Raw genomic sequence first — 68,418 nt, 5'->3', positions numbered from 1 at the left:
CAAAGCGGAGATTTGTGTTTAAGTCATTTTAGCTGCTTTCATCCTGAAGTGTCGGTTTTGTCTTGTTGTCTCCACATAGCCACTTGAACTGCTAGTGGAGAAGGCTATTGGTACATCTGAGAGATCGCTGGGAGCGGGCGAGGCCCTCCGCAGGGTTTTAGAGTGCGTAGCCTCCGGAATACTTATGGAAGGTGTGATTTTATTTGAGTTGTGAAACTTGCATGAAAGTTTATACACTGAGCTGACATTCATGCACCAGTTGAATGGCATTTGTGCACAGATGGCCCTGGGATTAAAGATCCTTGTGAAAAGGAAGCTGTTGATGCCATAGACTATTTGACTAGGCAGCAGTGTGAAGACATCACACAGAGTGCTCAGGTAAGGTGAGCCTGTAGAAGCACCCACACACACACACGTACACCTTTATAATTAAATCAACAAATTGGTGCATAACTTCGATGTTTTTCTTAGTTTGCCTTGAGGCTGTGTGCATTTGGACAGATGCACAAAGTGTTGGGGATGGACTCTAAACCTCTGAGGTCACGCAAATTGCTGGGAGCAAATTACAGAGATGGCATGGGTAGGCTATTATTCTTTTTATTTTTTTTCCTGTATTTGAAAAATCAACACCACTTCCATTAAATCTCCTTCTTCTTTTTTTTCTTTTTTAAAATAACTGTAGCCCAGATACCACCTGTTGGACAACTGAACCTGCCAGCTAAGAGACCTTTCACAGACGTGGACACAGGAGAAGAAGAGACACACCTCAACAGCAAACAGAGAAAGTTTCTCAAGTTCCAGAAGCGCTTTCAGAAGAAATCCTGTGAGTAATGAATGTCAGAGGGCTGAATATTGACAAATTATTCACTGTAACACAAAAAATACTGATGTAAAATCCCTTTGATCTTTAACTGTATGACAAAACAGACCTGGTATTGTGGAATAAATATTCTGTATGTTTACATACATGAACATGCTTTTCTTTTGGCCATAATATTTCATTCTGATTTTCCCAATCATTATAACTGCTATTAAAAGTTATATTTACTTTTTTAAATCTTCTGGTGTCCTTGGACAGAATATTTAAGTCGCATAAGCTGAGTAGTGCTGGGAAAATGACAACTTTGTGAGCCCTACGCTAATGTGACATTTGTCTTTTACTCTTTATGCTCACTTCTGTAGCCTTATTTTTCTGTGTGTTCTTCCCAAAATGAATCTGTTTGCTCATTTTGTTTTTTCCTTATAGTCACCGATGATCTTACCATGAATGCCGTGATGCGTCTGAACCAGTACAGACCTGGCCTAGAGTACAGACTTACATCTCAGACTGGCCCAGTTCACGAGCCGGTCTTTAGAATGGCTGTCGATCTAAATGGAAAGACATACGAGGCAACGGGGCCTTCCAAACGTGCCGCTAAGCTTAATGTAGCCACAAAGGTAATGGTGTTTGTTATCTACACAAGCTGACTTTTATTATAAAAACTCATTACTATGTTCTTCTTGGTTACTTTTTGGCTGCCCTGATCGACTAGTTGCTGTTTATTGATTGGTTCCATAAATTTTGCAAATTGATTGTTTGTTTAAGTGCAGCCTAACTTGTAAGTTTGAAAATTTGTAAAGTCAAACTGGGCAAAGAAATCGATTTTGTTTTATGTGTCTTATAATATTTTGACTTTCATGTTTCACAGGTACTGCAAGATCTCGGTCTTCCCACAAGTTCTGAATCTAAGTCAGAGCCCAGTAGTGAAAATGAAGGAAGCCAGGAATCAGTTAAAGCTGCTGCACCGACCTCTTCTACAACTGAAGATGTATGTCGTTGAGCTCTCTTTGGACTCCATATTTACAAATGCATCCTAAAAGTTCCCACAGAGAGAAAAACTTGTGCATTTCACCACTGTTTTTCTTATGTATGCTATGAACAGACTGGTCAGGGTCCAATCTTAACAAAAAATGGCAAGAACCCTGTGATGGAGCTGAACGAGAAGCGCCGCAGCCTGAAATACGAGCTGTCAGCAGAGACGGGTGGCTCCCATGAAAAGTGCTTTGTCATGGAGGTGAGTCAGCAGTGTTGTATACGGCAAACAGAAATCAGGTGTAAAGTGAGCACTGCACTGTATAGCAGCTTTGATGTCTTGCGCTTTGTAAAAGGCAACTGTAGAGCCAAGTAAAGATTTCTGTATTTGTGTTTAATCCGTTAAAGCGATTCTAGTATTTTAAGCCCCATGTGGGTGGGATTATTACAAAAAGAAGAACACAGGTTGACAGGATTCTTCCCAAAATTAACAGCATATGGTCTGTAATAGATGTTTAAACTCGGCAGGATAAACCCAAACTAATAAACATCCATAAATCAGAGGATACATTAGAGTTACTTTAATGAGCTGTTAGGCTGTGCGGGTGTGACAGGCGATTGATGGCTCTACACTCACTAAAATGCTAATGTTATACTATGCTACACGTGTGGAGGTTCAGCAGAACACTGTAGCTATGTTTTTGCACTGCTGCTCAAAAGAATAGACACGGCATGCACAACACACATTCTCCATCTCCTCTTCCAGCAGGAGTCACTCTCTGTCTATAAATGCTGTGACATGCTTCATGCTTCATAAAGTCCTAAAATCTTTTCTCTTCATTTCTGTCTCACAGGTGGAAGTTGATGGGCAGAAGTTCAAAGGAAGAGGCTCCAACAAGAAGGAAGCAAAGGCCTACGCTGCCCTCGCTGCTTTAGAGAAGCTGTTCCCAGATGACAGTGGAGTTTCAAATAACAGAAATCCCTCAAAGAAGAAGGTCACCTACACTGACATGGTAATGTATCCAACTGGTGAGCTTTAAAATGCACAATTCAAGTAATTTAACTATTAGGCTGTTTCAAAATGACATTTTTCTCACGTTTTCTTTTTGACAGCACATCCCAGGATTCGGCACCATCCGCGGCATCCCTTCAGACTCAGGGTCCCGTGGCTGGGGTCCCCACAGAGGGGGTCGGGGCAGAGGTCGAGGCAAGCAGTTTCCAGCAGGACCCAGCTATAATAAGAGTAAAAAGCTTTACACTATTTATGAGTCAATTTAATCAACGTAGGAAACCTTTAAACCTGTAAATAGAGTTTGCACTAAATGCTGCTTTCTTTCCTTTGTTTTAAAAGCCAACTACAGTTATGAGAGCAGCACTGGCACAGGCTATCGTAAGTATCTGAATGTCTGTTAGCTTTATGCACTCTGGGTTTATGTTAGGATGTGTGTGTGTATTTGGTTTTACGTGTTTTTTGTGATGTACACTTTTTTAAAATAAGGCTTAAATGTCATGCAGAAGCTTTGCTGACCCGTTGAAAGGCATAAGTTATATGTGATGGATATATGTGATGATGCATGCAATAACAAGGCTAAAAGACCTTTTTTTTTTAAAAAAGAAAAAATATGTTTACCAAAATTTAAAACTTCTAGGTAAACATTCAAAGATGGATTTCATTTATTTATCCTTGTCCCAAAAAGTTGATTCTGTTCTTCTGGGTGTAGCTTTTTCAGTTGGAGAAATGTTTCAGCACTAATCCAAGTGACTTCTTCAGTCTCAGCTCACTGCAGCTTTCCAACCCAGTACGTTTGCATAATGACTGAAACTAGCACCACTGGTGAAAAATGGGCTGGAGGTCAGTTTCTTGATCATTAATATGCAAATTGACATGACCATTGATCAGCAAACATGGAGGAGTGATAATTGGTCAATGGCCATTCACAGAGAGTTGGGGATTGGCTGCAGTCACAGTGTTGTAAGATGGTGCCCTTTGGCCCCCCTGCTTGATTCAGAAGTCTTTCCCTTTTCATGTAAATGGCCTCCTTGACTCCCCGCTCAAACCAGTGTTCCTCCCTGCCCAGGATATGTACATCCTCATCACTGAAAGAGTGTCCACTACCTGTAGGTGTGAATAGACCTGTGGGTTGTTTGGTTTCCCCAGTGTATAAATCATGGCAATGGCTTAACAGCGTACGCTAAATTACTGTGGTTGTGCCGGGGGACCCGATACTTGGGGTGGACCAATTTCTGCCAGAGCATGTTTTGGGGGTTGAAAGCCACAGAGATGAGGTCTCAGCCGTTCCGATACTTCTGACACATAAGGGATCACTAAAGGTTTTCACTTAGGTAACAGTCGTTCTTCTTCTCTTCTGGATTGCCTGGAGCTTTCTTTAGGTGCCCTCCCACCTTTGACAAATGTCCAGCTGGGATAACGACTTTCACTCAGGGCTTTCTTCGTATGATGTTTTTCTGCTTCCCTGCTACGCTATGTCCAGATGAACAGGATCAGCTTTTTGGGATTCCCTTACCTGGATGATTGAGCATGCATCAAGATATTTTTCTTTATGTGTGTGGTGGGGTTTTGTTTGTTTGTTTCTTTTTTAAACTTGAACATGTGTGAACTGTCTTGGTTCTATGATTTAATGAGGTGCAAATAGATCAACAGTCACCTGTAGTTGTTGTCAGTTGCAGCTCTAAGATCGTGTCTTTTAAGAAAATAGCACTTACCTCTCATTTACCTCTCATTTCTCTTATCCTACAGATAAATTATATGGCAATAATGGAGCCACTGCCACAGCCAAAGGTACTGGCCCCACCACCTCAGCCTACGGCACCTTTTACCCCGAGAGCACCACGATCACGTACTCATCCCCACCCGTCTCCAGCTCCAACACCAGCACCACGAAGGAAGAAAGCTACCAGTCGATGCCGCCTCCTGCTGATCAGGAGAGTCCATACAGCTATGGCTACGGAGATGAGAAGAGGAAGATGCTGACCCAAGGTGGAGACTACTCTATGTACAGCACTGCTTACCCCAGCTCTGTCACCGGGGGACAGAGTTATAATAATTATGGCAAGTTCCATTTGTATTTCTTACAGTAACTTCCCTCTTCTATTTCTTTATATTTAATCTTGATTTTTACATATAAATGATCTGGGGTTATAAATCTTTTTTCACAGGCTGGGGAAACCAGTCGTCCTGGGGGAATCAGGGGTACAGCATGTACCAGGGATTTGGAGGACACACCCAGGGCTCATACTCTGGATACGGCGACATGAATTACTGATCATAACATCACTGGTGCTTTTTATTATGCTTACATGACTCCTTTTTTCCTCATGTCTTGGCTGCTCCAAGCAAAGCTATAAGGAAGAATAGGCCTGTTTCCCAGCTCTGAGCTCCTGCAGATGCAGACGCATTTCCTCAAGGTGGGATTTTAGCAGTTCAGAGTTCCTCTGTGATGGCGGAGGGGGAGGGGAAAAAGTGCAGGGAAGCATGTCAGCGTAATGAATTATGCAGTCTTTCTCACCTTGATGATTAGGAATCATCCTGAGGCACTTCTCTTAAAAAGAAATGCTGGTGTTTTCTCTGAAACTGGAATTCTGCTGATCTTGTTTGATACTCTTCACCTCAGTTGTCAGTTCTTTTGACAAACCAGTAAACCAGTTTTGAGTTACGTTTCTTTTATCTGCACCCTTCATCACGTCAATGTTGACATGAGTGTTACGTTGGGTTGTTTTGTCTTTTTTTAAAATGTAGTGTACTGGTTCTGTATCAGTATAATTTTTTTATGTAAAGCTGCTTGTTGTTTTAAACTGAAGTCCTTTCTGTCTCATAAAAATGCTCTAATCCTTGTACAAATAAATATTTTATTTTGGAGCTGAGTTTCTGACCATCAGTTTCATAATTACAGACATTGCAGAGATCTTGTTAATGTGATTGTTGACATTTTAAGAGCTTCATCTTATTCAAGCTCTGACATGTGACAGCTGTGTTCAGAGAAGTGTCGCTATTGACATAATTGTGAATGTGAAGCTGTTCAGAATTGGGAAACGTAACCTTCGTCTTTGATGAGACACATGAAACGATGTTTTTCACAGCAGTGTTTTTGAGTTTGTTCCGCAAAGTGCTGCAAATGATTTGTGCATGCACAAAGTTATTTGCAAATTTAAAGCACATTTTGCAAGCTTGATCCAATATTAGCCTTCCCAGTGAAATTTGATAAAGATTAAAGGAGTGGACAAGTGGAAGCTCCAGAGATGAGGGTTTGCTGATTGTGTCAGCAAAAAAAAACTGAAGAACAGCAAATTATAGTAGCAGTAACACTCATCTTCTGTTTTTGTTTTGGCAAATGAATATCACTCAAAAACAAGTTTAGGGAATTGAGCTCTGTGACCGCACTAAAAGGAGAACGGCATACTTTTTTTTTGCATTAGCATTGTGAACTGTGACACCTCTGGGTGCAACAATTCCAGTAATGTCGTTCAGCAGTTTTTCTTGATATACGCTTCACATACTTTAACTGGGCTTCTGTAAAGTTCTTTGAATGTGTTATTTACAGCACTGTAAAAAAGTCTTCAACCCCTTTTTTGTTGGATATTTGTAAGACTTGCGTGTTTCAGATCAAGCAAATTCAAGATAAGCTCAGTTTTGTGATGATCGTCATGTATTACAGGAAAAAGACTCAAACCAAAATGAATTAACTGGGATTAACCACATTTTTTGGAAAGCATTGTTAGTCAGTGTTTTCAGTTGTTATGCAAATGTAGTGTTTGTAAAGTGGGGAAAGCTGCTGTCAGCTGAAACTGGTGTCATTTGAATGGGTGATCAAACATTTCAAGCAGTGAAAATGCAACGTCCAGATGAAGAGAATCAACTTTCTTTGGTTCATGTTTAATGCTGCAAGACTACATTCAGCAAGACCACAAATTTGACCCATTATTTTACTGAACTTAGTGCTTTACGTGTTATTTTGATGTTATTCAAAAAGAAGGAAGCAAAAGACGGAAAGAAAACAAGCAAAACAGGAAAATCAGTGAATAATATTGAAGTGGAAAACGTGGAGTCTGGACACTAGCTATATTAAACACAATAGATCACATGTGGCCCTTATGACCTTCTAGTCAGTGTCTGAGTAATGATCATGCCTCTCCAGCGTGTCCCGGGGCTGGTCCTCCTGCATCCTCTCCTCCAGGATTGCTGATAAAAGGCGAGGGGGGACGATCACTCTGAGGGTGGAGAGTGTCCCAACAGATCCCATCAGCCGTGAGTGTTTTGTCTTTGACAACATTATCTCTGCACATTGACACCTATTCTTTACACATGAGCTGCCCCCCCCACCATCAATCAGGCAGCACTTCACACTGTTGTTGTGGCGTCTCTGTTGAGGGTCTTTTCATCTGTTTAATTATGTAGACGTTTGACCTTTGTCTCACACACACACGGTTTCTTTGATTGGTTTCTATTTACTCCAGCTGAGGTATGTCAGCTTTAGGCTGCAGCCAATCACAAATCACCTTTAGGAGTACAAAAAACATAACTGAGGGACTTGTTGTTTAGCGTAGTGGGAGGCAGAGAGAGAGAGAGCGAAGCTTAGAGTCACATGGTAGGTTGTGGTTTGCTTTACTGTTTCATGTTCCTTTTTTTGCTTTCGCAGGTGCTGACTTTCATTTCTGTGGCGTTACATCTTGTGACTGAGCCGAGTTTAAATTTGCCGTTAACTTAAATTCCAATGCTTTGTTTGTCTTTGAAGATGGCAGTCACTATTTTATCCATCTTGATTGCTGCCATCCCTGTGGCCTACTGCTATCCAACTGCCTTCCAAAACCTGGAGGAAAGTCGCAGTGAGTATTACGCCACACTGACTTTCATGAGCTTACTTTCCTTCTAACAATCAGAGGTACTAATATTGTTTTCCTCTTACAGGCAACAGAACCTCCATTAAGTTTCTGGCTGTGGGCGACTGGGGTGGCGTGCCTTATCCCCCCTACATCACTGCTGTGCAGAAGGCCACAGCTCAAGAAATGAGTAAAATAGCAGACCAGATGGGAGCTGATTTTGTTCTTGCTCTGGGTGATAACTTCTACTACAAAGGTGTGAACACTGTGGATTCTCCTCGGTTTAAGGTGAGTAGAATAAATGTGGTGTTAAAAACAACACTTTATTTTATAACTGTGTATTGAAAGCAGTAATCATATTTTCTTTCTTCCTATCAGGAAACTTTTGAATCTGTGTACACTGCAAAGTCCCTCCAAGTCCCTTGGTATGTGATCGCTGGCAATCACGACCACGCAGGGAATGTCAAAGCCCAGATCGAGTACAGCAGCAGATCTAACAGATGGTAAGGGGCAGAATATAAAGTTTGGATGTTTCAAAGTTTTAAGCTTTTAGGAACTACTTAGTTAAGCTTTGATGCCTCTTCATTACCTTTGATAGGAAATTCCCCTCTTACTACTATGAGCTGAACTTCCGCATTCCCAACACCGGGAAGACTCTGACCATCATCATGCTTGACACTGTGATGCTTTGCGGTAACTCTGACGACAATTCGGACAAGAAGCCAAGTGGACCCCTGAATGAATTGGATGCCAATCGACAGCTGGCTTGGCTGCAAGAGAGACTGGCTCTGTCCAAGGCGGACTTCCTGTTGGTGGCAGGCCACTACCCTGTTTGGTCTGTGTCCGAGCACGGCCCCACCAAGTGTCTGGTGCAAAGCCTCCGACCACTGCTCATCAAATACAAGGCCACTGCTTACCTCTGCGGCCATGACCACAACTTGCAGGTTGGTTCAGGAAGGCTATTTTTAACATTTGATATAAATCTGCATAGCTACTCTTAGAGCTGCAATGGCTTTTCCTCTTCTTTCTCCCACAGTACCTCGAAGAGTCTGATATAGGCTATGTGGTGAGCGGTGCTGGAAACTTCCTGGATCCTGACACGCGCCACTGGCACCATGTTCCCAAAGGTTCTCTGAAGTTTTTCACTGGCAAGGCTTCAACACTGGGAGGATTCATCCATGCAGAAGTGACAAAGGACAAGATGACCGTGACTTTCTACCAGGCTAAAGGCACTTCTCTCTATCGCACAGTTCTCTCGCAAAGAGATCTTGAATAGACTGATGAGCAGGAACCGCTATATACGGTGTAATCTGCAGCGTAAGTGTGAAATCAAGTAATGAGTCTTGATCTTGGTTGTTTTAAAAAAATCTTTGGCATTAACTTTAAAGCATTTTTAAAAGAATCATATGGTTTTAAATGTGACTTTATGCTACTGTAAAATAAATAGTGCCTTTAAGGCACATTAAGGAATGTCCCTTGTCAGCTTGTGATTGCAGTCTTGTGACTTGTGGCTGCAGGTCCCAGATGTTGTCTTTTCTCTTTACTTGATAAAAGGAACTCCATCTGTCCTGAACTTTTGGAAATGTGGTTGCGGTGCTTGAATTTCTTACTCTGCAAGTGCATCTGAATTTATGATTTTCAACACAAATGAGAAATTAGAGAAGGCATTGAATGATTTGGGGGCTTACACTGATGTCTGATACCTGTCAGGTCTTTAATTCAATACCAAGAGTTAGGAAATGTACACATTTTATTCTGCATAAGAAAGCATTATATCAATATCAATGCATTGGTGGGGTATGCACCAAAAGAAAGGCACTTTTTTTTGCAAATAAAAGACATATTGTGACGAATTTAGAGTTGATTTATTCATCTGTTACATGTGTGCCACAAACAGCACTTCATCACATGGAGGAGATTTAATACTGATGAGGCTGGCTGTTGCTGAAGGACAGGAGAGGTCAAGACTTTCGCAGGGTGAGCTCTTTTGTCTGTGACAGAGAACCACCTGGCCTCAGCAGAGGATCAGGCTGGACGACAGCAGATTGGCAGTGACTGTGATCTGGATAAATTCAGCCAGCCAATGACAGGAAGGAAGCAGAGACTGACAACAGGCTGGTTTTTATTTTTTCTCCCTTCATCTGCTGATATATTAAAAAAAATTCAAAAATCTGTTTCATATAAAAAAGTTATGACAATCTTACATTTTTATTCTCCATTGTCAAAATATGTTCACCCATCGCTTTCAGAAAAAACAACAGCCAAGGACTATAATTTCTTCTACATGATGTAATGCCACAAGAATTTTTACCTTAAGCATGGCCTTGCCTTAACTACACCGAGGCTATTACAGGGCCGGTGAGTGTTATCCTGATCCAATTGGGATGAGTTAAAGTCCACTAGTGTCATGCATCGTCAGAGTGAGAGCGAGACTCACCAAGTGAGTCAGTGCTGATAAGAAGTCAGTTGAGGGTAAGCCATCACCTGAGGATAGAGGACTGCCAAGGATCACTTAACCCTGACTTATTTAAATCCACTGTAGACCAAAAGAAAACCTGGCTGAGGTACATGTCAGGTCAGACACTAAAGATTAGATAGTTTCTAAAGTTCCTGTAAGTGAGTCAATCTACTGATCTTTCACATCTAATGGATGCCTGTATGTTCTAGCAGTACATCAGCAGCAGTTAAATCCAGGTTTTAAGTGGCTATCATACATATTTTCAGAACTGGCATGAATGGAAAAAAGCACTAAAAAGGCAAAATTTAGCAGATAAAGTCACAAATATCTTCTTTAGGAGACCAAAATACAGCTTAAACTTCTTAAATCTAATTTCAAGAAAACTGATCTGCCCTCTGCTGCTGCAAAGTTAGCTCGGTTAGTTAGTTAGGTTTGTTGCCACTGACACCACTGAAATAGAGCACACAATGTGAGATTAATAACAAGAAAAAGAAAAACATTGATTTGATTTAAAACAAAAGGAAAAAAGGTTTTTAAAATGTCCACTGAGGGAGATAAAGGGAACTTTATTCTTAATTGTTTGGAAGTTTTTTTTAAATCGATGTATTTAGTGAAATAAAAATAGTTGTCTCATCAAATAGCTGTTTGAGTTGTCTTGAGAAGCGTTTGTGTGTTTTATCATTTATTTTGCCATATTACCACCTCTTCTACATGAAACCTTATCAACCTGCACATCTGCAACACTCAGCTCCACATCTGTGCATTCATTTTCCCTTCAAGCAAAAGCAAACATCAGTCATTGTGTTTAAAAAAATCATAGAAATTTTAACCCTCTGTGCCTCTGTCACACAAAACCCTTTCAGAGAGGTCAGTCCTGGGTCACTTAATCAGATCATTCCCTCTCCCCATTAATCTCTGGCTCTTTACTTCCTGCTTCTGCTCTTGACCCCTCTCTCCCCTGGAAGCCATTGAAGATCTTCAGTCATTTGTCTCACACAAGATTTGGAAGTTCATACACTGAGAATGGCCCGATGCTGTCCGATTATCTAATTCCGCAGCTCAAAAGTAATAAAGGGACACTGTATTAAAGGCTAAGCCGCTCATCTAATCTTCTCTCCGTAATCTCCACCCCTCACTGAATGCTGATCTCCGGGTTTCACAGATGGAATGAGCAATGTGAACTCAATGAGTGTTCCCCCTGAGATATAAAAAAAGACCATGTTAATACTAATTTTGCCAGCAAAGGTGGAGTAACCTCCTTTTTAGGTACAGGCCTGGAGCTTAAAAGGGGAAAAATGACCAGAGTAATATGAATGAAAGTGCTGACAGCGTGCAAATATGTGTGTGTGTTGTCACAGCCTCCATGTGCTTTTAATATCCACGGATTTTCCCGGCCAATACGCTGCTTAAAATGGCCCCTGAAATCTGTCATTTGGTGTTGTATAACCATGTTTTTGTAATGCCAACAAGCCAAAAAAAAAAAAAAAGCATCCCTTCTGCAGATGTTCATTACATTACACATTGTTTTTTAGAATTTAAATAACAATCCATTCTAAATTCTTAGAAATAAAAACTTGTTTTATTTGTTGATGTTGCTTTTCTTAACCTCAATATCAAAGTGGAGATTATTGTTCTGTTTTTGTATTTTCCATTTTTTGAAGTAATCTTCACATCTTTAGAAAGCATCACACAGTCACCTTAAAGAGGTCACACTAATCGAATCAACCTCACCCTATTAATTAGTGAGTTCAGCCTATCCTCCTAAGGCTCAGAATATATTTAGTATAGGAATAAGTCTGTGTTAGCAAATAGACTAAGCACCAATATTCACCACATGAATTCAGCACAAACACCTTCAAGGTGCAGCTCTCTTTATTATTTCTCTTTAGGTATTTAAATTTTGTGAATAAACTTTGTGATATTATTAACAGTTGTTAATAAAAGCTTTAAGACATGATATTAACTGAAGTTGACATGCTTTAATGACCCTTTGCCTTTGCTCAAATCTATCTTAGCTACGGACTTTATCCAGATAACAGTGACAGTTCAGGATGACGTGACAACTGGCAGGAGAAAAAGGTATAATCATGACGCTAACTTGGCACAAATCCACAACAAGTGAAGGCTATCAAACAAAGTATCACAGGCTCTGCATGAGCTCAGGACTGCAGAAATGTGCAGTAGTCTGTTTCCGTGTTGGTCAAAGACACATCAGCTGCTCCAAGAGAAGGAAATCCATCCATGCAAACTGGCCTTGTGAGTCAACCTGTGTATTTCCAGACAGATAGGGGGACCCTGGGGCAGGTTTGTAAAGGTGTTTCAGACATGACAAAAAGGAGCTAAAGAAGCTCAGCAGAAGAAGGTTGAGATCCTGTCTCAGATCCTTTGTGTTCTTCAGGCATCACTCTCCTTCGGGATTGGTCGACCGTGAGAAGGGCTGCCCAGACTGATGGAGCTGGGGAAAAATGACGGGATGTAGTGGGAGACAGCCATCAAAGGGCTGGGCAGCGGGCTCTCATGCTCGGGCGTCATAGGGATGATGATGTCGTCTTGGTCCCACACATGGAAGGCATTTGGGTGGGAGTGAGTGAGGGCAGGTGGCATGTGGTGAGGGCTGACTCCCTCCACCTCTCCATCTTTCGTTAGCTCCTCTTCAATTGGTCCCAGCAAACAGTCTATAGATGGACAAAGAAGCAGGGATAAGAACAAAATTATTGACCTTTACTGTCCTATAATTTACATCTGAAACACCCCAAATTCAGTCTGCACAGCAGTAAAAGGCAAAACAAGTAACCTCGGGTTCTTTAAGAAATAAACTAATAAATAAAATGGTAAACTAGCAAAAAGCATGCTCATAATTGCATTGCACATAGACAATGATGTCAGAAAACCTCAGCTGCAACTCCACCAAACCAGACACTTTGGTAATGACCATAATCATAATGTTTCTGTTCTAGTGATAATAGTTTGCAGTCTCTTCACTGTGTGTTTAGCAGTCCTTTAAAAATAGCAGTGGGTTGTGTTTTAAAAAGGATACAGCCTGGTCCCAGTACAGGGATCTCCAAGGTGAAAGGATTTAAGGTTGTTTTTGGACTATTAATACAAACTACTCCAACTACTACATCACATTAGCAAACACCACAGTACATCACTTTATTCCAATTTTGAAAAAAAATTAAAATATGGTCTTGTGTATAAAAAATTTCAGATCGTTGGAGTGAGCTGCTACCTCGGATAGAATAGATTACCTGTTATATCCAGCATGAGGTCTTTGATGAGATGACCCACAATAGCATAAGCTACAGCAACCACGACCAGGGCGGCCACCAGAAGGTAGAGGACAGATTTGGGCAGCTGGATGAGATCTCTGGGAGGAGGCTTGTACTCCTTATAGAGAGGCTCGTCATTGTAAACCAAATACTGAAATGATGGCCCTCCTTCTTCTGTGTAGTTAAAACTGTCCATATTCCCAGATTAGCAGCCTCCACTTCCACCACAGAGAAGCAGTTATTCCATTGCATATATAATTTGCCTTCTTGCTGAGACGTCACTCCCAACAGTTTACAGGAGGAGTGTCAAAATCTACATCTGTTATCATTTCAAATCCAGTCAAGGAGTAAATTTACCCACCTGCCAAGACCATGTGTTTGCTGCTTGCAGATTTAACACATGTGGATCCCTCCAGCTCCAGCTCATATTTCTACCCAGCTTATTCTTTAATTTGCATTATGATGCATGTTGTTATCATCGGTTCATCCTCCAGTAAAGCAAAAAAATCAGGATCTCAGCGTCTGTGCTGCCTCCTGCGTGCTGCAATCTCTGTTCTGAAATAATCCAGACTATGACCAGCAGCAGAGCAAGAGAGAGAGACAGAGAGAGATGAAGGGAGGGATTAAGCTCCAAATCACAGCAGCGATCAATCAACTCCTCATCCCATCCCAATCCCAGCCCACAGAATGACAGAGCACCTAATCCACAACCAACTTGTAAGTGCTTACTCAGCTATAATACTCACTTACTATTAAACCCATTCCCACAAATCCATACATATGAAGAGCATCCCAGTGAAAAGCTCAGACAAACAAGCTTCCTAAAGGTGTTTAACTGTTACTATTAGTTTGCAGTTTTCTTCTGAATAAAAAAAAGATACAAAATGTAAAAAATGAACCTGTCTTGTGAAAAAGTACATAAAAAAAGGAGTTTTCTTTGTACGGCCTTTTAACGGGAAGTTGTCTGAATGACAGCTTGGGACACTATTAGCAATATCTAAACCAGCTTAATGAGGTCATCACCTGGAAAGGTCTAAATTTAAAAAGCTGGGCCTTCTTAAACATTACCTAATGAAACTGCTTGCCTTCTTTTGAGCTCATGAGCTGTGTTGCTCATCTTGGTCATGTTGGTGCAATATTATTGGAACATCCACTTGGTTTTTCAGTAAAGAAAAACTGCAGTGATCCATGTGCGAGCCAGTCAATCTAATGTAATATGCAAAGACCTGTTGTTTTCAAGTGCAGCTGCAAAAACTTTGCAGTTAAAGCACAAAACACATCCAAATATCAGTTGTAGGAAAAAAGCTTAACTCACTCACTCACTCACTGCAAGAAGACCACCACTTCTGGAAGCTGATGGAAATAATGTGAATTTTAGTTCAAACTTTTTCTTCTAAGCCAAATAAAAGTCAATTTACATACATGAGAAATATACATAATATCAGTTCAGACTATTGAATACTCAGTGCACTTAGGCATGTAGAGATGATCAAGGTGAACTGCTGAGGTTCAGTGGGGTGGCTGTTCCTCAGGAGGTGGAGCAGGTCATCTGCCTGTCCGAAGTTGGGTGCTCTGATTTTCTTAAGATGATGCAAAAAGGATTTAACATAACCATACTTGATGATACACGCTCATTTACATGATACATGGTTAAAAAACTGTTTGCCTCTGTCCTATCTCATCACACCTGATCACCATTGAACCTGGATTAAATGGGAATGGAGACAGTGGCAAGTAGCGTTACTACTCCCTCTTGTGCTGACAAGTTGCAATAGCACCAAAAACATCAAACGGCTCTAACACCAGGCAGAAGTTTGAAAATGTCAGAAACTGCTGATCTATTTGAATTTCATCACATTTCCCCATCTACAGAGTTTATAGATAATGGTCCAAAAAAAGGAAGTAGCCAGTGAGTGGCAGTTCTCTGGCTCTCTTCTTCTCTACCTTGTTGATATCAGAAGAAAATTGAAAACGCATCATCTCTGAATGCACATAAACATTAAACCTTGAAATCTGGACAACAGAAGACTAGAAAAATATTGCCTGACCTGATGAATCGCGTTTTCTGCTTAGACATTTACTGGTATTTACTTTGCAACGTTGGTCCCCTTGAAACACCGCAGTCTATATTGTTGCCAATATGTCCATTCTTCATCCATTTTCTGCTTCCACTAGTAAAATAAGCCATGTCACAAACCTCAGCTCATCTCAAACTGGTTTCTTAAAGGTGACAATGAGCTTACTGTTCTCAAATGGCCTTCACAGTCAGCGGATCTCAGTCTAATAGACCACCTTTGGGTTGAGGTGGGATGGGAGATTCACATCATGTATGTGCAGCTGAGAAATGTGCAGCAACTGTATGATGTCATCATGTCAGTATGCGGAATGTTTCCAGTACCTTGTTATCAATTCATTTTATTCCTAGTTAGTTTTCAGGGAGTTTTCTTTACTTAATTGAAGTTATTTTTTTATTGTGTGAAAATATTTAATTTAAACTATATTTTTAGTTTCTGACTGTTTTGTTAATCATTTTATATGGTTAAGCTTTTGTAAGAAATATGACAAATACGTCAGTTTTTAAAGTCGGTTAACTCTCAGTTATCCAGAAGTCTCAGTTTCAATAAATATGTGTATCTAAGATGCTTTTTCTAGTATTAGGATATTCTAAAACTAAAGTATATACATAAATTAAGCCACTTCGACTATTTTTGTTTGTAGGATTATTTCAGATGGTTGTTGTTTTATTGTTGTTTTATTAATTTATGACAGTTAATTAAAACTTAACCAGTAGTTTCATTTAGTTTAACTATAATAACCTTGCTTTTATATATACAAAATTATAATCATAAGTCAGTGGGTGTGGAGTGTGGTTTACTGTTGCTTCACCAGTCTCAACTTTTCGAGGTATCTGGGAACATCTCCCCGTTTAACCATTAATTGCGGACACACATGATATATACATTCTGTGGTTTTACCACAATAATGTTCAAGTAAGTATGGTTGAATAGGTTTTAGTAGAAAAACCGCCGGATTATGACTCTAGCTTTAACTCTAGGTAGGTAGCAGTTAGCCGTTGGCTAGTGTAAAGCATTATTTGTGTAGCAGTTTTGGGCTAAAGGGATGCTGGTTAACCTATTCTGATAGCTAGATTATAGCCCTTGTATATTACTGTATATGACCAACTGAATAATGTCATATGTATGTAATATAGAGGGTTTTTTATGTATATTTGCTTATTGTAATAAGCAAATATGCCTGTAAGTAAGCTAGCTTTACAGACTAGGCTAACTAGCTATATACTTCTGCTAATTACTGTATTTTAAACTTTTTGTAATGGTGTGATTTTTTCCCCGTGCAGCTCAGATTTAGCTTTGCAGAGTCAACAGACCCAAATGGATTTTGGCTTTGAGGACATACCATCAAATTTTCAGTACACTCCCAAGAAAGGGTGTGAAGTCTCACGGATGGTAATGTGTATTCTCTTAATACAAGAATAAAAACAATAATGGCAGATTTAGATAAGGTGACAAAGATTAGGTGCCGTTATGATTAAAAACACTATATGAAAAGAAATAATGGTCCACAGGTGACAAATCAAGCACCTAGCTGTGAAATCTTTCTTCATTTGTGAAAGGATGGGTCATTGCTGCTGTTGCAACAAGTCAGTTTGTAAAATTTCCTCCCTACTAGGCATTCAGTGATCAGCTGTTAAGTGTTATTATTGCAAAGTGGATGCATCTAGGATCAGCCATTTACTAGGTAAAGTTGCAGAATAGGGTATAGGGCATAATTTGTAAAGGTTTTGACTCAGTAAGAGGTTCAAACCAACTCTGGTTTTAATATCAGCACAAAAACTGTTCACTGGGAGCTTCTTGGCGTGGGTTCCCGTGGATGAACAGCTCCTGCAGGTGTAATGTGTAGGTGCCCCAGTGTTTCTGTGCATACAGTGTATTCCAGGAGGGGCCAGTATCACCACACTGCTTAAACACCTAAGACTAACACTTTACAGGCAGCTTTTTCCTTTAACAGTGGGATATCTTTTGAACGGTACTGGTCCATCCCTCAAATTGAGCTCTAAGGAGGAAGGTACTGTAGCCTAGTGCCTTAATTTCCCTTTGGGTGATTGATGATTATACAGATTAAACTATACTTTCAGTTCTTACTGAAATTCAGAGCATCTGCAGCATTAGATCTCCATGATTAATGTTTCTTATACAGCTGATTAAAGTAGAATAATTTCTTTGTTTCATTATGTTTGATGAGGCAGACAGAAGACACAGACTGTGATTCATCAAGGGGGGAATCTTCAAGTGTGAGCGTGACTGAGATTCAAGAGCACCATAGCAGGTAGATCAGTCACCTTTACTCACCCAGCTGTGTAATGTTGGGAACGTTACTTTAAGATCATTTGTATTTTTCCTCAAATAATAAGTGCTTCTGTACTTAAAGGTTTAATTTACTGTATATTTAATGCAGTTGTGAAATAAATGGGTGGAAGAACCATGGACTGCTTTGTCTGGCAAATAAACAAAGTTTCCAATTTACAGTAGTTATGAATTTATTGGTTACATTAAGTTACTAAACTAAAATAATTCCTGCCCAATGTGATGAAAAAGAGTGAGTGAAGGAGAGTGCAGCCCTTAAATTATCAGTAAGACAGGATTTCACTTATATGCTAAAAGAACCAATCTGTGATGCGGGGTAGAGGACAGATCATTAGGTAAAGTAAGTGGGGAAAAGGTTAATTAAATAGGAATCTTAACTTCAATAAGGCAACGGGTTTTAATCTAATCTACATTTGTTGTAGCTCAAGGACAGATGATATCAGCAGAAAGGCGCAGGAATCGGTGGAAAAGATTAACCAAAGCCGCATCAGTAACCAGAAAATGATAGACAGCTTTCAGGAGAAGTTGGTAGAAAAGGTACAAAATTAATTTTATGCATTTGGTTGGAGTTAGTAGCAGATGCTCGGCTTTCATGTCTACAAAGGTTCTGACCATCTCTGATCTGTTCTGATCCTTTCCATCTATCAGGTGACAGATTTGTGCATGCAGATGAAGGAGCACATGTACAAGGTCTATGAAGAGAACAGTGACAAGATGCAGGTGAATCTGCAGGAGCTGCAGGAGGTGCTGGAGAGCTGCACAAAGTTCAGTCATGAGCTGCTGGAAGCCAACAGAGCCCTGGCATGTCTCCGTGAAGGAGACATGCCATGAGATTATAATTTCTATCTGAAGTTAATCGTATTGTGAACTCATTAAGTTATTCAGAATTAGTAAATATATTGAGTGTAATGTTCAGTGTTTTGCTTCCTCTTTCTCTTGGTTGCTTATAGGACAATAGTTCTGCTTAACACTGATGGCTTCAGTCCAGGGATAGAAAAGTTCAATACATGTTTTCTCTCTCTTTTGTTTTAACATCAGTTGATTTAGTAAATAAAATGACAACAAACAAGCAAAATATTCTAAATTATTTGTGATTTAGCATTTATGTATTGTTATAAACTGTTGTCTTTACAGTGATCCCAGTGTGGGATTCTTTAGATTGAAATCAACCAATGTGACATGAAAACATTTGAGAATTCAAGACACATTATTTAGGGTCTTCAATTAAAATACACTCACATCTTCCTGTTTATTTCAAGCCATTTATTTACATGCATTGTCATCATAAATATCTCAGCTGGACCGTAAGCTATGTTAGGTTGACCTTTAATATTCACCTAAACGAGGCAGTAATATATTGCTTCCCCCAGTATGCTATAACTGTGAATATGATGAGGTGTTTGTGATGTATCCCACCAGGAATTGCTCTTAATATGAGGTAAATTAGTTGCAAAGTTCATCACTCCAAGTTAGTTTGAAGAAGATAGTGGAGATCATTTAGTTTTCCACAGTGAAAGACTGAAGTCCAGTAATCGCTCTGCCCAGGATCAATGCATGAATATCATGGGTTCCTTTAAAGAAAGTAGCGAAAAGGAAAAAAGGTCATAAGTTGTTTTCAAATACAAAAAATATCTCAAAAACAGTATAATACAGTTTAACAAGTAAACCAACATTCAGTCGCTAATCTGTACATTTCTGACATCTAGTGGTAGACATATGTAACTGCTACTGAGTTTAAAAGCCTTTTCATTACTTTTAATTTTGCCTACCCTCATATGTATTGACAGCCTCCAAGTTCATGACGTGACGGATGATGTGGTACTCATCCGAGATGCCGTTTCCTCCCAGCATGTCTCTGGCTTGTCTGGCAATATCCAGTGCCTTGCCACAGCTATTTCTCTTCAGCATGGAGATCATCTCCGGTGCTGCCCTATAAAGATGAGGAAGAAAAAACAAAAGAAACAGTTCTTTAGTTGTTTTTTTTGTTTGTTTTTTGCGGGGGAGGGGCAGTAGAACAGCAAACAATAAAGCAGGCGGTGACACATGTGAAAGACAGCCCTCACTTCTTCTCATCAATAAGCCTTCCCAGGTGCAGGCATGACTGCAGCCCAATGGTGATCTCTGTTAGCATGTCAGCCATTTTCTTCTGCATCAGCTGGTTCCTGGCCAGTGGCACACCAAATTGGATTCTGTTTGGAGGATAGAAAGGTATGAGCCACATGCGGGGAAAATGGTAATATGGATCTCTTTTCTCTCGATTTTTATGTCTGCCATGTTTTTGGGCAATGTCTGCGAACACAGTCGTGTACCTGTCCAGAGTGTACTGTCGAGCAGCGTGAAAGCAGAATTCAGCTGCTCCCAGAGCTCCCCAGGCAATACCATACCGGGCATTGTTCAGACAACCAAAAGGACCCTGTATACAAAGACAAACAACAACAAAAATTTAAGCTACTAATATTCATACGAGCTGTAAAAATGAAGTTTGCCAAACTTCATTAGGTAAAGCATTAACTTACACCGAGGCCAGAGACTTTGGGCAGCAGGTTCTCCTCAGGAACTTCTACTTCATCCATCAGGATCATGCCAGTGGCAGATGCCCTCAGAGAAAATTTGCCCTCAATCTTGGGGGTGGAAAAGCCCTTCATGCCACGCTCCAAGATGAAACCCCGCACTCTCCCATCCTCACACTTCGCCCAGATTACTGCAATGTCTGCCACAGGAGAGTTTGTGATCCTAGGAAAAGATGTGGGAAAGTCAGTGTATTTGATTATTTAGGTATTTAAGTAATTTAGTTTCAAAGAAAGCAGCAGGCTTTGTCAGCAGGTCTAAATTATTACACGTTTACTTCTATATGATTAGTCATCAAATGGCAGACCTATTGTGTCCTCAGTATGGGGATCCACATAGTTCCAAGTTATATAAATTTATACAGGTCTGTACTCCATTGTCTTATTTTTACTCCATGCAAGTTTCAAATCAATGAATCTTGTTCTATATGTGTCTATCTACCAGGTCTTAGCTCCACTGATGGTGAAGGTACCACTCAATGGGTTGTACTTGGCCTTTGTCTCCATACTGCTGGGATCACTGCCATGATTTGGTTCTGTCAAACCAAAGCAACCTATGATTTCTCCCCGAGCTGCAGAACAAATGAACACACACCACAGAAATAAGATAGATTTTAGCCCTTTACAAATTTTAAATGTCAAGTACAAGAGGAGATAATGTCACACTTACCAAGCCGGGGCAGGTACTTCTCCTTCTGGGCCGCTGTGCCATACGCATTAATCGGGTGCATGACCAGTGAAGACTGAACGCTCATTACAGACCGATATCCACTGTCCACCCTCTCAACCTCTCTGGCAATCAAACCATATGCCACATAACTCGTACCTGCACAACCATACCCTGCAGTGTAGAGAAAAAAAAAACAACTTAAAAAACCAAGTAAGTCTAATCAGTGAAATATAACAAAAAGCAGGAAAAAAGGAGGGAGGGGGAGCATTAGTTTTTTCTGTTTGTTTTACCTTTAATAGTTGGGCCTAGGACTCCCAACTCTCCCATCTCTGAGACAATCTCACGGTGAAAATCTGTAGCATGGTGCATGTTAGAAAATAAGAAAATGACGAATATTTAGATGAGATTAATTTTACACACCTCAATGTAAAGGTGGATTAAAAGCCAGAAACTGAATTTTTCTGAATTATTCACGGTGTGCACAGTCTGAACCAAACATACTAATCCTGCTTAACTCACGTTCGTGTCTGTTGGCCATAAGGACACGCGGCATGAGTTTTTCCTGGCAGTAGTCCCGAAACGAGTCCCGGATCATGATCTCTTCCTCCGTCAGCTGACCCTCCAGGTCGAGAGCATCCCGCCAGCTGAATGCCACCTTGGCTGAGCGCCAGAACATTAACACACACACACATTCACTATGATTACATCACTATAATAGAACATATGAAGAAATCTGAGCCGATTGGATTCAGCTCATTAAGATTCACTTCAAAGTATCTTACCTGGCTTTGCCGGCTTTTTGGCTTCTTCAGCACCTAAAGGATGTAAATTTAAAGTGTTGTTGATCATCTGAGACAAATATAGAAAACATATTCATGTTTTTCCAGCTCTTATGTGTGCTTTCTTTTTCAGCACAACTAAACATGGCATTTCCTACCTCAAGACACCTTATAGACTGTGATTCCAAACTTTACCTCACCTTCCTGTGTATCTAAAATATGAGTCGTACCTTTTTGTGCTGCAACCACTGTGCCCTGAGCTCTGGATGAGGTCACAGCCACGGACATACGGCTGTTGGAGAGCAGACGTGTGAAGGCACTTCTGAGAGCCATTTTACTAAAGGGCACAAAATAAAAGTAAATGCATATTAGAGTGTACACCTCACAGTTGTTGACACATTATTACGCAATAAGTGCAAGTTGTAGCAAAGTTACTTTTTGTGTTTGGGTATTATTATATTATCTTATTATATAAGGGGCAAACTTTGATGTGTAGTTTTTATTTGGGTTAAACAAATATGTTAAAAAATGTTTCATCAGACATTTCCTTATAACCTGTGTAAAATACTTAACACATTTCTCCTTAAAGCATGCCACATACATCAAGATTAACTTATCCAAACAAAATACTTTAGTGTAACCTACCTTTTTTTCCCCTCTCAGGTGGGTGATCAGATTATAAGATGACTTTTCGATGGCGATATGAGCTGTGAAAAGTTGCTTAAGTAATAGCGCTACCGGTGAAACGTCACAGGTTTACGTAAAGTGTAACACGGGAAGACTTTTCCGCCATGATAGATGAGGCAAAACACTGAGCCAACGCATGACCGTAAAAGTAGTGCAACTCGTGAACATAACGCAACGGAGCTTGAAGAGCCTTTTGCGCTTGTAACAGATTTTATAACATAAGTGCGGGAAGTTTGAATATTGGAGGTGTTTGAGGCTGCTCCTACGCTATTTTTACACGTGTGCGAAGTTTCAGCAGGTCTGCGGGCTGAATTTGGCACATATTTACGCACTCAAAATGGCGTGTGTGGCTGGATGGATGAGTTTGGGGTGTGGAAGGTGTTGGCCCAGCCTTCAAGCTCATTGGCCAGTAAAATGAGCCATGTGCAGAATGTTGACCCTGTACTGCAGTTTTACAAGTGACAAGAAGTACATGTGTAGGTTACACTGTAGCTTTTAAGTTTGGGTAATATAAAGAAGGAAGGCAAAGAAATGAATCTGTAAAATGTAAATGTGCATCTGTAAATGTTTTTGGTGTTTTTCCTGCTCACAGAAAAAAGCCAATTAAATGAAATCTCAACCTGTATATTTACAAATTTTAAAAAGAAAGAAATACCAGTGAGCTTTGTAAAATGTTGGATATTACAGTTGATTTGTTTGGCATGCTGGACTACAAAGCAATAAAGAACATCCTCGCGGTTTTCATAAGTAACCTGATAACGTGTCAAACGCTTTAATTATTTATTGTTTTCCTGGCAAACCTTTACATGACACTTTTGCAACCAAAGGTTGGTGCCTATTATGCAATGTGAAGATGCATTACAGTCTTTCCAAACTGTTCGTCTTTCAATCATTATTTAATCTTTCCAAGAATGTGAAAATTGGTTTTGTGTAACACAGCATATCTGTAATGTCAATACCTCCCGCGTGGAGCAGAGAAACAGCAGGCCAGCAGTTTTGCCAGTGATGCCCTTCTACCTTTACCCTTCTGATGAAAATGTGTTTCCAGGTCATAGTATCTTCCTGGTATCCGTGGGTTTCCTACTCCACTTTTCTATGAGCTTGAGTCTCCCATGTTATGAGTCAGTAAATGGTAATAATTATCTTACTTATTTCTTAGTAAAACATAATTTCTCAGACTACACGATTTAGCTGCGGTGGTGGAAGAAGAATCATTTACTAGGTTAAAGAGAATTTTCTCTTCATAGAGCCACACAGATTTGCACATTTAAGCCACGTTTACTTGTAAACACAGAGACTGAGGGTACTGTATTGACAAATTAGGATGTTCTGTTGGTGGCAGCCTCCCAGTTGATACTGTTTTCTTTTAAAGAGAAGATTGCAGATAAAATTTCACATTTTTATGGGGCACAAAGTTTCATTAATTTGAGGTAAATTTGACAAAAATGTATTTTTCATCACCGTGCTCTTTGTATGCGTCTTCTTTGGGAAGTAGTTCTCTTCAAATCTCAGCAAACGATGTAATGATGTCGAGACAAAATAAATAACTTAAAATAACTCCCGTATTATTTAATCGCGAAATAATGGTCTTTCTAAACGCGTTATGTTCTTTAAAAGCACATTGGTCTTTAAATTCTACACATTCCATTGCACAGGCTTTGTGCTCGTCAGGGTAATCCTGAGTGGCTGCAGCAGCTGTCGGTCAGCAGGCCCCGGTCTCTCATTGGCTGGCTCTCCTTTCCGTTAGACTGGAATGCGCTTTGCTCCAATTTGGCTTGGGATGGTCTCTGTCTTCAGTCTGCTGTGTGGCTGTTGCAGTCGGACACTGTTATTGATGTTTTTTTGCCTCGACATTTCCATGGAAACTGTCCTGGGTTAGGTCTGATCAGCAGCAAGCAGCAGTGCGTGAGAATGGAGATGGAGGAGAAAAACCCGGACCCCAAATACGGTAAGAACAGTTTGTTTTACGGCTTTCTCTTCGATCTTTCTTTTTTTTTTCTTTAAACGGGGGAAGAAATGGAAACAATGACTGCAATGGATGGATGGGTGTGGACCTCATGCAGATCTGGAGCTATCCACATCTTCAGCAACCGGACTATTTTTTTCCCGATTTATCTTTAAACTCCTAGAAAACGTCCTTTAAGTTGCATTTAATTATTCAGTTTGCATTACACAGCGGGTGAAGAATACGTACTATAAATGGGTCGTTTGTTTGTCATTTAATTACAGCCTGTATAACAAACTAAATATAGCTAAAAAAAAAAAATTGAACAAAAACTCAACGTAGTTAATTATTGCTCTTTCGGTTAATTAAGGGTAAAAAACCGAACTAGGTTGCCGTGTTTTTCCCTATTAGGCTTTATATGGAGGCGATTCTGTACTGCAGGAACACACAGAAACAGAGCACAGTGGAGAAGGAGAGCACATATGCTGTCTCCTGGGCTCCATAACCATTTGGTATTTTGTAGATTGACATATGGCTGCTTCATCCACAGATGCACACAGCCTTTTGCAAACATCCATTTCACAAATGTTCACAGCTTTTGTCTATTTATTACATTTTCGTACACTTAGTGAGGAAAAATCATCTTCTATATCAGCCAAATGTATGACTCATTGCAGATTATTATGTGCCACACATGCATTTTTTCCACCACCAACAAGTTAGCAGCCCACAGCAGCCTGGCGTGGTCTGGGCAGGGTTGTTATTCATATGGACTGTTGAGTCATGAAGTTTTTGTAACCACTGTTATTCTTTCTTTAATACTCCATGTCTACATTATTACATGAAAGGTTGTTCTTAGAAGGCTAAAAACCAAAGCACAATCCTCATGCATTGGGAAAACAGCCCTAATACTGCCTTACTATTGAGCTATTCCTTATTTCACAATGCAAATTGAAATGTTAAATCCACATCTTCTCCAGTCAACTCCCACAGGGGGCCATTTCCTTGTGGTTTTCTTGTTGCTATACAGTGATCTGTTTTCCTCAACTGCCCTCTCCCATGACTCAAAGGTCAAAGACCATAAGCCATTTAAACTCAAGATAAAGGTTTATATGACACCAATGTACAATACACATTTCAGCTCCTTAAAGTTTTTATTAGCAGTTTCAGTTTAAGCTGTAAGCAGTCACTGGCTTCTTACTACTATTGCCACATTTCCTCCATGTCTACGAAGGTGTGCGTGTTTGCAGGCAGGCCACAACCCGCTCTGCCTCGCCTGTGTTCAGCCTTGTCTGTACTACCCACTCAACAGATTTAGGCAAGCGATTTCCAGTCAGTATCAAGCTGGAAAATAAAAACAAACACACACACATACAGCTCTGTACACACACAGAGATGCCGCTGCCAATATTTGTCATTTTTGATGATCATTGATTTAGTTGGTTTTAGAAAATCTGCTTTTTCTTGAAGTCAAAAGTAGCAACTCTGAGGAGTAACAAGAAACAGCGATCAAAGCCAGTGGATGACAGATTTATGTAGCTCCTTAAAAACAGACTTTAATATGTTTCCTTGTTCCACTGACCTCATTAGTGGCTTCAGGAAAAGTATTTCCAGCAGTTACAGCTGCTTGGCACAGAAGGAAACAGTTTTACACAGAGTAGCTTCTGTCCTGTATTGTAATGATGTTCAATGACTCTGCGTGCCTGGAATATAAAGATAAAAATTTCAGGGATAAGTGCTCATGTGATGAGATATATTCAGAATGTCTCCTTGCGTGTGCAGTCTGTGAGCGTACATACAATCATGCGCAACCACAGTAGCCACTATCCCATTAAGGTAGGCAGGGAAAGGTTCATCTGATAACCCCTTTGGGCCCATTAGCGCATCATCAGTCATGACATCATCTCTCCCTTAAACACGCACACAAGCAAATACACGCACAGAGTCACACACAGTACAATACAACTAAAGGCTGGATCATTGGCAGATGCTTTTAACCCGTTACTGACCTGAACCTGAGATCTGAAGGGCCTTATACATTTTCACAGCCTAGGTCCTGTGTAATGAAGTACCTGAGGACATCCGGTTACCAAAGTGAAAAAAAATATATGTATGTAGGGCTGCTCGATTATGGCAAAAATGATAATCACGATTATTTTCACTGAAATTGAGATCTTGATTATTTGACGATATTTATTTAACAATAACAATGTATTGAATAATGGCTTTAAAGATTGTCAAAAATTAATATAAAATAGTGTGCAAATACTGATTACAGTGCAAATGTTTGCAATATAAAAAATAAATGAAAAATGTAAACATCTATGTTTAGTGAACTTCAAAATACTGCACAATATTTGATCCACGTCTGACTCCGCGAACCCATAATGTTTCCACCAATGTTCCCTCTAATATTTCATGTGTCTGAGCGAACACACAAACTCCCTGAGCGACCCCTTGGACCACTGTGAGCAACATCAGACGTGTGCACTGTGGTCACGCCAGCATCTAATCCATCCAAGTTACATGGTTTATTAAAATAATCAAACTACAGCATTTACATTTATGTTAGACTACTTTTAATTAACTGCTTTAGCCCACTTACAATGAAAATTTAAAAAATCTTGTTCATGACCTGTGTAGTATGTTAACACTATTGGAAGTAAAAATAACTTTAACTCAAATTTTGAAAACACAACTTTCTTTCTTTCTTTTTTTTTCCCATAAAGCTCTGACTTGTATTATGAGTCTGTGGTCTGGGAGAGAGTCCTGTAACTCTCTGTCTGCCAAATACAGTATATAATGACCAATGCTGGGCAATTAATTATATAGTTACTACTTCAAAAAAGTAACTCAGTTTGGCAAACAACAAAGTTTTTTGCAGCTATTTATTTTTTTTAATGCAGCCAAGGCGTTTTTTTAAATAAACATTTCAAACTATTTACAGAACAATCAGCTGTTCTGCATCAAATCTGATGCCACATTAATTATTTGTGCCACTCCAAAAAATAATTTCTGTCCACTATGAGATAAAGGAGAACAACAGCCTGATACCTGCAGGCCTGACAACAGGAGATGTATCACTCCTGTAACACCTGTAACATTCAGCAGCCGCCTCATTGTTCTGACCATTGACTGTAGAAAACACAGTCAATGGTTCTGACACACCAACAAAACTATTGACTACACTACACACTAACTACACAAGATTTGCGCTAAACGTCTCAAATCTCTCACATCTCAGAACACCGCCGTCACTCCTAAAACTTCCCCCCGTTTATTAACAACTAGATGCTACGTTGCCATATCATTTTTTGACTGGTCGACACGGTACTTTTTTCGACCAATAGGAAAGGGTGGGGGGTTCTTTGGTGTTGTTTTTGCTCACAGGCGGAGAGTGCTTTCGAGCGTTTTCCTTATAAAACGCCGTTTTTACCGTTTCTTCCCGCAGTAAATATAAACAATGAAGTATTCAGGAAGAAAACCAAACATTGCATATATTTTTATCATAACTCTGGTTTTACGTTGCCTATCAACACAATTTAAAAACTGGTATAAAGTCCACACTTTTTCCATCTGTCCTGCTCACATCTCCAATGGTTGTACACGTTGTCATTAATGTGGCTTCACTGCACATCAGCCACGCCGCTTTGCTAGCTAAAACACCGGTGTCGGCACATAAGGACGCTGTCATAGCCTGTCAACAACGTTGATTGGCTGCGTATATACGAATGTGAATCGCATTATTGGCTGGACTATAGGATAAGGTGGCATCGTTCTAATCCCATACAGGAGCAGCCAGTCACTTACTGACTAACACTGCAAAACAGAATTGTTAAAGTTTTAATTTTAATTTCAATTCAGGTTAGATTTTTTTTGTGCGCAACGCAGATTTTCTGTGCGCAGAGACCGTGCCAGCAGTGCGCAATTGCGCACGTGCGCAGCTTAGAGGGAACATTGGTTTCCACACCACTGAAGTCGTTTTACCTCTCTTTTCAACCAATGGCATTCTTTCTTCCTCTCCTCTCCAAATAACTTCTGCTTAGCTTTCCGAGCTTCCCTTGGGTCCTCTTAATTGTTGTGACGCGTGTTCGAAACGCAGAGAGGTGCGCTCGATTTGCCACACGGAGCAGCGCGAGAGTAAAGCACGAGGGAGGTGCTAATAATCGGCTCAGTCATTTTTAATGATCGTTGAAAACCCAGATCGTAATCTAGATTAAAATTCGATTAATTGAGCAGCCCTATATGTATGTATTTTTAACCTTTTAAAAAATGTGTTGAAGGTGGCAGACTGACATCAGTAAACGTATTTGGTATTAATTTTGCCAATTACATAAACGAACAAGACGACTTACACGACTTTTGGCAGCCTGAACACAACAACAACAAGAACAAATCTGCTCGCATGCTTTTCAGTACAATCAGAGATTGTTTTATGGACAAAACAGGCAAAGAGCCGCCTGTTCCTCCAGCTCTAATGGAGCTGTGTCTCACATTCACAGATGGCCCTACAAATGAAAGGCTGAAGGGAGAATCTCTTAATGTTTATCTTCAGAAGAGAGACAGAGGAAACTTAGTAGTGATGGCAGACTGTGCGGGGTAAAACTAAAAAACAACAATAATAAATGCTGGAGAAGAAATATCTAAACACTCTGTTATTTATTTATTTATTGCAACTCTTTTCTTTTACAGTATTCTTGCCCAGAATGAATATTCTTACACCAGTAGCTTTATAACAGTTTGGTAGTTTGATCTCTGGTCCATGGCTTAGCGGTTCTGCTTTCATTGGTAAATTTATGAATGAGAAACACACTGTAAAGTGTGTTGTAGATCCTAATAAAGGTTGAAAAGGTGTTAAGTATGTGTAGATCATTCAAAATTATGTCTCCAGTGGCCCCTACTCATTTCGTTTGAAGAGAAAAGGCGAATCTACTACTACTGTTCTTAAAAAAAAAAAATCGATGTACGTCACTGCTAATACAGGTTAAAATGCTTGATTCATAAGAACAAGGCTGATTTTTGTGGTCATGTCTATTTGCAGATGATGCCAAGATACAATGTTATGCCCAAGGCTAAAGTCACCCTTCATTTGTTTATATTTTGCTAGAAAAATGAGAAATGGGTGTAGCAAATTATCGAAACATCTGCAAACATTCATAGGGATACAGTATGTAAGGCAAAAACAGAACTTGCACCATTCTCATGGGTTTGAAAGTTAATATTTGACATGATGGCCTTTATTCTTCAGCGCACTCTGAACTCTCTTATGCCTGCATTCTTGTAATTACTTAAAATAGCTCAGGGTCAGATACATCTCTCAGGTCTTGTGTCAGGTCTTTGCTGGATTTTTTGGCTAATTCTTAAGGACATGACTTTCAGTTAGTGTGCATCTGCTGTAGATGCTTTTTAAGCCTGCCACTTTATTTGTCTGTTTCTTTTCATCCTCTTTTTGTCAAGTTTCCTCTCATTTTTAAAAGATTGAGATATTTCAAGTCTCAAGTTAAGACTAGACTAAAAGTAAGTTCAACACAAAACAAAACAGCAAACATGTTTAAAATGACCCAATACGTGATCACATGAGAAGCTGTGCCAGAGTCTTAGAATGTGTAAATTCAATGCTAAAATCCCATCCGGCCATCAGCTTTGAACTGAGAACCTCTTTGCTTTGAAACAACCACAAGGTTTCACACGTTGTGCCACCAGTGGTTAGCAAAGTGCACTGGTTAGCTTTGAGAATATTTCACAAAGGTGGATTCGTTAACCTGTAACCCAGGAACTCAACTAGTGGTGTAAGTTTTACCATTATATTATTTTATTATTTTATATTATTAGTGTATTTTACCATTATATAGCTATTTATGAAGAAAAAAATGTAATCAAATGTACTGAGAATGTTTTAAGGTTGTTTTTTTTTATTTCAGATAAACTTCCTGTGAAATTAATAGTTTAGCTAAGACTTTATGTTCTGACTGCACCAGTCTGAGAATGTTTAAAGAATGTTGTCAAGTTTCAGTTCATAAAATGTTCCCACACTGTTACAATCTAACACTGAGTGTGTATTTGAGGTCTGAGATGAAACATTGTTTCATTACACGATTCTGAAACTATTTTCTTAATTTTGCACTGAGAATGTTTTTCCACTGTAATCTGTCACATGCCAGCAGAGGTGGTCATGTGCCACCAGAGTGGGATGGCGTTATCGCTGATGTGCTTATCAGCTCATTGCTGTGTATATGTCAGACATGCACAGTGCATCAACATTTGCCATTGGATGACAGTGGTTATGATGGCTTTGTTCATTGTTCCGTTTGAAACCACTGAGAGGGGGTGCACTCGGAATGCTGTAACAAACTGATAAATCGAAACAGAAAGCGGTCAAGTCGGCTAAAGTTTTACGAACAAACGACACAGTAGCTCAGGGGTGAGAAAAATTTTTTGGAGGTGGCAGTGCAGCTGCAGCACATGCAGACACACTCTGTAAAACACAGCTTATCTTGTTGATTCAGTGAACTGAGCTGAAGCCTGGAATAACCATTATGTTGTTCGGGTTAAAGACTGTTTGGATGTGAGAACAAGCACCTGCAACTGAAGCAAACACTCTCTGCAGCGAGATGTGTAAAACTAGCACATTTGAGTCTTTAGTCATGTTTTTGGCAGCTTTGGCAGTTATCAGGCGCCACAAGTCTCTGTTTATTTTGATATCCTGTCTCAATTTTCCCATCAATACTTTTTTGCTTCAATTGAGCTGACACAGCTTTTGCAAGGAGGAAACCCACAGAGTAAAAGAGGGAATTGGAGGTGAAGGCAGAGCTTTGAAATCTAAAATAAGGAAGTGAAGAGTAAGCACGCAAGCACTGTTATACAGGAAGGATCTTTAAAGAAACAACAGCAGAACACAGAACACTGAGACGTATCTGTAAAACCATCTGTAACACAAACTGAGAGCAAAACAGCAACGGAATGACAAAATATGATGGAAAAGGTAATACGCCACCCTGCATTTGTTACAAAACTGTGACTGAACGTCTTTTTGATAAACTTGTGAGATAGTTGTGTAATGGCTCACAGTCCTCTAATTGTGATGGCTAATGTACTGCTTCACTGCTAATAGGCATAGTTTGTCTCAGACAACGTGACGCTCTTTGGTCGTTCCTCCATTGTGTGAGGAGAGCATGTGTGTTTAAGTTCTGTATGTGTGCGTGTGTGCAAGGGAGAGTGTATTGTTTCCTCAGTAAGTGTAATGCAGTTAGAAGAAACAGCTGGGCTTGGCTCTAGTGCTCAGCCCATTGTTTGTGCTATAGATCCTTTAATAAAAGTATCTGTTTTTAAAAAAATGTTAAAAACTGCTCAACTATAGATTTTAGGAAAAAAGTAGTAGGCCTGGTTGACGCTAACAGCAACAGGTCAGTATGAGTGACACATCACAGAGTCTGACATCAGTTCATATTTTAACAGGATGTAGCTTGTGTTTATTAGTGAGAAGTCTTTTCTCACTGTTTCTCAAAAACGTTGGCTTACACTTTTGGCTTCATTTCACTGTAACCAACGTGGGTTTGGTTGATGCTTCTCTCCCCTGTTGAGTATGAGGTGTTTCCATGACGGCTGGCGATGTCCACAGGGAGCTCCCACTGTCACCGGGGAGCCATTTTGTGGGTTGCTAGGCATGACGGTCAGGCAGAAGAATCCTTTTGTTCTGTAGAAGTCACTACATGAACTCACTCTAATGAAATACTCCCTTGTACACATATATACATTCCACATAACAGCATTTTCTGCAACACTTTGGCCTGCAGCCTACCTGTAAATGTGTAGTAAATGTAGTGATTATTATTTCGTAGCTAGTTTCACTTTGGTTTAAACACCAGAGGCAGTGACAGCTATATTTTGAATGCCTAGTTTTTTCTTATTGTCCAAATTTCATTTATTTATTTCACTTCTTTTTGTGTAAAAATTTACCAAAAGCTGCGCACGTAAAGCTGCGCACGTAAAGCAGCGTACGTCTTTCTCTTTTTTTTGTTTTTGTTTTGGTTCTTTTTTTTTTTCTTTTTTTGCATTTCCACAGTAGATGGCACCGATACAGACAGGAAATGTGGTAAGAGACAAAGGGGGAGGATGTGCAACATGACTCCGTTAAAAGGGCATGCCTGTCATAAGTGTTTTTACCATAAGCCCAAAAAAGTGTTTAGCAGCTTTGCTGAACACTTAGACAGGAAAGCTGCTCAACACAAAACAGGAAGCTTTTTTCATTACAATTATGACATATGCTATGTCAGTCATAGATAGTGCTATATTTAAAAAGAGGCCCTTTCCTGATTTTTTGCATATTTGATGCCAAAGCTGTCAGAGCAATTAGATTCCTTATTTTCCAGTCAGCAGTCAAAGACCCATATAATCAATCTGGTATTATTTTAAATATTAAATGCAGCAGATACAAATTACTGAGAAACAAGACTGTGCAACATTTTTGCTTCAGCGGGAGTTTTTAATACTATGCTTTCAGCAAAAAAGAAATATGAAGACAAGACACGACAATGAAGGTTAAAAAGGGTCAGTTGTTAAATGTGAAAAATAATGACCTGTGACTCAGGCTGGCTGTTGAAGGTTAGGATGGAGGGATGCAGAAGAAGGAGGCATGTGAGCTGTTAAACTAATAAGCCAAGAAAGGAGGATAAATCTTGACATGTTATGCTTGTTCCCAGCTGCATATTTTATGCGCTTTATTAGAGTAGCTTTGCATGATTCATTGCTTCAAATAATGCTTATTTATAATTTTTTATCTTATACTGGAGGCATACCCTCTGTTTGTCCTTTGCCAGAAACAAGCTCTCTTACCTATTAATAAAGTAGTAGTAATGCAGTATGTACTATTTTACAGAAAAAAAGGGAAAATTAGAATAGGTCCCCTTTAAAAATCACATTAACAGAAGTAAACACATCTAAGAGGGTCTAGAAATCTGAGTGAAACTCCCTGGTAGCTGAAGAGGCCGATGAGTGATGGGATGCAGATGTGCAAGTTGTTGAGGTGCCTCACCCACATGGGCGAGGCAAACTCACAAACACAGAGACGTACACAGGGGACAAGAAACACAGGGAATGGGAGGCAAATGGAAAGACGGGAGTCTTGGTGAAGACCATAAAATATTTATGAAAAATCATTATGGACTCTCAAAATAGCTGTAAATTATATATTATTTTTCTCTCATGCAAAATGTATCTTATATACTTTATTCACAATCCAAAAGCAAAGCCCAACAAGGTAATTGTATGCCTGTGTTATTAACTTTTAATACACGTTTGGTGGTGTAGTTGTACTGCCCCTTATCAAAATGATTTCTAAAAATAAATTCCAAGAAAATTTAAATTAAAAATAACCATGCCCTTAAAAGCTGTTAATTGTATAATTAATATAGACAGTGTATTCCAGATACATACTGTTGTACAAGTACACTGTTATACTGTGAAATTATATTCAGCTGTATCTCCCAGCTCTTTCAACATGTGTCTGTCTCAGATAGATGACCGGTCAGCGTCAGAGCCGACCTGACTGTTGTCTATTCATCCATCGGGTCACCAGTCCAGTGCAGGGATAACACAGAAACAGCCTTTCACACTCACATTTACACCTACACCAACTTTAGAATCACCAGTTAACTGAACCACAAACATGTGATTTGGACTGTGGGAGAAAGCCAAGGTACCCCGAGAAAATCAGTTCAAACACAGTGAGAACATGAACTCCACGCAGAAAAGCCCCAGGCGGCCAGTTTTGAACGCAGGATGTTTTTTTCTTTGCTGTGATTGAACAGAGTTAACCACTGCACCACTGTGCTCAACTACAAACAGCAGATGTGGTTTACATTTTGAAAGACGACCATTAATCGAAGAATGTCTCTGAAATGAGAACAAATTGCGTCTGAAAGGAAACCTCAGGTTTCATTTCCCCAGGTTTAATTTTGGGATCAGTTCACCGCAGCCTTTATCAAGTATCAAGAGATTGAAAGCCAATCGAATCAAATCAAATTTCTAATAACAGGCATTAGTAAACCTGATGATCTGTTTCTATCCACAGGGGAGTCCAGAAAGTTTGATCCAAACTTCAAAGGACCGATCCACAACAGGTGAGACGTCTGCTTTGATTACTGGTGATCTTTTGCTGTCGGCTGTATATAGCAGACTTTAATGGCAACATTTTGCACCTGCTTTCCTTTCCTCTTTTCTTTCCTCAGGGGCTGCACAGATATCCTCTGCTGTATCCTCTTCATCTTAGCCTTGCTGGGGTACTTTACTGTGGGTATCATTGGTAAGACTGATCTCTCATCACTATAGTGTGTGCTGAGCATTATTTATATTTAGGTTGTTGTGTTTTTTTTCCATACAAAATTTGTGCATGGGTGGTGTCTAATTTTGTTTATCAGAAGTGGGAAGTGAGGCACTACCTTGGGTGGAGTGAGACAAACTTTATTAACATGTAGTCCAAGCCGTGTGAAAATGCCTGGCATCAAGTGTTTTTACAGTAGCCAGTCTACATAAGCCAAGGTATAAATAAAATAGTTTCTGACTGGTTGTAATTCTACTGCCTCAAAGAAGGAAGTAAACATCCTGTTCAACATCTCTGTGCAGCTCTCCTCCATTGTGGGGTTTGATGAGACAGAAAGCTAATTATGAGCTCGAAGCCAGAATAAACAAGTGAGAGTGATTTTTCCTAAGGTTTTCTCATCATTAGGCACCACAGAGGTAACACTACCAATAACGGCTCCCAGCTACTTGCATTTTGGAAACACTTTAACTTGTGAAAATTCAGCCATTGGCAAAGTTATTTAGGTCAAAACACCTGCCTGTTTATCGTGCATCACGCGCACTGATTACTGCACACACTACAACATCTGTTTGCAAAGTAATTATTTGCATCATCTGCGACTTGAAGTCTTGCACATCGGCTACATTCCCTCCACCCGACCACAAGCCCCCACTACAACCAATACCTTTGAAAAGCAACATAAGTGGCCATCAGTTTTCAAGCAAAACATACAATGTACATTTACCGCTAAATTCTGTTTCATAACACATATTTCCAAACCTCACAGGACTTATCTAGTAATTTATTAGTGACTTCATAAACAGACTGCAGCTTAGGAAATCCAGGAAATGCCTCAGACACCACCCAGTGGAAGGAAAGACAGCTGAAGCCAAAGTTAGATGAAATAGATAACCGTTACACAACATGTTTTATTTTTATGTTATGACTTACACTGAGGATCACTCCAGTCTGTCCCACACTCTGTGTATGCTGTCAAGGCTGGAAGGTGTTTACACATTAAAGTCACAATACTGTGTATGTCTACTTTTCTCAGTCTTTCTTTTTAACTCCTTCATGAGGCCGTTGTCTAATTTAAGACCAGGACCCTTTTAAAACTCAGACTCAGACTTTAATTCAGAAATTTTCATATATCTGAATTTCTAAATGTATTGGAAGATGTTTATTTTATTTAAGCATGAAATAAAAGGAGCGTGCTCGTGAGGAATTTAAGATGGTATTTTATTTTTTTACTTCCTGTTGTTCTCTTTGCAGCCTGGTCTCAGGGGGACCCCAGGAAAGTGATTTATCCCACAGACAGCAGAGGTCAGTTCTGCGGACAAGCTGGGACACCTCTGGAGTAAGTTACAGTGTAAAAGAGCATTTGTGTTCTTGATAACCTTCTATAATCGGATGATCTTAAGCAAGATAATACTATAATAACAACAATAAAAATAATTGCTTTAATCTCATACTCTTTATTTAGTGAGTACATTTATTTATGATGAATGCAGGTGGTCACAACAGTTAAATAAATGTTCAAAGTTACTTGTGTGGCCAGTTTGATCAACACAGGCCACTGTAGCAAGCAGCAAATGCAATTATTTTACAAGTAATATGGCCTGTTTTACTAACAGCACACCCAAGGATTTGTTTGGAGGAAATACTGGTACTTTATTTGCATGTTACTCAGCCTGAATCATGAAATAATTGCAAGAAATTTCAAATTTTCTATTCTAATTCTAACTGGAGAGTTTATTGAATCTTCTCAAGTGTTGAGCAGGCGGGCGGCCCGGGTTCCAGTCCAACCCGCAGCCCCCTCTGCCGCATGTCTTCCCCTCTCTCTCTGCCCCTGCTTTCCTGTCCTCTCTTCACTGTGTCTATCAAATAAAAGTTGAAAAAGGCCCAAAACAAAAAACATTATTTTTAGCAACATTGTGATGAGGTTTTTCCTCTGGCACAGAGGAAAAAATCAGGCATTCTTTTGTAGATACACTAATCGATAGCGAAATCCAACAGGTGACCAGGAAACAAAACAAAACCACAAAAGATGATGATCACAGTTGCAGAAGAAACAAAGTTCCCTAAAACACATTGGATAAAATAGGAGTTCAAATCAAGACTTCAGAAACCATAGAGTTAGATTACAATGATTGCATCCTTATCGTCTATGAAGACCTAATAACATTGTCATTTCACTGTGACACAACAGGAAGAAACCACTTCTGTTCTACTTCAACATCCTGAAATGTGCCAGCCCTCTGGTGCTGCTGGAGTTTCAGTGTCCCACCACACAGGTCAGAAGCGGCACTCACTTTATTTTAAGTTGTTCTCAGTCTACTCTAAAGTGTTCAAGTTACGCCGTTAAATGTTAATGTCTTTGTTGTTTTGTGTGTCCAGTTATGCGTGGAAAGCTGTCCTAATAGGCATCTTACATTGATAAAAGCCAAGGTAGGAAATAAAGATGACCAGGAATACTACAAAAAATACTGCAAGGAAGACGTGGACTTCACTGGACTGGTAAGCATTCAAATAATTTGATTATTTGTATTGTACACATGTTTTAAGTGGTTCTACTAAATGTGGAGTAAATGAACTGTTTTCCATTATTCAGAGTCCGCCACAGATCCTTAAAGATGGCTTGTGTCCTGCTATGCTGATGCCCAGTAAAGCCTGTAAGTAAGATTCTCTGTGTTAAACTGTTTTAAAGGACTTTTGTTTCTGCAGGTAGTGAAACTAATAAAACCCCTCCCTCCACAGTCACGCGCCGGTGCCTTCCTGCTTTGGCAACATTAAAAGGTGGTGTTGTGGTGGTGGGCAACGAGACGACTTTCGATGATGGCAATAGTGGCACTGTCAATGCCAGTGATGTGCTGGAGGCATCAAAGTGAGTGTTTTTCATTGTATAGCAACATGTATGTGCAGCATGTTACTATTTTATGTTGTCCTAAACCCATAAATCATAAACAACAAAGTGTGTGAAATGAGTTTGACCAAATCAAACTTTTTTTCATATTTGTGTTGGAAACGCACTTCTTTGTTCATTCAATTTAATGTTTGATTAGCTATCAGAAAATACTTGGTAGCTAGTTTGATGATTAATTCATTAATTCAATATCTGCTGGCCTTAAGCTGTAAGCGTAACACTCTTTCAGCCCTGTCCAACCGCTGTTTAGTGAATGATTGCTTGTTTTCAGTGACCTTGGCACTTATCATGCTAGACATGAGGCATATCAGCTTATCAGCCCCCCTTCACATCTCACTGCAGTGACTCTGGCTGAAGCCTCTGTGTGCTTCACTTCTGCTCTATTTGTGTTTACCTCAGAGGGTCCTTGTGTTACTGTTTTCCTTCTTGCTTTCACTGCAGAGAGGTTTTCAGTGCTCCCTGTATGTTATTCATGAAGATGATGAGTAATACTTCCTGTTATTTTCTTGCAGCAGACAGCTTCCTAGAGCTGGATAGCTTCAAGCTTCAATACTAAATTGTATATGGCATATTCTATTGTGAGAAGTGTAGAAGTGTAGTGCAACTTAATGTTATTTGTTTATGTCAGATATGTTGTCATATAAATTTATAACTTAATTATTTTGTCTGGTGACAGCTATGCTTGATTTCTTAATCTTAGTCTATTAGTTCCTCAGTATAGATGTCTAAAGCTAACAAAAGGTTATTGGACAGCTAACTTTAAATGTTGAATATTCAAACATCACTGGAACACAGGAAGTGGTGTAAAATCCAGATCATAAATGACCTAGCATGAGATCATCAGGTAGTGATTCATCAGCATAGCAAACAGTACAGACAATAGCTAGGAGAAGGGTCCAAAACTACTGAGTCCATGCACAAAAGCAACACAAGGAATTCCCTTGAACAAAATAAAGCAAAGTCCTGTGAAATATAACAAGAAATAACTGAACAAACGTCCTTTTAGCCTCTGATGAAGGTCAGTCAACCTTTAGAGGAAGCTTTCTGTCTCTTAAACCTTTTTAACCTATGGGTAGTCACTCTAAAGTCATATCATGTCAGGGTAACACTACTAAATGAAGTTAGTGTTTAGCTGTGTGTAGCTGGCAAAGCAGTCCTCTTCATTGTTTCAGTACGTTTTTACAGACAGCTGCAGAATGGTGGTAAACTGAAAAGACAAAATGTTTCTGAAAATGTGTTAAAATAGCAGAGAGCTTATGAGGAGATATATTTCAGTAATTGATCGGCTCATGTGGACATGTGCAGAGGAGACAAAGTGGATACATTGGACAAAGGATGTCAAATATAGAGCTGCTAGGCTGAAGAAAAAGAGGAAGAGGCCTCAAACAAGGTTAATGGAGGTAATGAAGGATGATATGAAGATGGTTGGTGTGACAGAAGAGATAGGGAGGCAGATCCACTGTGGTGACCTGTAAAGGGAGCAGCTGAAAGAAAAAGCAGAAGAAGAAGATCAGTTTGTTTACATGACTATTTTTGACTTTTTGAGTAACCTTTTCTTATATTTTGTGACTTTTAGGGCTCTATACAACATGTGGTTCTTTTAAAGCATCCGTTGTCTAATAAACATAATATTTCTAATATGACAGTTGTAAGGATTATATATGGCCATGTTTTTAGGCTCATTTCATTTTGTTACAGGAAGTCAAACATAGCTGTGGAAGCTCGTCAGGTCGCTATGAGAATCTTTGAGGACTACACTCATTCTTGGCATTGGATATTACTGTAAGTCTCCCTGCTCTCTGCTATCACAGTAATAGACTAAATGTTCAATCACAGAACTAGATAACTTATAAATTAGGATATAAAACCAGAGTATATAGACAAAACACCTTCATCACCAAGTCATTAACCATAATATGTGTCCAACCTCTCCAGCGGTCTGGTGATAGCCATGGTCATCAGCTTGATTTTCATCGTCCTGCTGCGATTCTTGGCTGGCATCATGGTCTGGATCATGATTATTTTGGTTATCCTGGTCATTGGTTATGGTAAGTCCTTAGCTTCTGACAAAGTTAAAGATTGTTCTGACTGAAAAGAAGGTCAGCCAATTAACTTGTCCATTTTTAGGCATTTTCCACTGTTACATGGAGTTTGCCAGCTTGAAGGGTGAGCCTGGTGCTGATGTCACCATCCGTGACCTGGGCCTGCAGACGGACTTCTCTGTCTACCTGCAGATCAGGCAGACCTGGCTGGCTTTCAGTAAGCACAGACACACTTTCATTCTTTAGCATGTCTGTGGATGAAGACTTGACAAATCCCATTAATCTGTTGTGTTCTGTTCGCAGTGATTATCCTGGCTATTGTGGAGTTCATTATCATCCTGCTACTCATCTTCCTCAGGAAGAGAATCCTGATTGCCATTGCCCTCATCAAAGAGGCCAGCAGGTCAGTGTGAAATGTGATTTACACCAGGATCTCCCTGTTCTGTTCTCCAGGTTAAAATTGAAAAATAACCAGATCTGCTCACATATTTTAAAAGTTAGGAGTAGATCAGACAACAATGCAGTATAATGGATTCAGATGAGAATTATCCCTCGCTGTTTTGATCTTACAGTATGCAGCTTTAATGTTGCACACCTCATCTTTAGCCTGGCATGACTAGAAATCAGATGGCATTTAATGAGTTTAAATGCAGCTGTTACGCTAGAGTACGCCTGTCTAGTGTTAAACAGCTGAGAGAAAACAGAGACAAAATTAACCACCAGTGGGTGAATGTAGCAGAGTACGTCACTGCTTAAGAATCAGATATTTCCTTTATGACAAACCTGAAGACTAAATACAGCTCAGCGGACATGCATTCATAATATGTGCATGAAGTATTTCTGTCCCAGCAAGTGTTAGGCAATAATATGCAAATGCTGTAATTATAGCTAAAAGACTCATTGCATTTGTTTCCTTAATAATAAAACATCATTGTAAATCAGCGTTACCTCTCCTGCTATACAGTATTACAGTCTTAAAACGAATGTATTAAAAAAAATGTGTTGGACACATGTAACATATTTTGTGTGAATTTTGACATGATGTTTGTTTTTAAAAAAATGCATGCCATTTTCTTTGTCAGAGCTGTTGGCCACGTTATGTCATCGCTGTTCTACCCACTGCTGACCTTTGCCCTTCTGGCTGTGGTGATCGCTTACTGGGCCATTACTGCTGTGTATCCTTTCAGTTGTCTATGATAATCAAAGATAATCCAAACCTAATTGTCTCCTTTCATCACGGTAGCAGGTATAACATGACTTTTAATCAAGGATGTACTTTGCATTCTTCTCCTTGACATGTCTGAACAGCTTCTTATCCACCTCTAATGAGCAGGTGTATAAAGTTTTCAACACCTCTAACTGCTCATTCTCACGACAGACCTGTAACCCCAAGGTATGCTTCTAAATGTCACTTTTCTGTTAAATTAGCCCGCTAAAGATATTGTAGGTGGAAAGGTGGCAAAGTTTTTGGTTGGAAAGAAACACCCGTTTACCTGCACAGCATCATAGATCACAGAATGAATGATGTCTTACAATATGCCCCTTCTCTCTCTTTCTCTTGTTCAAAGACATTCAACTCCTCCAATGCATCACTTGCGTGTCCAGATGCAGAGTGCCTGTTTGCTTTCTATGGTGGTGAGACACTCTACCATAAATACCTCATCCTCTTTCAGTTCTACAACGTCTTCCTTTTCTTTTGGTGTGCAAACTTTGTGACGGCCTTGGGCCAAGTCACTCTGTCGGGTGCATTTGCATCATATTATTGGGCCTTCAAGAAGCCTGAGGATATCCCTGCCTACCCCATCTTCGCCTCTCTTGGAAGAGCCCTAAGGTTAGAAAGTACATTGTTAATAATAACAGTTTTTGTTTTGTAGAATTGTTTTAGCGCAGCTTGAAAGTCTTACACAGTAAGAAAGCTACAAAGCTGACAGGAAGTTGTTTTCTCCAAAATGTTTAAACTTTTGTTACCCTAAGATATATTGACTGATGCTCACAACTAACCTCTGTTTCCTTGTGCTGATTAGGTACCACACAGGGTCTCTGGCGTTTGGCTCTCTCATCCTGTCTTTAGTCCAAGTTATCAGGGTCCTTTTGGAGTATCTGGATCACAAGTTAAAAGGTGAGCTATAACATGTTGCATTTGCCTTTTGGTCTCTGTTTATTGTCTTATAATTAAAGTCTGTGTTTATATGCATTTACATTGTTGATACAGATTGTTAAATATACATGCAAAGTGCAAGCTTCTGTCGTACCAAAGTACTTGATTCTTATGTTGTCATAAACTGTTCCTGCTTCTAAGGTGCTCAAAACAAATTTGCTAAGTTTCTGCTAAGCTGCTTGAAGTGCTGCTTCTGGTGTCTGGAGAAATGTATCAAGTTCCTGAACAGAAATGCATACATCATGGTGAGTTCCTGTAACTGGACACAGCTGCCTGACAGACCGTCTCAACCGTTAAAGCGCTTCACAATCATCTTTTTAAATTTTTTTCCTCTAGATTGCAATCTATGGAAAAAACTTCTGCACCGCAGCTCGAGATGCCTTTTTCCTTCTCATGAGAAACATTATTCGGTGAGATTTCATTATATAGACACCATTATTGTTATTTATTTTATTTGCTATTTGCTATTCTTAGTGTGTTTTAATTCAACACACTCTCATATTCTGCACAGGGTGGCTGTTTTAGATAAAGTGACCGACTTCCTGCTGTTCCTTGGGAAGCTCCTTATTGTTGGCATTGTTGGTAAGAGAGTTTTGTTTTTTTTAATTTTATTTTTAGATCCAACTGCAGAGAGAAAAGTCTGCCTTTCTAGTGTAGTTCTACTAATTCACCCTTTTCCTGCATAGGGATTTTCTCTTTCTTCTTCTTCTCCGGAAGAATCAAAGCTGTAGAGCAGGCTGCTCCATCTCTCAACTACTATTGGGTCCCAATACTGGTAGGCACAATTATATCAATAAGGTTTGGTGTTAGTCTTCAGTTTGTCTGTGGCCATTTAATGACATGTGTGACTTTCTTCTCTTAGACAGTGGTAGTGGGATCCTACCTCATCGCCCATGGCTTCTTCAGTGTGTATGCTATGTGTGTGGACACACTTTTCCTCTGCTTCTGTGAGTAATTTTTGCCAAATATCCACATTTTCTCTCTTCCTTTTTTATAAACAGCTGTCTAAATGTGAGCTGCTGGGTTCGTCTTCTTCTGAACAAGTTTCTGACCTTTCTTCTCTTTCTCTCATTTTTCCTATTAATTTCACCTTACTTTAAACCCTACATGTTTCCGTTCTTTCACCTTTTCATTTTCCCCTTGATTTTCCATTAACCCATTCAAAAACACAACATACCCATGCACTTATAAGGTGAGGACTTGGAAAGAAATGACGGGTCTTCTGAAAGGCCTTACTTCATGTCCCCTGAGCTGCACGATATCCTCTCCAAATCAAAGCCGGTGGAGGAAGATCGCAATGGTGTTGAGCAGGCGGATGCTGCGAAACAAGTGGACGAAGTTAAAGTGGAGGAGGAAACACCTCTTCAGCAGCAGGATGGAGAAATACAGCTGAAAGAACAGACAGAGCTGAAGGGGGAAAATGAGGAAGAGCAAGCTTGGCAGTCAAAGATAGATTTTGACGAGTCAAAAGAGGAGAAGACGGAGGAACAAAAGATCAGTCTGGAAGATGAGACTGAAAGGAAAGAAGAACCAGAAGTGAAAGAGATGTCAGAAAAGCAGGAGTTGAAAGCGGAGGAAAAGGTGGAGGAGGTGTCCGCTGCACCTGTGGAGGCAGAGAAAGAGGAGACTGGTGAAAAGAATGAGGAAAAAGAGGAGACTAAGGAAGAAAAACCTTCATCTGGACCACAGGAGTAGATGTTGCAAAGCACCTGAGGCTCAGAAAATCTCATAGAGCATAAAGAATGAAAGATGTGTAACTGCACCTTTGTGATATGGACCTGTTAAATGTACGCCATACAACAAGCTAAAGTTTCAGATTGCCTTGCTATGTGAGTATAGGAGGGATGTCCACCTGGAGAGGGTTGAAGGTTTGAAGCAGGTCAAAAGCCCAGTGCATCTCTGTAGCTTGAAAAAAAAAACGCTCTCTTGTGTTGGTTTTAGAACAGTGTTGGTTTTTATATTGTGAAGATCTGTTGAACATCGTGAGTCCTGAACCTGTGCCTGATTACTGTCACTAATATTTGTTGTCTTAATGCTGTTAACAAATGCACTACAGATACACTTAAGTACCGTGTTTACAGTCAGAACAAACACATCTCAATCAAAGGTGAATCTCTTTCACTGTTTACAATAATACCAGCTGACGCCAAAATGTTAACAGACATATTTGATATACTGTATGAATATTGGATTTTTTTCCCCTATGGAACTTGTACATATACAGTAGTGTACATCTGTTATGTATTTTTTGGCTTCAGTCAAGTGGAGATCCTTGCAGAGAGGGGTTCCATATATTGTATTTCCACCTACTTGCCTTGGTATTTCGGACTGACGTAAGTGCTGTGATTGTGTCGCCATGATGAAGCCATCATGACCTCTCGGACTCTACGAAATCCCCAGTTTGTTTACTGATGCCTCCTGCCTTGCTCTGTCCCTCCCCTTAAATCTTTCTCTCTCTTTAAGCACTGCATGGTACTGACATGACCTTCTGAATGCTAACTAACATCTTAAGTCTCTGGATGCTTTTGTACCTTTTTCTTGTCACTTTGTGAAAGATCTAAGTCGTTTTTCCACTAAATTTTCTGATGACATTCCGTCATTACTGCGTGTCAATCTTGATTAAAGGTGATTGTATTTTAATCGTAGTAGTTCAGAATTTCGAGTTTGGTTGGTGTTTCGAAGCAGGTGAGTTTTCATGTGAAATAAATCCCTGGCAATGATTTCACCTTTAAAGCACACAACAACAAATTTTACATGCCAAAATCAGTTTGTATAAATTTCTCTTCTTCCTCCTTCTTAAAATAAGTATCACTTGAATAAATCTACAGTTGGGCTTTAGATACTTAAATGAGAATATATCTCTCTTTGTTATTAAGAGCATTTTCTTCACAATTGTTTCCCATTTATAGCTTGTGAGCTCTTAAAAGAAGTGGCATCGTGTATACATTGTGACCCTTAATCACATGCTATTGAATTTTGTGTGGAAGTTACTTGTGAACAGTTTGAACTAAGAGATACATGATGAGGTACATGAAGAAAGGAATGAGAAAAGTAATTAAAATAAACGATACATTGTAACCTAAATGTGCCTTTTCCCCTTTTTTTCCTTTTAGTCATGTCATTCTGGGTTTTTTAGGAGTATTTAAAGGATCCACCCACCTAATTAGATGATACTCAAAGCAATTTACTTAAGTACACCTTAGGGGGCTGTAAGATGAAACTGATGGCAGATAGACGATGCATAAATACAAGAAAGATAGATTACCGATCTGTGTTGGTGTGTGTGAGAAAATTGTTTCTCAACTCTCTCTTGTCCATGTCGCAGTGGAGGACCTGGAGCGCAATGATGGATCACAGGAGAGGCCGTATTTCATGTCACAGGACCTGCTCACACTCCTCAAGAAGTCTAATGAAGACTACAAATCAATGGACTAAGCCTCAGTTTGTATTCATGGATGTATTATTCTGTGTGTGTGTGTGTGTGTGTGTGTGTGTGTGTGTGTGTGTGTGTGTGTGAAGTTAAAAGAACAAAAGGAGGAATTACAGTGCCATTTCATTTGTACATAAACAGTGTATTTGTATCTAACTGTCAAATCGGATTCATATATATTGTTTTTATGATATTACTCTTAATTATCTCTCTTTACCTGCATGCACAGGTTGAAATTTATTACAGAAGGAATATGGGAGCTGGAGTTACAGATGATAAGCCCTGTTGCCTTAAGAGCTATTGCTTTCTGTTTTATTGTATATTTTGGATTTTTTTTTATTGATTTTATGTCTGTATGGAAGTTTCAAAGGGTCCAGTTTATGGAAGATTGAGTAAAGCTGTGCTTTATTAGTTTAACTAAGCATATTGCACTGTTTAAAAATTAACTCACCAAAGCTTAACTGCAAGTGATTAAAAGCTTAGTATGATAACCAAAGAGATTACAAATGACCCAAGTGGTTTAACCTGGATATAGACTCAACATTTTAATAGCTTTGTCTTTATTCTTTTTTGTGTGTCATACATGCCACTGAAAATGAAACATGTTCATACTGTGTGAATTTTGACTTTGTAAAAGGTTTACATTGTCTTTCCTTTTGTATTCAACTAATAAATGTTGGTTTTGACATCGTCCTTTTTTGTTTTTATTGTTTTGTTGGTTTCTTTAAGCTTTTCTTTAACGTGGATTATCATTATGATTGATTTACTCAGTTCAGCTGTCCATTACTGTGTGTTGTTGCTTGATAATGTTGGCAAATAACAGTAATATTTACATAAAATGAAATAGCATATACAAAGTAATTTTATTTTTGTAAATATCTTTATCTTGGTAAAAACTACTACACTATAACAGGGAACAAGTTGAGAACCGTCTCTACGACGGCCGTCGAGCCGTTAAATCTCAGCATTCATTCTGAGGTACAGCAGCCCATACAACGTACAATATTATAATTAGAATAATTGTGAAAGTGTAATAATTCTACTAGGCTTGTGGGCTTTCGAGACAGAAAATACAGTAAAAAAAAAAAAAAAAGAAGAAGAAGAAGAAGAAGACAAGAATGCTCTGAAGATCCCCAACTTTCAGTCCCGTTGTTCTGACAAACCATCCTACTTTGGCAAAACGTCTTACCGTAAGTAGTTTATGCACATTTCTGCTGTCACAGAGTAATTCCAGCACCAATGTAAGTAGGTATGACGGTTTGCCACTTAACTTTGCCCATCAGAGTATGCTTGTAGCTCATATTCATAAAGCCAGGATGGTTTGCCACTTCATTTTACCCGTTAAAATATGCTTGTAGGTAACATTCACAAGGGTAGCATGGTTTGGCACTTAATTTTAGCCGTCAGAGTATGTTTCTAGCTCTTATTAACAAAGGTAGGATGATTTGCCACTGAACTTTAGCTGTTAAAGTATGCTTCTAGTTCATATTCACAAAGGTAGGATGGTTCGCCACTGAATTTTAGCTATTAAAGTATGCTTCTAGCTCAGATTTAAAAAAGTAGGATGATTTGCCATTTAATGTTAGCTGTTAAAGTATGCTTGTAGGTGACATTCACAAAGGTAGGATGGTTTGGCACTTAATTTTAGCCGTCAGAGTATTTTTCTAGCTAATATTCACAAAGGTAGGATGGGTCGCCACTTAATTTCGTGTTGTGCGCATGCGCAGAAACAACGGGTAGGATGGTTTGTCAGGTAGGATGGATTCCCAATGTACATGTTGCTAGGCAACATGTGCACGTAAAACATACCGGAATTTTGCGGTTAGCTCAAGCTAAAACGAAATACGGGATAATTTCTCTGTGCTAACTCACAAAAATGGCGGTCAGCGGCAGCATATCTGATCAGAAAGTGGAGCTTCAGCGTAAAATCAAACTTCTTGGTATGTTTGTTTGAAATGCAGCAGGGTGCCTTGATTTAATTTCATGCTAGTGGGCAGGGGTTAGCTGGAATCAGCCAGCTAACTGCCATATTTAGCGTAAATGAATATACATGAATGCTTAATGGCTTATAATTCATACAATTAAGTCGAATAAAATAAGCGGGTTGTTAAGTATAAAGTTACGGGTCGCATATTTCCATGCATTATTATATTTGTCCACTAGAGGGCGAAAGAACAGCATGTTATGAGAGGACTGAGGCCATCACCAGGAAGCAAAAGGAGTTCATCCGTCAGCTGAGGCAGGAGAACAAGAACCTGCGTAAACAGCTGGCAGAAACTAAGGCTGTAAGTAAGGCGACCAGATCACAACAAATAAACACGGAACATGTTTTTAATTGTGGGGAAGTAGTCTCAAATTTGGATAAATCCAACTTACTGAAATAATAAAGGTTATAGATCAAGGTTAGGCACATTTTATTTCAATTTAGTTTTATTTATATAGCAACACATCACGAAAACAGTTGCCTCAAGGCACTTTATATTGCAAACTAACGACCCTAAAATAATATAGAAAAAACTCTAACAAGAAACCTCAGAAGAAACCTCCAGCAGAGCCAGGCTAAAGGAGGGGTTGTGGTTCTGCCACAGCCACTTGATAGTGAGGGGAGGTAAGTAAAGAAGACACACTCTAAGCCTATTGCAGGGTAACTGAGGGAGGGTTCAGGGTCACCTAATCCAGACCTAACTATAAACTTTATCAAGAAGGAAAGTTTTAACCCTAGACTTAAAAGTAGAGAGGGTATCTGTCTCCTAATTCCCAACTTAATGCAACTTTCCTGAAATAAGGACAATAAGGATAAAAAGACAATGATGTTTATTCTTATGCTCTCGTAGTCTTAAAATCATTTTTCTATCCCAGTGACTGTTAACAGTTTTGGTAACTATTATTCATCTGCTATTCCATCAGGTATTTATCCTTGGCTTTCAACAGGGATGTGTCCATAGATTGGTACATCTCTTTTGAGCAACACCTGACATTAGGAAAATTAGGAAACTCACACACACCACAACTAATTATAAGTGGTTTTTTAGTGTTTATTTTTGCTTCATTTGCTTTTCTTTCAGGTAATTTATGTCAAGTCTGTATAGCTAGTGGTGACTTGCACTTGGGCATGGCTTTGGCAGCAAAATACAGGTTAATCGGCACTTTCAAAAAAATCATTTCTACTGGGTAAAAGTCAAACATTAGAAAAAAGTGTCCTGAAGTGCAGTGTTTTAATAAATTAAAACAATCCATCCATCCGCTTCCGCTTATCCTTTTCAGGGTCGCGGGGGCGCTGGAGCCTATCCCAGCTGTCATAGGGCGAGAGGCGGGGTACACCCTGGACAGGTCGCCAGTCTGTCGCAGGGCCAACACACAGGGACAGACAACCATTCACACTCACATTCACTCGCACATTCACACCTAGTGACAATTTCGATTATCCAATTAACCTATCCCCACAAGCTGCATGTCTTTGGACGGTGGGAGGAAGCCGGAGTACCCGGAGGGAACCCACGCAAACACGGGGAGAACATGCAAACTCCACACAGAAAGACCCTGGCCTGATGGTGGAATTGAACTCAGGACCTTCTTGCTGTGCGGCAACAGTGCTAACCACCGTGCTGCCTAAATTAAAACTAATCAAAATAAAAGACACAGAGACAAGAGATAAAAAATGCTTTACACTCCACACATGGAGTCATCCAGATCAAATGTGTTTCAGTCATTGTCATGTCTTTCCTCTTAGCGTGATGAACATATAATCAAAGTGGCCTTTCAAAAAAGAGATATGGAGGGGAAGGCCTTCTGCAACAGCACAGTGAAGGTGAGAGGAAGTCAGTGTACACATCATGAAAAAATAAAGTGCAATAAGATGGGAATTCCTATTATATATTAAATAGAAGAAAGTTTTCACAGCACTCTATTGATTTCTATAAACTAAGTACAATACATGATTCAGTAGCTTGTAGAACCACCTTTACATCATGCCCGTTTGCTGCTCTAGCTATACTCCATACTGGTACTCAGGTTGTTGCACTCTATTTATTTGTACTACCTATTACTTGTTATTCTGTTTCTTTTTATTCTGTTTCTTCGTTATGTTTCTTTCACTCTGGGACTGTGTGCGTGAATTTCGTTCCACCTCATGTAAACATGTGATGCGAATGACAACAAAGAATCCTTGAATCCTTTAGCAGAATTAGGTTAATATCTTTTTGCTATTTTCTGACCAATGCACAGCGTGACCTCAGAATTAATTTGCATCTACTGCTAGGATGATTGCTGGACCAGCAAACTGACAAAACTTGTTTATATATAGGTGACCACATTTATTGATGATCAATTTATCATCAATCAAGTGTGTGATTATTCATCCTCTTAATTCCACTAGAAAGCGGTGTACACAGTTTTTCACAACCCTGTGAAAACTTTCTTTTTCATTACTGTATATAGTGTCAGTAAATATAGTTTTATTGTATGTTTTACTGACTGTACTGCATTCCTCACAAACACCTGTATGTTTTTCAGGAGGTCAATGAAACACTAAATGAACGAGTGCTGTTCAAGAGGAAGTGTATCAATGCCCTAAAACACACCAATGAGATCTACCAGTGCCGCTTCAATCAACTGAAGATGGAGTACCAGAGGCTGAAATCAGAGAGCAGCAGCGGTAAAGTATCCTCTGATGCTCACACTTGGAAAAAAATGGACGATGCCATGGTAATTACCTCTCTGACCCCCCAAAAAATCTAATTGTCTTGGGATTACTTTTTGTTGTTTGTTGTGCTCATTTGCAGACTTGTGCAAATGACAGATCATAGATCACGATGACCAATGATTTGTGTTTATGTTTAGAAACTGCGGGCTCTGGAGAACGATCTGGAGAAAACCCAGTTTAAATGCATGGAAGCTAAGAACATCATGATTACCTATCTGAAATTCAAAAATCACTTACATGTAAGTCCAGCATGCGAGAAAATGTTTTGTCACGCTTAAACTTATCCTCATTTGATGTGATTTTTGTTAGAGAATTTGTTAATTGTCCTATAATGGTTTGTCTCAGATATTTTTAAAACATCAGTAAATTTGTAGTGATTATTTTGCTATTCACACTAGCTGTTAACTCTCCATTATGCATTAGCAGATGTCTGCATGCAAGTGGAAGCACTCGAACATGAGCAGTGTTTTGTACACAGTCTATTATTCATTGCTGTTTGGCAGTTTTGCAGCAAGTAGTACATCTTCTCTGTACTCTGCGGTTGGTTGACTGTTATATGGGACTCTGTCTTGTCCCTGTTTATTCTTCAATTGACGTACTAGTTCTTGATTCCTGTTTTCCAACCGACAGTCAAATTTCTTTACATTTAAAGTTTCTTTTCCATTTTTTTTTGTGTGGTTTAATTAGAGACACACGTTGTTACTACTGTAAGAGCAAGTACGGTATATATAACTGCTGGCACACCATCAAAACCCCCTTTGACAGAAATAGCAAGTGATCTGTCTGTTTATAGTGCAAAAAAACACACTGTTACACACACAGGTGGAGATTTTAAATCCAGGTCAGGAATTTTTAAACCTGCTGAAAAACCCCCATCAAAAACTACAAAATACAAAGGTAATTACAGGATGTAAATCGATAAGTTCCTAATTTAAATACAATGTTAGCAATAAATAACAGCAACAATGGGACCTGACTGTTGAAAATCGTAAGGAATATATGATTAAAATATTTTTTTTTTCCTTTTTTAATATTGTGTAAGTGCACATTTTGTCTTGATTTGGTTTTAATTTCTTGATCACAGTCAGGTAATCCAAATACTTCCTTTCTCTCACATGGACACCCTTATTCTGGTTCTGTTTATTTCATATTCACTAACTTTTCCACCTTCACCACCTCAGGAGGAGAGTCTCACTTACAAGGGCCAGTTGGACTGTCTGGAAGCAGAAATCCTGAAGCAAAGAGAGGAGATGAATAGGCTGCAGATCACGAACAATGACCAACAGCTCTCCATAGAAGCTACTAAGGTGACCTATAAGCTCCTGTGTGATGAGTTAAGAGCATACATGTTTCCAGATACAGTGTAAGAATTAGAATCCACTCCCTATTGCTCTCATAAGTCAGATGATTTGCTGGAATCATAAATTAGGAGGTATAACTCGGAAACACCAATACACTAGCCTTGTTACCTTATCTTATCTTGTGAAGATAAAATGAAATGATTGAGGATAACATGTCTGTCCACACTTTTCTCAGACACCTCCTTCTGGTCTATATTATAGGTAATAATAATACGATTCTGTCATACTAACATTCTGTTTGTTTCACTGTCTTCATTCAGGTTAAGTGAACTGAAACAAGTTTTTCAGCCATTCTTCTTGTTCTTTGCAGGATGAGTTGCAGAAGCGGGAGGAGCTGCTTTACAAGGACTGTAAGGAGAGGGCGCGTATAATAGCAAGTTACAGGAAAAAGGTTAAGGAATGCAAGGCCCAGGCTGAAAAAGTCAATATAAGGGTGAGAGCCATAGGGTGACGCATATTGTATTTACAGCTTGAGAATGTGTTGTTAACTGGCTCAGACTTTAGACAAAATGAAGACAGAGAATGATAAAAATGTATTACATTTTACTTACCGAGAAATGTATAGCCGTAATTATATCTGTGGTGGAATAAATGTATCGCTGCAAATAACTGGAGATTTTCGCAAGGAAGGAAAGCTAAAACAGAGCAGCCTAAACCTAATCCACAGTGAAGGCCTCCCTATTCTTTTGTAAAATAAAAATAAGGGAAGAAGAGTCATTTACATTTGGAATGAATAATACCTGCAGGATCAGATAACTCTGCCAGAAAAACCAAGCGGTGAGGCCCAGCACATCATCACCGGGATGGAAGAAGAAGATTTGAAAAAAAATTTCTACTTTTGAGGAGGCCTTCAGGCGCATCAGCGAGACCACAGGTGTCACAGACATACAGGTATAAATGTTCCCACTGATTCTAGTACACACAGTGTAGTTGCTGTTATTCTTTTTTTTCATCCATTCTGTGTTTGTGTAGGAGATACTGGAGTGCTTTAACTCTCAGGAGGAGACACACCAGCATCTGGTGAAACTGAAGGAGGAGAATGAGAAAGTCCTGCTGCAGCTGAAGGAAGAGAAGGAGCTTCTGAGCCAACAGTTTGAGGAGATGAAATATTCTAGACAGGCTAAACACTCTAGGTGAAGTATAGACATCTGCTTGAGAATGGTTGAAATATATTATTACTCTTGTGATAAAAACAAGAAAACACAAATATTTTAGAAATCTGTCAAGAACTTGTTTAAAACTAAAAATTATATTTAGTCAGATAAATATCATTTATAACTTATTCAGTGTAACTTATACAAAGGTTTGAGCCGGCACACTGGACATAAAAATAATTTTTATGTCCAGAAATGCAAGTAAATAACAGTAATTTGACATCTTAATCACAAATAATAATGTACTTTACTGATTTTTTTCGGATTGTTGTCCATGAAATTGAATATTCATGGATAACAACAAAAACTCAGGCATAAAATATGATTTTGGTTTTTACAAATACTGTTAATTTAGGGCAACTGAGGCACATAAAAATAAATTTGGTAAGCAATGTATTTAAATTTTAATGCAACAGCTATCACAGTGTCTGTCTGTATCACAGCATCAGATCTGTGAGGGCAAATTATATGTATATGTATAAAAATTGTTCTAAAGCCTCTGCTCTTTCTCTGTTGTTTCATTAGTGACCAGCAGGCCCTGCAGGAGTCTGAGCAGCACCTGCAGACTCAGCAGCAGAAGTGTGATGCAGCCAAAGAGCGACTGGATTGGCTCTTGAAGACTCTCCGCACTGCCCAAGCTGGAGTTGAGCACCTGGCCAACAAACTTCAACACATCTCACTGGTAATAACGATTTTAACCAGTCATAATATTAAAATAGCCAGTTTATCACTTATTCCTAATATTAAAATATTTTTTTCCCCTCGCACACAAAGTTTTTTAAGTGTTTATGTTTGTTAACTCATCTTCTTCAAGAGTGAGGACACAGTTCCTGAAGTGCATCCAGATTCTGATCACTTTGTTCTGGAGCTGATGGCCCAGTGTGAGAAGAAATTATTGTCACTGCACAAAGAACTTCAGGGGAAGGATGTGCCTGGTATATTGAAGGAGCTGGAAAAAAACAAGGTGAGACAAAGCCCTCAGTAGCAACACAGCTATTTTAAAGACAGGTTCTGAGCTGGATGGAATATAGAAAACATTGCTGACATTTGCAGAGGTAGTCCTAGCAAAGATGTAGTAGTCAGAGTGGGAAAGGCATGGGCACAACATTGATTACATTGCACATGGCGTCTCTATTAACAGAGAATGTTAGAACATTATACGTATATAATATAACACTTATGAACAGGTGTCTTTGAGGAGTTGAGAGTCACCCGATCAGAGCTATTAGCAGGAAAATGTTTGGCAACATTGTCAGACAACTTGTACGCTATAATTAGACTGTCACAGTTTGAAATTTAAACACTCTGTCTGAGCTTGAGCTTTCCACAGCTTACATAAAGCTGTGTAAAAGCTGCTGTGTAAAAGCTGCTGTGCTTTCTTTGCTTTACTTATCAGGATGGAAAGGTAACCATTAGAGGCACCTGAAGTGTTTGCTCTTGATTGAACACTCAACAGCACCTTCTCACTTTGAGAATATGAGATACAGAGCATATGACAGGAAACATGCAACAGTCTGCCTGACATTCAACCATGACATTGATAATATGGGTCACAGGTCCATTTTTAAATGGTACGATCTTTGTAACTGACGCAACTCTGAGCTGATAATTTGGAAATCAGTCCAGCCTTATTTGCCTGGCTGGTGCAGTTGAACATTACTTGGCTGTCCTTTGTACCTCTACTAAAGGAGAATATGAAGTGTGGCAAAGATCAGTCTGTTCATCTTAGCTTTTGCAATTTAATGTTGTAGACACACACATTAGCCTAGTAACCACTGCTAACACTTGGGCTATGTTAAGGATCATATTGGATGATATAAAACAAGTGGCTGGTATTATGTGATAAGGTGGTTAAATTTTAATTAGCTTTTAACTAAGTTATTCACTGTATTTAAAACGGCTGTAATGATTCATTGAGTAAATCAAATCATTTGATTACAAAAAAATTTTTTGAAAAATTGAAACAGCAACACTTGTTACTGCAATCATCATTAAAACATTTACTGAGAAAAAGCTGGCAGGAGTCCTTCATCAAACCATCAAATCAACAAGTGCAAGCAGACTACAGTACAAATGTATGTAAGCAGATGATCTCTTAACTCTAAGACAATGTTTAAATTAGGCATCTTGCTGAAAGCTGATGATAGCCATTCCATTTTCTGTCACAGTGATACCTGCAGCAAGCTATTTTGCAGATTTAAACAAATATAAAATATCAAATTATATTAGTTAAAATGTAGTAATATTTTTAAATAGAAAAAACATTTATTTTTGTTTTGTTTTTCTGCAGGCCAAAACTCTGAGCCACTGATCCGGTGCTCTTAGGCTCAGCTGAATTATTGTTAACATTAATTAAGATCATCTTCATCAACATAACATCTGTTTTCTGCAGCAGGAAACACTGCATCAAAGCACAGGCCAAACCTGAGAATGCTGATATGCTCACCACACTTAACCCTTTCATGTATGAATTATGACAACCTCAATCAGGATTTTTTTCTTAAGTATTTTTGATCATCTTTAGGCATGAAAAAAAGATTTTTGAACTTTGTTTTTTTAAACATGTTCTTTTTTTCAAAGAGTTTTTTTTTACATGTCCAGGTGGACAACTGATGTATATGGAGTGACACGTCAGTGTCCAGTGTAGTGGTTTATGTGCAAGTATACCATCAACACTGACACAAATACAAGAAAACAGCCTTTGGGGTTAAACATGCAGACACATGCACAAAAGCACATACACACAAACACACACCAAATGTACCTCATCCAAGAGGTATCAAAATCTTCTGTGATCTTCTTTTTTCTTTTTTTTTCTTTTCCAAAAAGAAAGATTAAAGATTAATTTATTTTAATGCCTTAGTTTGGTTGTCTGTATACCATAATTATATATACCATAATTTATTGGCAACCTGTTAAGAACGTGGACTTGGATGTTTTATTTATCAGGGTACAACCTTAGCAGCCTTTCACCCTATGATAGCTGCGATCTTACAGGGGAGTATCCCTTTATTTATCAATTGAATAATTTTGGGAGGTGACTTGCAAAGTTACAGAAATGTTGTACTCATTGTTCCCCCTGGTGATATAAAAAACAGAAAAGGATGCATGTGTTTAGTGTTGCACACCTGTAGAGAATGAAACTATAATCGTTATGTTGCAATCTTTGTATCTCTACAGCCTGAAGAAGGCACAAGCCAGTAAATGTATTGCTTTAAATGTGAGCAGGGCTTATGACTCACAGATTTTTAATGGAATTTGAGATTTTTAGTATTTAAAAAATACAGCTTAATTTCTGACTTGATGTTTCTTTATTAGTTGTACATAAGAAGTGAAGAAAAACTGTCAGAGTACATCACCGGAGCCAAACCACCTGTGGATCAAGCACATGACCCCCTCCATGACAGTAAGTTGGTATCATTTTACACACAAACAGTAATGACTGCACACTGTCTACATCCCTACTTACTTCACCGCTCCTGTTGCAGAGAATGAGACTGACGAGGACGAAGCGAAGGTCATCACACGTGAAGCGCTGAAGCTTCAGTCTCAGCTAATCACTGACTCCAACTCCAAGAGAAAGACCAAGATGAAGATGTTGAAGAAGAAGGGCAAGTTATAATCCGACAACACAATCCTCAATGTCTCCCAAAAACATGAAATATAAAATGGGATGATTGTGCCCAAGATTTTCCACTACAATTGTTTCACCTCTGTAATTGTTATTTTGTGTCTTAGCCGGTGCTATAAAGATATTTAGTATACAATAAATGAAAACATGTATTTTAACAGTATAAGAGTATTAAATGATTTTCATAAATTGATGCTTCGTGTCTATACTTATTGTGTAACTGGGTTTGTTTTGGCAATAGTCAGGTGTCACTGTTGCACCAACACACTCTACCCCACCTCTGCTTTTTGAGCTCACATTTCACCCTGAGCCTTCCTGGAAGCCAATGAAAAAATACTGTTTTTAGTTTTTATTCTTTTTACCATAACTCCCTGTATAGTGTGTGGAATAGAACCCAGTAACTAGCAACTCCTTAGTTGTTAGTGTTGTTATTTTCCTGTTGATAGAAACCAATCCACAACCAATGAATGTTGTCAGTTTTATCTAACAAACCCAATGTATAGTAGCCTGCGGTGTACTGTAAGCCTATACTTGTGACGAATCCAGCCTTTATTCATGCTTGAATTACATCAGTCTTGCTTTGTCCTGCTATAAGTTACATATGTGAATAGGAACCCTCCCTGAAGTGCACACACCTGAACTATTTCTGCAACGGCTGGCATCTCAGACAGTGTTTGCTGCTTCTCTTCTCAACCACTTGTATGTTTGTGGGAGCATATGGTTGAGTAGACTGAACAATAAATCTCCATACCAACATGTCAGATAATAACCACAGTGAATGTCTTAGTGTTTTGCACAGGGCTAGGTCAGCAACAGTGATTGAATGACGTACCAAAAGCAACCAGAAAGACAACTCTGTGCTGTGAACAAGAGCTCTCTGAGCAAATCCCTGGAGCACAGTTATTAGGTTTTTGTGTGTATGCATGTGTGTGCTCCAAAAGAGGTTAGAATAAGGACAACTGTGATAAAACATTGTCTCAAGCATGGCTCAGGTTGTGTTCATTTTCTAAGTGTCGCTCAAGTTTTGTGACTGCTTGTTCATGTCTTTTTTTATCCATTGCTCTCTAAAACCAAGTTTATCTACATTTCAGTATATTTTATGCGGGAATAGAAGCTGTTAGAGCTTATATGAAGTTTGGAAGATAATATAAAGGGGATTTTGTGATACTGGAAACAAAATAAATCTGACTTAGAGCGTAGCTTAACTATCTGAATGCATATTTGATCCCAGCACAATCATGCAATTAGTACTAAGCCTCTGTTTGTTGTTATGGGTGGACTAATAAAAGCTCCTGAGAACATTTATTTAGAGTTTTTTCACAGACTTATGCACTTTGAGTTCATCTGAAATAATACATTAGCCTATACCTAAAGTTATTGTTATGTACTGGAATTTCTATAGCACTTCTCTGGTCTTACCGACCACAAAAAGCACTTTAGCTACTAATCACATTTTAACCATACATTCCCACAGTGCTTTATTCTACATTCACTGTTCAAAAACATTAAAGGAAGACGGAGAAGGGCTTTGGTTTAGTTCACTAGGATATGCAGTAACATAGAGAAATACACTAGATCTCAGTGGGGGAAAAAATCACAATGGATATCTGTACTGATATGGACTGGGAAATGTTCAAATGAAATGATGCCACGTCATTTGGTGGAAATTAAAAATAGCAACTTACAGATGGCTTTTTTTTTTCTTTTTCTTTTTTTTTTAGCCTGTCCCATTTGGATCTTTAGCCATCAGAATTGTTGTCTGAAGAAGAAAAGATGCCTAGCGGATTTACTTTGCCAAGTGGATCATCATGGCCTTGCCATATTGGTCCATTTGATTGACCTTTATTATAATTATGTATTTATTTTATTTTATTTTCAGTTGTTACAGATGGGACAGACATGACTGGGGGAGAGGACAGGAAGAAAGAAAGAATGAAAGAAAGAGAGGGAGAAAAAGACAAAATAGAGACACTGAAATTCTAAGAGAAAACATGATGCAGCAGGCTAGTCCTTTTTCCCAAAATTTCATTGCAACAACTCAGAATGGTTCTTATGTGCCTGTAAGCCTTTGTGACAATGTCAGGGCATGCTCCTAATGAGGTAATGGATGTTTTTTTGGACCTCTCCTCCAAGGCATCACTGAGTTTCTGGATAGTCTGAAGTTCAACCTGTTGCCTGTCGAGGTCTCTGTGTCCCTCTATGGTTATGCCTCCCCAAACCATCACTGACGCACCACCAAAGTGGTCGCGCTGAACGGTGGTTCAGGCAGCATAACGTTCTCCACAGCTTCTCCAGACCCTTTCACATCTACTACATGTGCTCTTGGTGACCCTGGTCTCTGTGAAAAACACAGGAACTCAGGTCTGAACCTGTCAATTCTGCTATTCTATTGGCCAGTCAGGCCAGTGATCACAGTTCTGTTTGTTTAGTCAGACACATGTTGTTTCTTTAGGAGCTGTGCTTTCTTCCACCGTCAAAAAATATGACACAAAATCTTTCTCCTAAAGTGATATTTTAAGCATCAGACACTTCCTTTCCCACATTCAAGTGAATCTGCACAAATTTATATATTTTATGCATCAATATGTGGTGGGAATGTTCTTATTAATGCCAATGAAAACCCATATAATCAGGCACCAGGTAACAGTTCAACATAGACTGCAGTTCTGGATTGATTTTGCTTAATTTTGCTCCAGGTTTCTTTCTGTATATTGGCTTTGATACATCAAGGCAGATGCACAATTTGCTCTTCAGTCCTCATTTATGTTTGCTTGGTTCCATTTGAGAGAGTCAGAGCATAAGGAGACAGTACTGCACCAGATCGGGCTACTTTTAGAAAATTTGAGAAGGTAACCTCTTAAAGGTGGCATCTATTCATGTCAATGTTAATTGCACTTTATGTATTTATTTATTAGGAATCATGCATATCTCTGCTTTGTTGTTTTTAAGGTTTAGCCAGGGAAGTAGCATCAGTACTTTGACAAACAGTGGCTTACTTGTTTTTTAGTCTTTCTAGGGAAAAGATGTCCTAGTATTAGACTTCCTTGTTTTTCTTTCTGGCTCTTTCATGGCTATCAGCTCTGGCTGTCTGTGCATGGTTGCAGCGGAAAGGCTATACAGCTGCTGACTGATATCACAACATTGCGTGTGTTTAAGGATCTTTATTACCAAAAGGCGCTGTATTATAAACACAGAATTCATATTTTCTAGTAAAAAGAGATGCCCATTCCTGCACTGCCCATTCCTTCTTAATAATTCCTCTGCTTCCTTCATTTTATTAAGAACGGACAAATGCATGTGTTTGTCTCTAAATTTCTGACGGGGGCTTGTCTCCTCAGCTTCCTGAAATCTACACATGTATGTCTATTTTATCGTTGCCTTTTTGCCTTTACCAACCAGTACGTGAGAGGAGGCAGGCATGCTCCTTCTGCTGCAGAATTTGAATCACTGCCACAAGTGTAGGCTCATTTCTTCAGCATCTTCTGCCAAAAATGCTTTCTCTTGAACATGCCTCAGCTGTTAGTGGAGGCTTTAGGTGTGACTGCATGCTTGCCTTGCCTTTCAAATGCAAAATAATACATTCTTAGGTATGAAGAATTATTTAAGGGCTTGGCATTTTACCACCTAACTCTCATCAGTCAAAATGAATTCATGACAATTTGCACTGTTTAACAAAAAAGGACATGCTTATATTTAAATATCTGCAGCAGAGGTGCTTATATCTCTAATATTTCTATCCATGGCTGAGGGGAAAAGAAGGCAGTGAATTTGTGACTTGTTGTGAGAAACGATTAAAATGGGACATAATTACATATCACAGAGAGTACAGCCAAACAAGGCGGAGGCCATTCCAACACACACACATACTCACACATACACACACGTACGTACATGCGCAGGGCATCATCCACCCACAAACACAAAGAACAATCAGCCCTCGGTGATAAATACCAGAGTCTCTTCCTTCCAAGTTTCACACTGCTCTAAATGAGTATTCTGGTTGGACAAGCAGCTCTGAACAAGGATTACCGAGAAGCAGTAAGTGACTGTTGTTTTCTTTGCTTTGTGTAGATGTGATCGTATTTAATATCAGACTGATGAAGATTTTTCTTGGAGATGCTGTGGCCAACGCATTTTCTGCATCTTGCAGGTGTTTCAATATGTGAATTTTGTACCTTGTTAGAGAAATATTGAATGGTCAAATTTAAAGTAATAGGTCACTCAGTGTTCATGTTTTTGTTTATTGGTTTATGTTCCCATTAAAAGCCTTTTTAATAGAAGATAGACAGTTTTTAAAAACCCAGTATGACTCCAAAAATGTAAGCAGTGTCATTTTACAAAGCAAACACTGGCAGTATTGAGTCAGTTTCATTTTATTAAACTTAAATTAATTCAAGATAAATCCCCCATATCTTAATGCTTTTTTATAGCTCTTTCTGTTTTTTATGCTATAGAAAGAAGAACAGATAGATGTATTTCATTAAGAAGTGAATTAATCAAATTAAAATGTTTTATGTCATAGTGCAGTGCTGAGTTCTGCTGAATATGATTTTATTCAGCTACAGTTATTCCAGTTTTTAGCACTGGTCTGTTTAATAGATTTTCATATAACTGGATATCAGAGGTATTAAGCAGTATTACAGTGTTAGCTGCTCTGGAATAAACTTTAAATGACTGTAAATGTGGGGTGGTTGTTTTCACGCTCTCCTCCCTGACACAGATGAGGCATCAGGTGTGGGAGAGGTCTGACGAGGTGTGCGTGGGCTTGTAGCGTGACCAGCACAGAGCGAAAAGATGAGGACCATCCTGCCTGTGTGTGGAGGCAGTGATGCCGGGGAACCCCGCAGCCTCCGCAGCAGGGTTGGCAGGATGAAGAGGCTGCTTTGGCTCAGGCAGAGTCAGTGCATGGGCGTTCACATGAACACGGAGCCCGGAGTGTGGCTGAGGAGTTTCCAGTTTCTGGACACTGATGGACAGTGTGAGGTGAGTTTGGAGTTTTTGTAGCAATGTTGAGAAAAGGCTGGTGTGTCACGCTCAGCTTTATGCAACACTGGGGTGCTATTCTTGGTGCACTGTCAACAACTGTGTTTTACATTTTCATCTAAATAGTTCAGGTGAACCTCCTGAAAGGTAATGGTGCAGCTAAGCCAAAACATCAGTAATCCCAGTTCAAAAATGCAGTTTATTTTAAATAGAAAATACAAGGTGTGATTTCTATATAATATGACTGACTAGAATATTACATTAGCTATAATCTATAACGAATTTGAGATTTATATGCCTTTATTCAACTTTTATTTGACTGAGATTTGGATTGTAAGCAATAGTAAATGAAATCAGTGCACAACATAAATAAATGAATTACATATAACATTTGATAGATTCTGCAATCACAAAGTTGCACTGAGCTGTAAAAGCCCTTACAGTCCATTATTGCTAAAGTGTGCGGTGTAGTGGCAAGGCCCTGCCAGCCCTGCCAGTTTATGTAATAACTCAACAGCTGATAAAAACAATGGTCTGAAAGACTTTTCATTAATGATTAACTGTTGAGATAGTTCACACCATTTAGCAAAATATGTTTTAGAAAAGCACCGTTCACTCTCAGGAGACTTTAGTTTCTTCATATTCTTTGTTTTGTGTAACCAGCAAAATATATTCAATTTCTAGAGAAGAAAGGAAGTTATTTATGCAAAGTTTGATCCATCAGTTAAAACTGGAATTAATTATTTTTCATTAAAGGTTCATTTTTCTTTGAATCATTGTGAAACATTAATAGAAGGTGCCTGTTACAGGCTCCTATAGCTCAGGCTAATGTTGCCAACAACCAAACCTAATATTCCTTCTGACTATCATGGATCCCGGGAAAAACTGGAAAGCAAGAACTTACTGATATCTAAAAAAGAAGTCAAATATAATATTTTTAAACTGATTACTTAAAAAATGATTCTTAATTCAGGATAAAAATCCTGTGTCCTGTGTGTGTGCGTGTTCGTGTGTGTGTGTTCGTGTGTGTGTGTTTGTGGGTGGGTGGGGTGAGTTCAGCTATTGTTCCGTTGTTTTTACAGTCATGACGCCATCAGTAACAATAGCCTTTTAGTAAAACTAAGGAAGAACTACAGTGCATTAGACTCTCCAGAAAGTATATCACATTTCAGACCAAATAAAAAGCCTTTTGATCATGTGTGTTTTTCACAGCAGTCATCGTTAACTGAGATGTTCTGGCTTTTTCTTGTAGGCTGGGTTTTACTTGTTGCCTGCCTGCCATCACATCACCATTTCATGTGTCTAATTAGAAGTAATTGAGGTCTCCCTTTCCTCTGTTTCTCCACACTTTTGTGTAGCCTCTTTCGAAATAGAGGATGGCTTTGTGAAACATGGAGAGTGAATGAGAATGAAACTCATTAGGCAAACAAAAAGCTCATTCTTCCTTTTGGGCTTAATGATCAGTGACTGAAGCCTGACTGAAGATGCTCCATCTGCTAAGCTTGTGTTTTGCTTATTTGTCAGTTTGTCTCCAAATGTATATGAAAGAATTTCTTTGGTTTTAATATGTTGATGCCTATCGCTGTTTTGTACCTTTTTTAAGTCGCACACATATTTTTAGAACTACGACCTGTCTTTGTGGTATGTCATGCCTTTAACACTACATTAAGCTCTTGGGAAAAAACTGTCCTGACCAGATTCTTTTATGGTGTGACTGCATTGTTTCTAGTTTGCTCACACTGGCCTAGAATTAGGTTTGCATTTGCAAGATCAATCTTCCCTTAACATTTTCCAAAATCAAAAAAATAATATTTCCTCAAAGAAGATGAAGCAAGTGGAAAGCACCTGGGCCTGTTTAAAAGGAGCGCTTATGTCTATTTACAGCTCTATATCTACTGGAGTCTATATGATTCACAGTTCAAAACAATCCCTGTTTATCTCGAATTGGATGCCTTTATTGTCAAGAAAACAAAAAACAAGTAAGAATAAGAAAAGGAAAATAAAAATATATGTACATTCTTATATATGAATGCAGATCCATACACACCTACACATACGTAGGTGGCCAACAAGAAGTCATCATTTGTTTTTAAATTGGTGGGAGGCTTCCATTAAATAATTACTGCAGTGATTAACATTCTTCAGGTGGGAACTGGTTAGTTAACCCTGACTGATGCAGTGACTAACTTTTTAAACATTTTTAAAAAATATTTTTAAACCACAATTTCAGAAGCTGCCTCCTGTTGTTGTGGAAGAGATGATCGTCTGTTTCAGAAGTGTCAGATTTTAAGCCGGCATCAATCAGAAAACCAATCAGACCATAAAATAAACTGTAGAGCTCACAGCAAACTAAACGGACTGGGGGTAAACAGCTGTTTAGCTTTAAGAAAACCACTTATCAGAGAGGCTGTTTGGCGGGAAAGATTTTCACTTTGCTAGGGACTGGACTCTGGAGCAACAGAAAGGTCAAATGGTCAGATGACTCCACATTTATCCTGTTCCAGTGTGACTGGCCCATCAGGATAAGAACTGAGCTGAATGAGGTTTTCCCCCTTATGAATAGCATCTGCTGTACAAGCCTGTGGGGGCAGTATTATGATGTGTTTGCTTCAGTTAGTCAGGTCTTTAATATTAAATCAGCCCTGCCTGAATATACCAAAGTTTTTCTATCAGTGGATTTTTTTTTGAGCCAGCTGAGGTGGTTCGGGCATCTGACAAGGATGTCTCCTGGGCGCCTCCTGGGTGAGGTGTTCCGGGCATGTCCCACCGGGAGGAGGCCCCGGGGCAGACCCAGGACACGCTGGACAGATTATATCTCTCGGCTGGCCTGGGAACGCCTTGGTGTTCTCCCGGATAAGCTGGAGGAGGTGGCTGGGGAGAGGGAGGTCTGGGCTTCTCTGCTTAGGCTGCTGCCCCCACGACCCGGCCTCGGATAAAGCGGATGAAGATGGATGGATGAATAGATGGATTTTTTTTTTTTTAGTTCCCCGGTGGCACAGGCTCTGCACCTTAACCTAAATGAGTGTCTTTGGGACATGCTGGAGAAGACTTTAGACAGTGGTCTGACTCCTATATCATCAGTACAAGATCTTGGCAAAACACTTAATGCACGTCTAGAAAATAATAAATAATGTGGCATTTTGTAATGCTGTTCGAAACACTGAAATCAAAAAGCTGCCCAATTAAATTTTAGAGTGTGAGGTTTTGGCCAGGCATAAACACAAATGTACTGCTCCCTTCAGGGGCTGTCGCAACAGATCATCTGCATCCATCTCAAAATATTTCTTGTAACCGTGCATCAGAATCCAATATATGACAAGAAATATTGAAAAAGATGATAGTTAAGGAAATTAAGGTTTCATCAAGTCCATTGTTTACTATGTATAACATGGCCAGCAGATGTCACAGTAGTGTCCGATTATGATTGTCTCCATAGAGTTTTATGTCATTGAAATATGAACATTTCCAAATACTTACTTATACTTATTAGTTATTTTAAAACATATAGACATACCATTACCACACATTTTGTAAGCCGTCACATTGCATTATGTGTCTGGTACTAACACTCAAATGGCACTGTAGACAGTCAAGCTTCCCGTTCTAGGAAGGGTGCAGGACCATAACAACATCATGGTGGCTTCAGTGAGGGAGGTGAGGCTAAATTTATGACCAGCAAACATGCCAAACCCATGACAAAATGTGATATCTCTGACACTAGAAGTCACAGACTTTACCTGTAATGGATGTGCTGGGTTCGTCTAAACTCTTTGAAAGAGTCAAACTCACATCGGTGATAGAATATGAAATCGTTACAGAAGTTTCATGCAAAAACAAGTTCTCATAGATAATTATTTATGCCACGACAATTCACAGCAACTCTCGCTGTAAATTCTAGCAGTTGTTTTTTTTTAAGACTATTGTTACTCCACTTTATTTCTCATGAGAAGATGTACTTTTATATTTTTATTCGACAGATGTACTTTGGAGATCTGGAAACTCAGACAGTAAACTCTATAAATACAGAACAATTTAATACCATTCGGGTAATTATGTCTTTGTGACTCTTTTATTGTTTTACTTGAGTGGCTTTCAGTTTGAGGTTCCAGGGTTTAACAAGTAGCCAGACAGACGGAAAGATGGGGTCCTTACTTCCTGATGTCACACGTAAACAGCATCATATTACTCTGCTGATGCTGCTGTGATAACAGCACTGGAAACCTTTACAGTATTGCGAGTATCAGTAACAAATTTCCAGTCACAACCTCAGGCTTAAAATATGCACGATAGCATCTGATGCTATTTATTCGCCTAATCTTATTGGTTGTTTGTGTTGAGCCGGCCCACACCTGTTCATTAGCTCCGCCCACCGAAATAACTCCTATTCCTTTTACGCGTCCAGACATCATTCTAGTTAAGCCACGGTTTGGAAAGTTGTGCTCGCATATCTTTGTATTTATTTATTATTTTTTAAAGAGAAATTTTGGCTATATTATTTATGAAGGATGAAAGTGTCAAGTTTACTTCAGACTCAAGCCAAGTGTCGAAGGACGTGATTGAATCCTTAAATATCCACTGCCACGAGAGTTTACACACAGGACTTATTTACCCCAAGAGCAGGATAAAGATGGGAAAATGGCACTTATCCATGGTAGGTCAAATGAACTATCGCTAATTCCAAATCTGCTTTCTGGCATGCATTAGTTATAAGTTAACGCATGAATCTGACTGCAGTGTTTTCATTCTTGGTTGTTTTCATTTGTTGTCAGCTTCATGTGAACTCAATCGTGATTCTCTAGTGTGCAGGGAAAATATAAAAGTTCCATTCACTGTTGAGTATGCGCTGGTGTCACAGTGTGTTTTGCACACTGGTTTCTGTCATGTGGTGTCAGGTATTTGAAAGAGTGCTCTGCTCCTATTGTCATGCATGCGCAAAATAACACTTGTTTACCAGCGGGGTCAGCGAGCCTCATTTCAGGTCTGTGAGTATTAGTAGATGAGGTGACACCCAGCTATAATGGCAAGTTTGAGATTGTTTTAAACCTCCATGTATCTTTTGCTTAAACTAGTCACTCTTTATGCTTTCTGTAAAGAGATTTGTGCGCCGCCTTTTTGTTCTGTTTTAAACATTGCCTGTGGGGTTTGGAGCCCAGTTGCTGTCTAATGTCTGTGGCTTTGTATAACACCATCTATTTGGGGTTGTAGTTGTTAGTTTGAAGGGCTGCTGGATCAGTTTAAGCTAGATCAAGTAAGTATTGTTGTCTTTTCTTCATTTATAATTATTTGTGAGAGTTGCTCTGCAGTTTCGCTGCCCGATCTCACATGTCTTTGATAGTTTATATAATTAATAATTCAGCTGATCAGGGGTCTGTTTAGATTTCTTTTTGAGTAAAAGTGGTAAGTTTTCATGCTCTTAAAAAATCATCGTTGTTTGACTGTCAAAGGTGTTATAATGTTGTTGTTTGTCATTAATCTAGAGGCATCTGGAGTTTTCTCAGATCTGATGTTAAAATAAGCTTTAAGTTAATCTTTCCATTACACAATTTCATAATTTTGTGCCACGCATAAAAATAAACCAATGGCCCTTTTTTTTCCTATTACGTCTGACTATTTCTCTAAAGTTTTGGAGGAGGAAATATGAGGGTGTACCTAACTCAGAATAAAATAGACTTTCAAATTCCTCATCAAATTGTAGTTAAGCATGTCAGGTGCAATGAATCATCCCCATGTTTGTTGGCATAAACAAATACGTCAGTAAAAAAAAAAAATTCTGTCATCGGTCACTAGGTGTGTGTGTATGTGTATATGTCAACAGTGAGTTTAATCGAAGCAGAGTTCAGTCTTTTTAAATAAAATTATGTAATTTAAGTTCATTTGGAAACAATCATCTGCGTATTGCAAGGCTTTACATAAATTTAGATCACATTTTCTTATTCTCTCTTATACATTGAATGAATTCCGGGGGCTCTGCAATACCGCAAAGACCAGAGCAGAACACAGGAGAGAATCAATTTCATGTGCTAGGTCCAGATTTGCCCAATCATGACCTGAATTTTCTCCTGCAGGACCCGGTTCAGGAGTGGGGCGAGGAGGAGGAGGACGGGGCAGTGTTTGGGATCACGCTACGCAGGGAGCCTGTGCCGACCTCGACCACGGGAGAGCTTCCAATGAGCTTCGTCCAGTACCACACGGTGAAGGTGCGCAGGCTGAAGGCGGCTACCCTGGAGCGTCTGGTCACCCACCTGCTGGACCCTGAGAAAAGGGAGTCCGACTTCATCCAAGTGTTCCTCTCCACCTACAGGGCCTTCACCTCCACCAGCACCCTCATCGAGCTGCTGTTTCAGAGGTGAGATTTTGTAGACTTGTGTTAACAGAAAGCATGAGGGTGCAGTCAGCTGGTGTGTAAGCCCGTATATGAGCTCATTTTGCTGCTTGATTTAACATGTATAAATGTACACAGCTGGAGTCTGATGAAGGCCTTAACTTTTTGTGAAATGGACCATTTGAAAGACGAAATCAGCTAAGCCCTAATCATCGCTCCTTATCAGAAGCCACACAGATAAGAAGGCTTTAATAATTGCCTTCTAACTTATTGACATTTATTTATTATTCCACTCCACTGTGTGCTGCTTTTAAAAAGGTCATCACTGCCTACAAATGAAAGTGGAGCGCATGCGTAATAACCAGGTTTTACAGCATGCCCAGTGCACAAATCAATTTCCAAAGGACACAGCAGTTTGACAGCCTGTTTACATCGCCTCAGCTACTCGCAGAGCAAACCTGTGTTGACGTGAGGCAGGTTTCTATGACAGGTATTATCGTCATGAACTAAACAAAGCAGTCTCGAGCTTTGTTCCATTGTGAAACGATCATGGCTACACCCTCCACACCCAGCAACTATTTACAGTTACCTTATTGATTTTGCCTCGGGAAATACCTTCAGGAATCTTTTGCAAAGTACATATTTCGAGGTTGCGTATACACCAATGTGTTACGATGATAATAGAAATTATTCTATTCTCCTCCTAATTTCTATTAGGAGGAGAATAGGATGTTCTAAAGTTATAAAACAAACACAGCTCAAAAAAACTTTGATTTCTGTCTTTTCTTTCTAACTCAACTTTGCCAATTACATCATGTATGGATCTGTGACCACTAGTGTGGAGTTCATATATTATTTGTCAAACAGTCGCCCTCATGACTGCAGTGCTGGTGGCAAAAGGTTTCCTGGGAAATTTCTTAGAAGCGATCACCATCAGAACAAACTCTGAATTGTGTTTTCCCTCTTTTTGCCTTACAGAATTTTGTACAGGATGTGGCCTTTTGCTGCTGTTGTAAAACTTCTTAAAG

General features: G+C 39.2%; 7 protein-coding genes and 1 long non-coding RNA gene across 16 annotated transcripts in view; 6 read left to right on the top strand and 2 right to left on the bottom strand.

Annotated features, from left to right (window-relative positions):
• LOC100694805 (interleukin enhancer-binding factor 3) overlaps positions 1-5,674 on the top strand; it is an 11,627-nt gene extending 5,953 nt beyond the window's left edge. Inside the window, exons 9-20 of the mRNA XM_005458572.3 lie at positions 80-191; positions 281-378; positions 472-580; positions 683-823; positions 1,247-1,437; positions 1,689-1,808; positions 1,923-2,054; positions 2,647-2,805; positions 2,906-3,035; positions 3,144-3,182; positions 4,551-4,862; positions 4,970-5,674. Of these exons, the coding sequence (XP_005458629.1) occupies positions 80-191; positions 281-378; positions 472-580; positions 683-823; positions 1,247-1,437; positions 1,689-1,808; positions 1,923-2,054; positions 2,647-2,805; positions 2,906-3,035; positions 3,144-3,182; positions 4,551-4,862; positions 4,970-5,076 (1,650 nt within the window). The 3' untranslated portion in view covers positions 5,077-5,674. The remainder of the gene's footprint in view (positions 1-79; positions 192-280; positions 379-471; positions 581-682; positions 824-1,246; positions 1,438-1,688; positions 1,809-1,922; positions 2,055-2,646; positions 2,806-2,905; positions 3,036-3,143; positions 3,183-4,550; positions 4,863-4,969) is intronic.
• A 1,235-nt stretch (positions 5,675-6,909) lies between these two features.
• acp5a (acid phosphatase 5a, tartrate resistant) lies at positions 6,910-9,480 on the top strand. 3 transcript variants are annotated; one of them, XM_003453754.5, is made up of 6 exons: positions 6,910-7,055; positions 7,543-7,633; positions 7,716-7,915; positions 8,006-8,130; positions 8,226-8,571; positions 8,664-9,480. In XM_003453754.5, the coding sequence occupies exons 2-6, from the start codon at positions 7,543-7,545 to the stop codon at positions 8,901-8,903; spliced, it is 1,002 nt and encodes a 333-aa protein (XP_003453802.1). In that variant the 5' UTR covers positions 6,910-7,055; the 3' UTR covers positions 8,904-9,480. The 3 variants fall into 3 exon arrangements, with proteins under 3 accessions (XP_003453802.1, XP_005458627.1, XP_013132145.1); XM_005458570.4 differs by lacking the exon at positions 6,910-7,055 and adding an exon at positions 7,332-7,395; XM_013276691.3 differs by lacking the exon at positions 6,910-7,055 and having other exon boundaries at positions 7,434-7,633.
• A 6,529-nt stretch (positions 9,481-16,009) lies between these two features.
• Positions 16,010-18,814, top strand: syce2 (synaptonemal complex central element protein 2). Of its 4 annotated transcripts, none has more exons than XM_013276687.2 (5): positions 16,010-16,344; positions 16,713-16,821; positions 17,622-17,701; positions 18,162-18,276; positions 18,388-18,814. In XM_013276687.2, exons 1-5 carry the CDS (start codon positions 16,304-16,306, stop codon positions 18,568-18,570), a joined length of 528 nt encoding a protein of 175 aa, XP_013132141.1. In that variant the 5' UTR covers positions 16,010-16,303; the 3' UTR covers positions 18,571-18,814. The 4 variants fall into 4 exon arrangements, with proteins under 4 accessions (XP_013132141.1, XP_013132143.1, XP_013132142.1 ...); XM_013276689.3 differs by having other exon boundaries at positions 16,108-16,258; XM_013276688.3 differs by having other exon boundaries at positions 16,185-16,409.
• A 149-nt stretch (positions 18,815-18,963) lies between these two features.
• Positions 18,964-23,133, bottom strand: gcdha (glutaryl-CoA dehydrogenase a). The gene is made up of 12 exons (XM_003453751.5): positions 22,401-23,133; positions 21,986-22,092; positions 21,759-21,791; positions 21,496-21,636; positions 21,267-21,329; positions 20,977-21,147; positions 20,749-20,878; positions 20,256-20,472; positions 20,049-20,152; positions 19,803-19,928; positions 19,509-19,669; positions 18,964-19,310 (listed from the first exon to the last, which is right to left on the bottom strand). Exons 2-12 carry the CDS (start codon positions 22,086-22,088, stop codon positions 19,237-19,239), a joined length of 1,323 nt encoding a protein of 440 aa, XP_003453799.1. The 5' UTR covers positions 22,089-22,092; positions 22,401-23,133; the 3' UTR covers positions 18,964-19,236.
• Positions 23,134-24,206: 1,073 nt separating this feature from the next.
• Positions 24,207-45,930, top strand: slc44a2 (solute carrier family 44 member 2 (CTL2 blood group)). Of its 3 annotated transcripts, none has more exons than XM_005458568.4 (22): positions 24,207-24,390; positions 34,457-34,505; positions 34,614-34,687; positions 35,957-36,041; positions 36,894-36,978; positions 37,082-37,201; positions 37,296-37,356; positions 37,442-37,568; positions 39,306-39,389; positions 39,543-39,655; positions 39,735-39,866; positions 39,953-40,052; positions 40,732-40,824; positions 40,958-41,042; positions 41,218-41,480; positions 41,674-41,768; positions 41,949-42,052; positions 42,144-42,217; positions 42,319-42,389; positions 42,494-42,582; positions 42,670-42,754; positions 43,000-44,891. In XM_005458568.4, the coding sequence occupies exons 1-22, from the start codon at positions 24,354-24,356 to the stop codon at positions 43,500-43,502; spliced, it is 2,529 nt and encodes an 842-aa protein (XP_005458625.1). In that variant the 5' UTR covers positions 24,207-24,353; the 3' UTR covers positions 43,503-44,891. The 3 variants fall into 3 exon arrangements, with proteins under 3 accessions (XP_005458625.1, XP_003453798.1, XP_005458626.1); XM_003453750.5 differs by lacking the exon at positions 43,000-44,891 and adding an exon at positions 45,133-45,930 and having other exon boundaries at positions 24,209-24,390; XM_005458569.4 differs by lacking the exon at positions 24,207-24,390 and adding an exon at positions 31,127-31,369.
• LOC102079528 (uncharacterized) lies at positions 24,400-28,411 on the bottom strand. Its single transcript, XR_002062390.2, has 5 exons — positions 28,375-28,411; positions 26,397-26,459; positions 26,187-26,297; positions 25,970-26,090; positions 24,400-25,872 (listed from the first exon to the last, which is right to left on the bottom strand). It is a non-coding gene; the product is annotated as an uncharacterized LOC102079528 (long non-coding RNA).
• A 932-nt stretch (positions 45,931-46,862) lies between the features above and the next one.
• On the top strand, positions 46,863-56,275 carry odad3 (outer dynein arm docking complex subunit 3). The gene is made up of 14 exons (XM_025908222.1): positions 46,863-47,177; positions 47,401-47,522; positions 48,968-49,045; positions 49,750-49,941; positions 50,077-50,178; positions 51,121-51,246; positions 51,611-51,733; positions 52,047-52,077; positions 52,136-52,191; positions 52,273-52,433; positions 52,980-53,136; positions 53,269-53,418; positions 55,773-55,860; positions 55,943-56,275. The coding sequence occupies exons 1-14, from the start codon at positions 47,114-47,116 to the stop codon at positions 56,074-56,076; spliced, it is 1,584 nt and encodes a 527-aa protein (XP_025764007.1). The 5' UTR covers positions 46,863-47,113; the 3' UTR covers positions 56,077-56,275.
• A 3,696-nt stretch (positions 56,276-59,971) lies between these two features.
• Positions 59,972-68,418, top strand: part of rgl3a (ral guanine nucleotide dissociation stimulator-like 3a) — a 16,681-nt gene continuing 8,234 nt past the window's right edge. Inside the window, exons 1-3 of one of the 2 annotated variants that reach the window (XM_005458564.4) lie at positions 59,972-60,123; positions 60,806-61,068; positions 67,134-67,414. In XM_005458564.4, the coding sequence (XP_005458621.1) occupies positions 60,880-61,068; positions 67,134-67,414 (470 nt within the window). In that variant the 5' untranslated portion in view covers positions 59,972-60,123; positions 60,806-60,879. Of the gene's footprint in view, positions 60,124-60,805; positions 61,069-65,477; positions 65,720-67,133; positions 67,415-68,418 lie in introns of those variants that run through there. The other variant, XM_005458565.3, reaches the window with a different exon arrangement.

This window comes from Oreochromis niloticus, linkage group LG6 (genome assembly GCF_001858045.2).
Source record: "Oreochromis niloticus isolate F11D_XX linkage group LG6, O_niloticus_UMD_NMBU, whole genome shotgun sequence".
Lineage (NCBI taxonomy): Eukaryota > Metazoa > Chordata > Actinopteri > Cichliformes > Cichlidae > Oreochromis > Oreochromis niloticus.
The sequence above is the reverse complement of the archived record's forward strand: the minus strand, read 5'-3'. Positions and strand labels throughout refer to the sequence as shown.

What these genes read in the sequence shown, in the direction of transcription:
- acp5a (XM_013276691.3), top strand. Translation starts at nt 7,522, where the DNA reads ATGCTTTGTTTGTCTTTGAAGATGGCAGTCACTATTTTATCCATCTTG. An exon ending in AGCAGCAGATCTAACAGATG is followed by an intron (nt 8,131 to 8,225) that starts GTAAGGGGCAGA and finishes TACCTTTGATAG; the next exon opens with GAAATTCCCCTCTTACTACT. An exon ending in GCCATGACCACAACTTGCAG is followed by an intron (nt 8,572 to 8,663) that starts GTTGGTTCAGGA and finishes TTTCTCCCACAG; the next exon opens with TACCTCGAAGAGTCTGATAT.
- syce2 (XM_013276686.3), top strand. Translation starts at nt 16,544, where the DNA reads ATGTCATATGTATGTAATATAGAGGGTTTTTTATGTATATTTGCTTAT. An exon ending in GGTGTGAAGTCTCACGGATG is followed by an intron (nt 16,822 to 17,621) that starts GTAATGTGTATT and finishes TTGATGAGGCAG; the next exon opens with ACAGAAGACACAGACTGTGA. An exon ending in ATTCAAGAGCACCATAGCAG is followed by an intron (nt 17,702 to 18,161) that starts GTAGATCAGTCA and finishes CATTTGTTGTAG; the next exon opens with CTCAAGGACAGATGATATCA.
- gcdha (XM_003453751.5), bottom strand. Translation starts at nt 22,088, where the DNA reads ATGGCTCTCAGAAGTGCCTTCACACGTCTGCTCTCCAACAGCCGTATG. An exon ending in GAAGTACCTGCCCCGGCTTG is followed by an intron (nt 20,879 to 20,976) that starts GTAAGTGTGACA and finishes TTTGTTCTGCAG; the next exon opens with CTCGGGGAGAAATCATAGGT. An exon ending in ATCAGTGGAGCTAAGACCTG is followed by an intron (nt 20,473 to 20,748) that starts GTAGATAGACAC and finishes ATCTTTTCCTAG; the next exon opens with GATCACAAACTCTCCTGTGG.
- slc44a2 (XM_005458568.4), top strand. Translation starts at nt 24,354, where the DNA reads ATGGAGATGGAGGAGAAAAACCCGGACCCCAAATACG. An exon ending in TCTTGGCATTGGATATTACT is followed by an intron (nt 39,390 to 39,542) that starts GTAAGTCTCCCT and finishes CAACCTCTCCAG; the next exon opens with CGGTCTGGTGATAGCCATGG. An exon ending in CTCATCAAAGAGGCCAGCAG is followed by an intron (nt 40,053 to 40,731) that starts GTCAGTGTGAAA and finishes TTTCTTTGTCAG; the next exon opens with AGCTGTTGGCCACGTTATGT.
- odad3 (XM_025908222.1), top strand. Translation starts at nt 47,114, where the DNA reads ATGGCGGTCAGCGGCAGCATATCTGATCAGAAAGTGGAGCTTCAGCGT. An exon ending in AGCTGGCAGAAACTAAGGCT is followed by an intron (nt 47,523 to 48,967) that starts GTAAGTAAGGCG and finishes CTTTCCTCTTAG; the next exon opens with CGTGATGAACATATAATCAA. An exon ending in ACATGACCCCCTCCATGACA is followed by an intron (nt 55,861 to 55,942) that starts GTAAGTTGGTAT and finishes CTCCTGTTGCAG; the next exon opens with AGAATGAGACTGACGAGGAC.